Raw genomic sequence first — 72089 nt, 5'->3', positions numbered from 1 at the left:
AGTAAGATACTTGAGAAGACATTTAAATCCGTCCAAGGTTTCAGCCAATACACGGCATTCACCCCGACGGCCGATTTGCAGTGAAAACTTAAATTTCACGAAGTTCAAAAGTTCCGTGCGAAGAGCATGGAAATTGGAAGTGGTTATCACAATAGGGGGAATCTTTTCATTCTTAGCATTAAGCCGGAAAGTTGACTAGAATTTTTCCTGGATGATGGATCATTCTTATCATCCGTGAGAAAATCAAATTGATTACTCAAATTAATTTCATCAGAAGGGGATCAAGGGATTGCCCTTTCTTTTGCACTTAGGCGCCATGGCAGCGCTAAAACTTTTATCCAAATCGACTACCAAGCCGATTACTATAAGAATCTGAAGGATCGAAGATGAATTTTCCAAATCGATATCCACGAAGGATTACCTCGGGTAGGGTCCAAATAAGCATCGAAGAGGAATAATAGTCGTAAAAGGTAGAAAATGTACAGGTACAGCACTGAAAAGGTAGCAGTAACACTTCCTTCAGCAAAAAGCAAATAGATACGCACGGCAATAGAGATAATTTATCAATCTATTTGGACATATGCGATCAACTGAATTCAGGCATCAGTAATGCATTTGAAGAATATAATTATAAAACTGAACTAAATAAAGCCCTGTCCGAAGAACTTCCTTAATTACGTAAAAACCAAATTAAAATCTGACAATTTTCCTTCAATCATGGATCTTGACGAAAACGTCGGCGATAGCTCGAAAAAAACTGTAATCTATTTGCAAACATTGTTCAAAAAATCTGCACGACATTTTCTGAAGAAGATCGCGACCGCGATTATTTTGCATTTTTTTTTTCCAAAATTTTCAAAAGACATTGGCGTCAATCAGCTTTATCTGCAGGATATTTTGCAGGCTTAGAATAGGCTTTAGACGCCTTAGAAGGTCCTGGTCCTCCAGTATTTATGAAAAGTCTAGCAATGGAACTCACTGCTCCATTGTTTTGGTTTTTGAATATGTCGTTGGAATCCGGAACCTTACCAAAAATTTGAAAAAGCTCATTTCTAGTGCCATCATCTCTTGCATTCCTAAAGTTTTCGAAGGAATTGTCAACGAAAATTTTTCCTCCAAATCAAAAATAAAATTACTGACATGCTTGATGACCAAGCTTCGACAAATTTACTTGAATTTATATAGTTGAAGATGCTAATTTCAAATAACAGACTGTAGTGGTAATTTTTATACGATAGATGGAGTAGATGAAAGCATAGAGTTGATAGTTCCGTTAGAGTACGGCAGTGTGAAGATTGCATATAGATGTTAGAACAGTGAGCTAGGACAACTTTTATTTTGTATCGTCTATAATTTCAAGAATACCGAAATACTCCATTCAGTGGAATATCTGGCCTCATTTACTTACATGAATTCGTAAAATGATTCCGAAAATAATGTATGGAAGTTCTGAGTAGTTAATTTATAATATTAAATTAGCTTATATACACAAAACAAGCCAGTTTTTGAAATTTAATTTGTCAAGATTCTGGTCATTTCTGAATCACTATCGCCCTGAGGGGGTCCGGCCAGACCTAAATACATTTTGACGAGCTTTCTTACACAGTTATGTGTTTAAGTTTTAAATACTCCGATCTGACTATTTGGAGGTTCTAGAATCTTGGAAATTTCTCCATGTCTGGAATATGTTTTAAATAAAACTACTTGAGTCTTGAAAATTTTTCTATATCCAGGATCATTATATTTTCTAAACATGAAGTCTCAAAATGAATTATTTTATTTTTTTCCCAATCCTTTCTTTCTGGCAAATGTCTCGAAAAAGAAATTGTTTTTTTTAGAACTATCCTGATACTCTTGTTAATATTTACAGGATTTGTTCAGTATTTGCTGAAGAATTCGATTGAATCATCTCAGAATACCCACAGAGTTCATCATAGACCTCTTTCTGTTATTTTCTTATAATTTGTTCCATGATACTCTTGGAACTCATCTGCAGAACACTCTTTGAATGCAATCTGCAATGCTCTTCAAATTATTATTAATAAAGACTGTCCCACATCAAATTGCATCACGGAAAAAACTCTATAGAAAATTACTTAGTTGACCGATCCTTTTCAAACTTCCAGACAATAAAATAGAACCCATTAGTAAGCTTTTGGAATATTTATTTCAATCATCTTCAATACCACAACCGTATGCTCGCAGCTTACGCTTAACTCCACTCATTAGGTTCTGTACAACATCTGGCTGCAGCTTCTTCTGTACGCAAACCCACTTTTTCTCCATGTCTTCGATGGGCCTTAGTTCCGGTACGTTGGGGGTATTCATGTCCTTAGGTACGAAAGTGACCCCGTACCACTCCAGGACAACATTTGAATAGTGGTACGAAGCTAGATCCAGCCAGAAGATCGTAGGGCCCTCGTTTGGCTTCAACAGAGGAAGCAGACGCTTCTTTAAACACTCCTTGAGGTAGATCTCCCCGTCTACACTCCCGGTAGTCACGAACGGCGCACTCCGTTTGCCACATAGCAGAAACTTTGAAAGTTTCTGCGTCCTTACTTCCTTCGGAACATCAAACTTACGCTTGGCGGTGAAGAACAGTAGCCCCGGAAGCTGCCGGCAGTCCGCCTTGACGTAAGTCTCTTCATACATTATGAGACAATGAGGCTTCGTCAGCATCTGGGTGTACACTTTCCGGGCCCGTGACTTTCCCAGCGTATTTTGCCGTTCGTCACGATTTGGAGCCTTCTGCACTTTGTACGTATGCAGTCCCTCCCGGTCCTTGGCTCTCTGAACGAAAGACTTGGAAAGATTCAACTTTTTGGACACATCCCTGACCGAAGCATTGGGATTCCGCTTGAACGCTTGTGATCCTGATCACTAATAGAACATCCATTCTGACCGCATTTCTCCTTCCGTTTGATGATCAGAGTTTTGTAGTAACGTTTAATCACATGATTCACCGTTGTTTTCCTTTTTTCCGAGTTGTTTTCCGATGTCCCGATGAGAGAGCTGAGGATTTTCCAGGTGCTTGCGCAAAATCAATTCGCGAAGTTGCTTTTCGGGTGACGCCATTTACTCCAACTTTCGTAAAACTGACAGCGATAAAAATACTGCGTAAACAATACACTCTAAACTACTTATACCCATATTTTCAAGAGAAAATACCCAATGGGTAATTTTCTACAGTGTTTTTTTTCCGTGATGCAATTTGATGTGGGACACCCTTTATATGCTGGAGTTCCTCGAAGATGTCTGCGGAATATTCACTTGGAGTTTTCCTCTGCATTCACTTTGTATTCTCCAGAAATTCCTATGGATTTTTCCTAGGAATTAATTTTTAAGTTTTGCTCAGAACTCCCATAAAATTCACCGGGAGATTATTGCAATTCCCTTGAAATTGTCCTGGAACGTTCGTTGGAATCATCTTCGGAATTCAATTTTCAGAATTTTAAATTCATCCATTTCAGAATTCCCTTTGAATTTTACTCCTTCCCTTGGGATTCTACTCATTTTGGAAGTTTCCTAAGAATTCGCTGGCAGCGAAATAACAGATTCAATGAAAATTTCACGACAATCGGTTGAGAGACTTATTTTTGGCAAGTACTTCTAAGTGATGCTATTTAACTATGGACACCCTTTATAAATCTGATTAACTTTGTCAAAAAACAGCAACCATCTATCTATTAGAGCTTTCAAGTTAAAGCAAGTAATTATAAGTCAAATCGTATACTGTTCTTCTTCTTCTTATTTCTTTTATTTAACGTCGGTCTCTGTTCCGCAATCTAGTGCCAATCACCGACGGACATCGATTGCCATCCATTGCCGGCAATCGAATGTGCAGGTAAGCAGCTTCCACACCTGCGTAGGATATCGCACCCATTCAAACACACATTGGCCGGGACCAACGGCTTTACTTCCCTTCCGAAGGAAGACGTGATCAGAGATTTTTATGCCTCAGAAAAATCCCACCGACCTCGGCTGGGATTGAACCCAGACCCATTGGGGTGTGAAAGCAGTCACGCTTACCACTACACCACCGACGCCAGCGAATCGTATACTCGCCGGGCTTGGTGTGAGAATTTCGAACTGATCTGTCCACTATCTAATAAGTCGTGTTGACAGCAACCTTCTATCTAGTCGAGATATCGACGTAAGCAAGCCATGGCAAGTGGTTAGTGATTTTTTCGAGTGAGATACGATTAGTCTTGTCATTCAGAACTGAAGACAGCAAACTTCTATCTAAAGTTAAAGCCAGCAATCATATGTCAAATTGCACACTAGCGTCACATGGTGAGTTAATTCTGAGCTGATCTGTCCATCATCCAATAGGTCTTATTTATCAGAACAACTTTGTCCAATACCGCTACCTTCTATCTTGTCTAAGTCGCAAGTTAAAGAAATACGAAGTGAAATGGGGAAATGGCTCTATGTTGGCCTATGGATCTAAGATTGGGCTCATCGCTAAAAATCTACTATTAATCAATTTTATCTAGATGAACGTGTCATTGGGACGGTACTAATGGATATTTTTGGTTGGTCGCTATTGACAATTTAGTCGATTGCTGAATTTAAGTATGGGCCCATTTAGGCCGACATTACATCCATTTCACCTAGCAATAAGAAGTTAAAAAGTATACGGTATGATGTAATACCACCCAATAAGTCTCTTTCACTTGAAAAACTTTTCCAAAGACAGAAACCTTCTATCTAGTCAAGATGTCAAGTTAAGCAAATAATTTATTAGTGCCACCTGGAAGACGAATTCTGAACTCATCTGTTCACCTTCCAATAGGCATTATGCATCTGAACAGCTGTGTTGAAGACCGCAATCCAGTGATGACATGGTAAATTTGGAACTGGATACTTATTTAGAATTACCCTTTGCAATGATAAGTATTTTTCTTCATTACCTGTATACTGTTCCCAAACGGTGCCCAACTATATGCTTATTAACTTCTCCAAAGACATCAGGAAGTTATCTCTTCAAATTGCCGTACGTGTATTCTTTAATGCCGGATCGACCGTACTATAGGAATCCAGTGGCATCAGTACTATGGGAATCCGACAAGAACGAATCCGTACTATAGGAATCTTGACTGTACTACTAAGAATGCCAATATACACCTCCGGATTCACCGGGTCTAGTATAAGAGAGGAGCGGACTGGCTGTTTTTGAGCCAAACGAACTGTCAAAGCCAGAGCCAATCGAGCAGCGCCTATCTTGATTGCATTGGCAGTGTTGCTAGAAATTACCTAGGCATAGGTTGCCACGACAGTTTGTTTTGAATCCGCTCCTTTTTTATACTAGACTCTCTCTAGTGCGAACATTATCACGCATACGGTACACACAAAACAAATGGCAAAACATCAAATCAAGATCAACAATTGAAATGGCCTTAACTCCATTTTGTAAACAAACCTTGTAAGGCAATTTTCTCGCGAACCGAAACCTTCATTCGCAAACTTAAACCACAATCGGGTAGAGAAGCGGAGAAGCGGACTTCGGTTCGCGAGAAAATTGCCTTAAAAGGTTTGTTTACAAAATGGAGTTAAGGCCATTTCAATTGTTGGTCTTGAAATGTAAGGTAATGTTTCCATAAAACAAATGTAAAAACAGTTCTTTCAATGGGCTGTAGCCCTGAGTGTAGCAAACAAGCAAGTTTTGACAGAGTGGAGATTTTCGTATGACGAGATGATTTTCCAGCCGCAGTGCATTTGGAAAAACAAACTACATATGTTAAAAAAATGCTGACTTAAAAATTACAAAAAAAAAATTAAAAAGCCTTCCGATGACTACATTACAAAATAGTGGTGCCGGTTGCGTGCCTCTAACTCGAGGGGGACGACTCTATCTACGTTGCAGGAAAGATTGTGTTTTGCTGTGGCTGGCTGCATGCACGCTGAATAGATAGAAAGAAGATTAATGACGATTCTGAAGATTTCCTGCAAAAAGATGCAAGTAGATGCAAGTAGATGCGAGAACTGAAAGAAGAGTTTTCGAAGATTGATTCGCTAGTGTGAAATTTTTTGAGCATCTAGTATTGATATTTAGATGTGTCCCCCCCTCTCGCTCTAACTCCAAAGGGTCTGGGTTCAATCCCAGTCGGCACTGTTGGGATTTTCTGAGGCATAAAATCTCTGATCACGTCAAGTCAAGCCGTTAGTCCCCGGTTCATGAGTTGATGGGTCGATAAGTAGCGTCCACGTATGGGATTTGCCTCCCTGGCCTGCCGTCGGTAGCATTGGTACTCAGTACGGAAAACAAATCAAGGGAAACAAAATACATTACAGAATCTGTTCATGCGGTGATATATTACAAACCCTGTATGCTCTTAATGCAACTCTATAACAGAGTCTTACATTTCCCGGTTGGGTGTATCAAAATCAATCCTCCACTGTGGCAAAGTCTTCCTTATAGTACGAGCCATTCGAGCGACTAATCGTCGCGCCAATCGTCATCAAAAGTTATCGAATGGCCATGCCATGGTCGCCGTCGTCATCGTAATAGGCACACAAAACGTATAAAATAACTGTTATGAACATGACATGCACTGCACAGCTGTCAGATGGCAACAGATCGACCGGACCGTCCCGGGCTGGCTGGCTCGCGTGCAAATTTCCTCTCCCTCTCGATCCCATTCATTGTTGCGCGCTGCCGATCAAGTTTTGCATGTTTCCAAGGAAAACCTCCATCAGCATCACTCTCCTTCTCGAATGGAGCTTTTTCTGCCTTGCGCCTTGCAAATCTCGTTTGCTTCCCTCGTCCACCACCAGCACCGCTTGCCATAAGTCGATCCGCTTATGTATAGAGCAGACTCTTGTTTTCCTCGATGCATCTCGTTTTCCTGCTCTCTCTCGCTCTCCACTTGCATTGATTTACTTTCATTTTCACTGGAGTATCAAATTTGATCGAGGAAAAGCATCTCGTTGTAACCGTGTTACAAAGATCCCCTGTCTCCTCTGTGCGCGATTGCACCCCCTTGATCCACTCTGAGCAGAAAACGAGGAAGAAGGCAACCAAACAAGCCCAGTCAACCAGCCGTCGTCGTCACCATCAGCAACCCAGAAGTAACCAACCAACCAACCAACCAACCAAATGGGTATCTTCTGTGCACGAGCGCATACCTCTACCTACTCTACTACTGCCTCTAGTAGGTAAGTTAAGTATGATGATGGATCAGGAAAAGAGAAGCTCGTTTTTCCCTTTCAATTTCATATGAGGTAATTGCGGGCTTGTAGGGTACCCGACGAAATGTTGTTTACGGCAGTGCCTAGTAGGCTGCCGTGAGGGGAAAAAATAGCATAGCAAGCCATGCGACTGCCGGTCGGTGGTTGAGTTTCTGGTTTAGCCGAACGTACTTATTTTACTTACTTACTTACTTACTCTGTATATGCGCGCCGCAAATGCAATGCAATTTATTGCATTAAGGAGCAAGAGGTGTGCGATGCAATTGCGCGCACCACGCGGGCTCTCTTCCATCAAACCATGGCATCATGGTACTAAAACCGAACCAACTACTGCCGTGTACAAATATAGAGTGCAGTTTTTTATGTATATGGATGTGGAAAAATTATGATTATACAATAGATTAAAATCGTTACGGTAGTACTACACCTTGTGACGGCTTGGATTAGGTGGGGCGAGGGGCGAGGAGTAGGGTGTGTGTGTGCCACATGGAAGCACGAATAGAGTTGCATCTATCGGGCGATAACATGTGTACTATTAGTACCAGGTATTGGCACCACATCAGGCAACACTGTAAAAGCAATCTGATCCAAATAGAAGGTTTATTACACTGGAGTCGCTTTTTACGCGGTTTTTTTTTACATGGTTTTTTTTACGCGGATTTCGGAATTTACGTGGTTTTTTTTACGCGGATTCCGGAATTTACGCGGTTTTTTTTACGCGGATTTTGGTTTTTTTTACGCGGATTTTGGTTTTTTTTACGCGGATTTCAGAATTTACGCGGTATATCACTTTTTACGCGGTTTTTTCTTACACGGTCTTTTTTTACTCGTTTTTTTTTTACGCGGATTTCGGAATTTACGCGTTTTTTTTTACACGGATTCCGGAATTTACGCGTTTTTTTTACGCGGTTTTTTTTTACGCGGGACGTATCACCCGCGTAAAAAGCGACTCCAGTGTACAATGGAAATACTTAAAGTTTATACACCAGCCTATGTGCAATTTATCTTGCTAATTTTCATCACGATATTGATCCTTTTCCGCCCATGGTTACTCTGCACACCACCATTACAATTTTCCAATGAAAGTATTTGAGTTGTGAAGCATTTCAATTAATCATGTTTTGTTGTTTTTGATATCATCCACATCCAGAGGGCCAGTCACTTCGAATGTATGGGAATGGTAGGAAACCATTTGGAAATGCATGAAAATTTTCAGTTTTTATTCATTATCGTCTTTATGGACAGGTTTAGGTGCACAAAAATTGCACGAGTACATTACTATGGTGATAAGGTAAACACTCGTTTATTTTTTTCCTTCTGTGAAAGCATGTTTAATCACAAATCGTGGATTTTCTGATATTCTCCATACTGCAAAAATGATTTTCCTACCACTGAAGGGGCGACATCTCTCGGATCTTCAGTATAGCTACTACTCAAATCATATAATTAATTTAAGAAGACAGCAAGTCTTCATATTATGATCTAATAGAGTTATTAATTTCTGCAAGCCAAAAACAGGTTTAGACTTACCGTAAAACCTATGGAAAACAAACTCTAATTTCAGTACCACGCCACACAAGGCAAAGATGTGCGTCTATCTTTAAAAACTGTCGCATTAATGGCCCTTCGCTCATTTCAACTTCAATTCAATTTTCATACTGCCGTACTCTAACGGAACTATCCACCTACCCTCTTCTAAAAAAGATCATTCTCTAGCTAATAAATTATCACACTAAAGCTTCATGTTAGCATTTTCCAACCAACTTTGAATTTTGTGTTTATTGATCCTCTTGCATATCTTGGCTTCATTTCCTCTTGAACTTTTTTTCCAATGTTTGTATCTATCTCTTTCATTCTCGCTTTCATCCGTAGATTCCCCATCTGATATTTCGCTTGAACTATCTTAATAAATTGTTTCAGCTGCTTTTTTGAGTTTTTCTCTATCTTTAACTAGCTCTATCCAATCTCTCTTTGTTAATTCTCTATATCTATTTTTATCTTGCTCCAAAGAATCCTTCCAAGTTAAACTAGGTCTTCCTTCTTTCTTTTTATTGAACTTTAATAGAAATGCTTTTCTAAGAGGATGTTCCCTTTCCCTGCGCATAATGTGTCCGAAGTAGCTTAACCGCCCTATTCTTATTTTTCTGTTGATCGTTTTACCCTCCAATAGTTTTTTTGGATTGAATCTAATACTATTTGCTTTTTTATAATGATTAAATATATTTCTCAGTATTAGTTTTTCAAAATTTGCCATCGAAATTCTGCTTTTCTTAGTCAAAACTGACACTTTTGTACCATATGTTAATGACGGTGCTATAACAGTTTTGTACATAAGTTTTCCTAGTTCCCATGCTGGTTTGAATTTTTTACAGAACTCTACCACAATTTGACTTGTTTTATAAGCGTTCAAGCATCTCTGCCTGTTAGTTAATTTCCGGTTTAGAGTTGAAGTTAGTGTTACTCCTAAATATCAAATTTTTTCACTAACTTTGAATGTATTACCATTTAAAGTTATTTCAGTTAGCGATTTAGATTCATCGTTGGGAAACCTAATAAGGACTTGACATTAATCAAAATTTACTTCTAATCCTACTGTCTTCAATTTTTCAAATAATGCCTTAAGTATTTTTTCAAGTTCTTTTTTATTTCTAGCTATTATAATCAAATCATCTGCGAATGCTAAAATTATTGGCAATTCTAGGTAGCCCAAATCTAATAATTTAAGTCCCGGAATTTCTTCAGCTAATTTCGATAAAACACTTTGTATTAAATAATTAAATAATGATGGAGATAACGGCACCCCTGCTTAATTCCCTTTCCTCTTTTTGCTTCCTTAGATAATTGTCCCTCCCACTTAATCCTTGTTATTTCATCTTTAACGCAAACTAAAATCCTATCGACTAAACGGGATGGTACTTGCAATTTCAACAGCACGTCCTTTAAACTTTGTATTTTGACCGTATCAAAAGCTTTTTTAATATCTAATGCAAAAATATATAGATCTTTACCTGCGTTCCAATACTCTTCCATAATTCGCCTGATGATGAATAAATGATCATCAGTCGATCTATTACTTGTGAAAGCTGCCTGATGCAGTCCTGGTTCACCAGCAAAATCAATTAGCTTCTTCGTAATCTAAAGGGTGATACGGTCAAAATTTGGTCAAGGTAAAACGCGTGTAAATCGGTGAAATCGTTTATTTAAAAAATCAAATTAAATTTCTTTTTCAAGTTCAATTAGTATAAAATTCAGGAAAAATATTCAGTTAGACTTCCGCTTTTCCAAATCCGAATTGCCGGGCCTTACGCTTGACCCCTGCCATCAGATTTTGTACAGCCACCTTGTCCACCTTCTTCGCCGCAGAAAGCCAGTTTGCCTTGAACTGCTGCTCGCCCTTAGCAGTTTTTTTGGTCTTCTTTAGGTTCCGCTTGACAATAGCCCAGTATTTCTCAATTGGGCGGAGCTCTGGCGTGTTGGGAGGGTTCTTGTCCTTGGGAACCACCTGCACGTTGTTGGCGGCGTACCACTCCATGGCCTTTTTACCGTAATGGCAAGATGCCAAATCCGGCCAAAACAGTACGGAACAACCGTGTTTCTTCAGGAAAGGCAGCAGACGTTTATTCAAACACTCTTTCACGTAAATTTCTTGGTTGACAGTCCCGGAAGCTATGACAATGCTGCTTTTCAAGCCACAGGTACAGATGGCTTGCCAAACCAGATATTTCTTTGCGAACTTTGACAGTTTCATGTGCTTGAAAACATCTGCTACCTTTCCCCTTCCTTTTGCCGTATAAAACTCCTGTCCCGGAAGCTGCTTGTAGTCGGCTTTGACGTAGGTTTCGTCGTCCATTACCACGCAGTCAAACTTCGTCAGCATCGTCGTGTACAGCCTCCGGGATCACGCTTTGGCCGTCGTATTTTGTTTATCATCGCGATTTGGAGTCACTACCTTCTTGTAAGTCGATAGTCCGGCTCGTTTTTTGGCTCGATGCACGGTTGTAGACGATACACCCAGCTTATTTGCGGCATCTCGGAGAGAGAGGTTAGGGTTTCGCTTGAAACTACCGGCAACTCTCTTTGTCGTCTCAGCGGCTTCCGGTTTTCGATTTCCCCCCGATCCAGACTTTCTGGCTGTCGACAAACGTTCCCCAAACACTTTAATTACATTTGTAACGGTTGATTTGGCAACTTTTAGCGATTTTGCCAACTTTGCGTGCGAGTAGCTCGGATTTTCGCGATGCGCGAGCAAAATTTTGATACGCTGCTCTTCTTGCTTGGACGGCATTTTGACAACTGAAGAGTGAATTCCAAAATCAAAATAGGAGCAACATTCTACACACACACACCTTCAAAATGAGGGGTGTTCAGGTTTTTTAAATGCAAAATTGAAAGAAATACGTCAAGTTGATATTGACCAAATTTTGACCGTATCACCCTTTATCTAGCATAAATTTTGTAAGCTACATTGCATAATGAAATTCTCCTAAACTGACCAGCTTCCGTGGCTCTGGCATTCTTTGCAATTGGTATCTGCGTTGTTGTATTCCAGTCTCTTGGCATCTCATTTTTAATATAGACCTTCTGTATTAGATCTACTAACTTACTAACAGTACTTTCATCTGCGCATTTTATATATTCCATATAAATTCTATCTGATCCTGGAGACTTACCATTGCACGAAAATTTAATAACATTCATAATTTCTTCTTTGCTAGGAGGATTTGGAAGTGGGATATAATCCTGTACTTCGCATAGTTCTATTTCTGGTCCCGTACATTCCTGCAAAATATCTTCCCATGCTTTAGCCGTAATTTTCGTTACCTTTCGTTTCCTTTGCTTTATAAATCCTTTTAAGTAGCTATATGTTTTCCTAATTCTTTGACCCACATCAAAATCATTCAAATTTTTGAAAAAAAAACATAATTTCTTTTTCCTAATGTGCTTTAACTGCCTGGTTGAGTTCTTTTCGGCGGTTTCCTAGTTTGTATTTATGGTTTTGCATGTCTGGATGCTTTTTCACTGTTTTCAACGCAGATTTTACTCGTTCAAATGCTTTTTTTCTTTTTGGAGTACTTGGTACAGTTTTGACTCGTAATGTCTTAGATGCTGCTCTCCTCATTTTGCTCGCTAGTTTCGAATAGCATTAGTCAACTGTGTTGTTCTCTATGTCCATTTTAGATGGTATATTTTCAAAAGCTTCTCTATATCGCTTGATAATTGTCGGGTCTTTAAGTAATTGTACGTTAATACGAGATGGCTCCTTATTTTTGCTATTTTTAAAATACTTCCCGGTAAAACGCAGCCCTACAGTTATCATTTTATGATCTGTATTAACATGTGTCCATTCTCCTTTGATGTATCTAACTTTGTATTTCTTAAATTGGGGAGTTAGAACATGATCAATTTGACTTTGCTTGTTCCCACTTCTCCATGTAACTGTCGTATTTTTTCCTATTTTTGAAGTCATGTTTCTTAGTTTGGCCATGTGCAAAAATAATTTGAATAGTTCTCCATTTTCATTGCATATTTGATGCCCAAGTAGTTTTCCTATTGAAATTTCGTCCTCTTGCTTCCAATCTTCTCGCCCAAGCTGCGCATTAAAATCTCCTAGAATTATAGTGTATCTGCGATCTTTATCATCTGCAGTTAGCGCGCTTAACTTATTTAAAAAATTATTTTGCTTTGTATTTGGCGCGTGAACATTTATTATTATTAAAATGTATCCTGAAACTCTAACTGTACACCACAAAATTCTATTTGTCACTTGCTTCATGCTAATTATTTTTATTTCCGATTTTTTACTTACTACTATAGCTAGACCACGTGCTTTGTTGATATTATTGGCTACCACGTACCAAGTGTAGTTTTCTGTAACAACTTCTGATCCTAATGTATTTACTTCCTGCATTGCAGCAATATCAACATTTTGTAAATCGAGTAGTTCGTCTATTTCCTTCCGTTTTTCCTTGCTTCAACATCCCCTAACGTTCCAACTAACTAGTTTCAGAATACTCTGCTTAACCTTATCTTCATTCTTTTCTATTCTTTTCTTATTTTCATCTTGTATTCCCTTAATTTCTTCTGCCTGTGCATTTTGTTTCATAACTGTCTTGTTTTTAGTCTTACTACCTTTTCTGTCATAATCTGCAATATCACTCATTTGTCCTGATAGTTTCTGTGTATCAATAATGTGTCCTTCTTCACATAATTGATCCTCAATTACGTCAATAACACTATCATAATGATTTTGAATTTGTCCTCCTGTATAAAATACTCTTAATCTTCCTTTTCCTTTAAATTGTTCTCCGATAGCAAAACATGCTCCATCTTGACTAAAGACCATTATTGCAAATTTAAATATTTCGCTTATTGCTACAAGTGATTCGCATCCTAACCAGAAACCGTTTTGCCTGAATTTCGAAATTGCTCTTTCAAAGCTTCCTTCAATCTCAATGTACACTGAAAGGAAAATTTCAAACCTCGCTTTATTTTGCCCTATGTAGTCTGCTACAAGATTTCTAATTTTCATTATATTAAAATTTGATTTATAAATTTGCATACTTATTCTTCCTATTTGATCCAAAACTGCCCTGATTAGACAGTTACCATCTCCTTCAATTTTGTTTACACTCAACACTTTGCGAAGCACAGGAATCTTAAAATTAAATATGATGTCATAATTTTTTTCACAAAACTTCTCATATGCTAAGTTAACTTTCAAATCTGCAATTAATACTCATGGTTTTGTACTGAATCCTGCAACTACATCAAAATGCTTTCTACCATGTTTTTGATTCATATACAGTAAAATTGGTTCCGTTTTCTTATTGCCATATGCTCCTCCCAATACAATTTCTGGTTCCTTTTCTCTAAAAATTACTATTTCCTTATTCATATCTCCTGTAAGTTTACCTAGTCTTTCAAGTAGGCTGTCGCTTACATTTTGATTTTCAGCTATTTGCTCAAAGTCAAGGTTCGTGTCCAGGACCTTTTGTCGATCAAAAAAGTTTTGAATAGACAGTCTAATTTTCAACATCTCATCTCGAGTTATACCTTGTTTGTCAAAATCGATCTTTATGCTTTGTAATATACTGTCACGTAGATTAATGTCGCTGTCATCAATCAAAAGAATCTGTAAAGTCTCATTACTTACTTCTCTGACCATTGTATTAACTGATTTTGTATTATCGCCTGTCATTATATACCTGTCTTTCCTATCTTTATTTTCCAATCTATCTAGGTTTGCATCACACCATTCTTGCACTTCACCCATTTCTATTGCATGTTTCTGTTGCAAATAGCTTTGTTTGTGTGTCTTGATCCCAATAACATTTTCAATTATTTCTTCCTCTTTAATTACAAATTCAAGAATTCCAAAGTATTGATTGCGTTTTCCCATTCCATACGATTTGCAACTCCCATTTTCCAAATACAATTTAACTTCACATTCCAAAATATGCTCAATTGCCCATATGATCTCTGGAGTAATAATTACTCCAGAGATCATATGGGCAATTGAGCATATTTTGGAATGTGAAGTTAAATTGTATTTGGAAAATGGGAGTTGCAAATCGTATGGAATGGGAAAACGCAATCAATACTTTGGAATTCTTGAATTTGTAATTAAAGAGGAACAAATTTCATTTATCACACAGATATTGGTCAAAAGTTTATGTTAAAAAAAATGCAGTGAATAACATAAACTTTTATATGATTTGTAGTATTAACATATAATATCAATTTCACATTATAATCTTTAATGACACTATATTCAATTACAATGGGGAAGGGGGGATAAGGGTATCAGACAAATTGTAGGCTGGAGGAGGGAGTCGTGGTTGCCAGGCCCAAATCATGGGAAATAGTTATGCCTTCTTTGATGGAAATCCTTGGATCGATATTATCGAGGGTATAGTTATCTTCTAACAGTCTACAGTGAGTCTGGCGCACCCTATTTCGAACAAACCACCAGACGGAAATCTTAATGTGTATTGCATTCTATGTATGTCCTGTAATAAGAGCGTTCCGTTGGAAGGAGATTCTCTATCCCTACAGTGGATATCGTGTAAGTGCATCAGCTTACAGGTCCACACCTCCGTTTTTGGCCCTTCACACAACGGAACAGTAAAGATTGCAGGGTTGCATAGTCTGATCTTGCCATTAAGAGGAACCGTACGTTATGGCAAGTCCTGCACTGGTGGTGGTTTCTAATCACATCACAATTGCCCTTCTCCACTGTATCCAAATATTGTCTCACAAAGCTCATTCCCTCATTATCTACTTTTAATGGTTCTGCACAATAAGTGGCAAATTTATGTGTATTTAGTTTTAAAAACTGAAATATAATATTATTAAATTTATTTATATCTTCAACTCCCACACTCTTACCTCCCAACTTTCAATTAATCTGCTCAATAATTATTTGTCCTAGATCAACCTCGTATTTATATGTTTGTACTTTCAGAACCGTATTTGAAGAACCCCCCAAAATATACCTAACAAACCAGTGCCGGTTCTGTATTTTTTCCATGTTGTTTACTTGAATAGAAGCCAAGATATGCAATTTGGACTTACCTTAGACGGAAGAATGATACCTATTGTACTATATATTCCTATTGACTCAATCTTCAGCTACAGTACTGACTTATTTATGTGGTATCGTCACAATTTTCTCTTCTTCTTCTACTGGTATTAGACACACATTTTTAATGATAAGCTCTAATATAAAACCAAGGATGCGTTAACCACGGAAAAATGTAAACAAGAACTCAAATTAATTTCATGAAAACAACAAGGGTGCACACTACTAAACTCCATTCGTTGCTGCTCCCTACGTTGAATGTTGACAATCTTTCTTCGAAAGTGCTGTGAAAACACCGAGCTCGCCTTGACCTTCACACGCTCACCATTCTCCGAATCTACAATATGCGTATTTGTTTGTTATGTTGCGTCAAAATTCAGCCAATTTGAAACTTCATTTATTTTTTTCAAAATGGCTTATTTCATATTTTTCAATAAATCGTAGCACGGAAACGTCACTTCCAATCAAAATGACGTCTGAAACACGTCTGATCTCATTTGCCGTGCGTAATAAATAAGGCAAATTGTGTGGCGCAGGGGGCAGTAAAGTTCTCTATATAATTAAAGTATGAACGACTGTAACCACAAAACTGAAAAAACTTTGTTCCAATCCAGCAAAGAGGTGCATTTTGATGGTTCGATTGGAACAACTTTTGACAGACGTCCATACTTTTAGTGTAGTTTAGTTTAGTTAAAAAAAAAAGTCGAAAAACTTGTCGACGTCATATTTGAATTGCCTCTTATGAAAATGAAATGGATTTTGGAAGGCAAACTAGACCACTGTTCCGCCCCGAATCTGACGGATCAGGTCGTCGGAGCAAAGTACGGCAGGTCTGAAATCATAGACCAAATCCAACCACAAATGGCGATCTGTTTAGACATTACCCCATTACCTATTAGTTACGAACGAACGGCTTGTTTGCCACTGCAGCACATGTGCTTAGAACTGGTCCTATTGAACAGAAGTACCCGCTACCACTGCCGGTCGCTGCTCGATGGATAATTGCAATTTGTTGACTGCAATTTCGTAACTGCGCGCCGTAACAACAGCTCTGTCAATCACGGCGACGAATCTGCCGCCTGATGTTTACCTTAAATGCAACGCGCGTAAAAATGCTATGTAATCGACTTGCAGTGTAAGAGTAAGCTGTTTCTACCTGCACGGTGGTAATTCTACGAACGCTTTTGGTCTGACCATTTCGGGTTCAAATTTCGCTTGATCACCACCATTGCAAAATATTGCAATAACAACGTCCAGTCATCAACGTGCAAAGGTGACTCTGAGAGTTGGACACTGACCGGGATTGACGATGGTCCTGATCCCTGACCTCTGAGAACTGATCTAATAATAATACCTACGAAAACTATATTGTGCGTAGTATCAAATCATCCAAGGAAAAAAATAGCTTAACCTACTCCTGTCACCCTAAAAGCCCTTCACTCTAATAATAGTGTGTAACCCCGGTGGCAATAGCTACTCACATGTCGAAAATAATTGGTTTATTAACCTATTTGTATACAATCGAAAGCCCTTTACCTATTATAGTACCAGAGTTGACGGAGTGCGCTCGGACAACCAGAGTTCCCTACACCTGACACAGCGGACACAGCAGGGGCGACAAACGAGAAAAAAAGAGTTCATATATGATTGTAATCACGTGTGTTCGGCCTTATGTTTTGTACGAAATTGTGTACACCAGTCAATATTGATAGCCATAAAAATATAATGACAACAATAAAACAGCCGTCGTACAACAACTCATCGAGCCCACAGCTGCCGGTTTCATTAAAATGCGTTTAGACTCGAATGGAAGGAGTTTTTTTTTTATCGAAAACATAGTAGGCATGGACGGTTAAATTAGACTGCGTTTCAAAAACAAAGCTAGACAACTCTATGCATGCTGCGACTGCGGCTGAGCCTGCTATCAAATTTTCGATGTTGCCTCATTTTTTTTGGACCTTGCCCATTTACTTGTCCACACGCTGCTGATGTCGTTTGACCGCTATAAACGTTAAATTATAATTATTATCGACGAGCAGACGAAAAACAACAACAACAACATCAACACCGAAAAAAAACTGTTGATGTCAGACAAGCTGAATGTCAACCACTTTGCTGAAGCGAACTTTTGGAGACAAAAAATATATCACAAAAAAAATATACAAAATTACAGTTATGCTACGATCGGGTGCATAGGCCTCGAAATTGAGAAAGAAAGATTGCGTGAAACTTGAGGAATGGGGGGTAGGATGGGCACTGTGAATTAATCATATAGTCGAGCAGTTTTTGGACGTTTTTCTATCAGTGATTTTAAGGGAATTGAGGCAATAAATGTCGGCTGTTGCGTTCAGCGTTTGCCGAGAAGCACGACTTAGTTCCCATATCTATCATTCTAGATTTCCGGAACTAATAGACCGATTCAAAAAAAATTCTATGAGACCATGAAACCTTTCATTTGGTGGTTGTTGCGTCCAATTCGGATCAATAGTTTCCGAGAACACGTCATTTTGGGACCATCGACCAATATTGCCTTGTACATGGAACGTCACAACTTTTGAAACCTCCCTCCCCCCTCAAATGCTACGTCGTTAATGGATGTTGCCTTTCCGATCTCGTCGAACTTATAGTCACTATATTCATAGTCTTGCGGATAGAATTTTGGGAACCAATCGAGCAAATCATGACCAACAACAGAAAAGAGCACATCAGCTATTGCGAACAAAACTTCGGAAAATCTTTTCTCGTGACTCAAGGCTCGCCTACGCAAACTAACACCATCTTTGGGTTGGGGAAAGTTTCCCCTATCTGATGATGCTAGTAATTTGCGTTGGATTGGCGAGGAAAGAATAATCAACATTTTGTTTATAAAAGTTCATAGTCCTTTTTTAATTGTTGGTCTAAAATATATTGAATTGGTTCCGCTTTATGATGGATCGAAATTCTATCCGCCAGACTATGAATATAGCGACTATAGTCAAACTGAGTCGATTGATATAGGGCTACGGGATGTAATGTCAGCCTAGCCCCTCACTTCGGCCTGTCATGCAAATAACTCATTCATTCAGCAATAACACACAATAGCAATGAAAAACTAATACCGCATCAGCGGTGAAATTTTAATCCGTAAATGAATTGCCTATTTTTGAGACAAATTTAGAACATTTATTGCACATTGAGCAAAGTTGTTCAGTGGGTCAAGGACTTTTGGCAGGTGCACAGACGTTCTGAATTTTCTCACTACGCGGCGCTAATGTACAAGTGAAATCCTGCATATGTTATATCTTGTGATTCAGGCCATATATAAGGCTACAGTCTTCGGTGAGATTCAGCCAAGCATTATCCGACACTCAGTAATCAAATGTCACTTTTGCTGAGATCTCAATGAAACTTATTTTTGCCGAGATTTGCACAGCCGAGCTCGGTAGAAAAAACTAAGTGTGCACTACATAAACAAGTAAATTTCCTGAATATGCTATACCTTGGAATCTTTACCATATAAAAGGTTACAGTCTTAGGAAAATTTGGTCAGTAAGCCAAAGACTCTTGATTGGTCAACATAATTTATATTATGCAGCATTTTATCACTAAGCGACACTAGTGTACAGGTGATTTTCATCCTGAAAAAAATTGCCGAAGAGTGTAACTTTCTTCATGACCAGGATCCCAACATATAGCAGATTAAGGAAATTCACTAGCACACTAGCGCCTCGTGGAGAGAAAATTCTCAAATTCCACCAACCAAAAGTTCTTCATCAACTGAACAAATTTGCCGAAGGCTTGTAACCTTCTATATGGCCTGGATCCCAAGATATAGCATATTCAGGAAATTCACTTGCACACTAGCAGCTCCACCAACCAAAAGTCCTTGACCTACTGAACAACTTGTTCGGAGACTGTAACTTTTTTTATGGCAAAGATCGGAAGATATAGGGGAAATGACGGCTTTGGCATGACAGACTATTTTCGGCAACTAAAATTGAAACACTATTTTCACTGGAATTTCTTACGAAAACACTACGTTGAATGCATGCAAACGATTTTTTATGCTTTCAGCTTCAATTTGACTATATTTTTACCACTGAGAAAAAGGAATCTAGCAAGGTTTTCTTGAAATGCTGATTTCGAGTTGCCGATAATAGAACAGCAGATTTACATGCAGTTCAAATGGAACGGTTGCCGAAGAAAAACTGGTTGCCGAAGAAAAACTGGTTGCCGACAATACTCGCTCTCACTAGAGAAGATTGGAGCTTTGTAAAAGCGTTTCAAACCAGTTTTTGACAATTCTTTCGACTGAAATTGTTAGAGCAGCTGGCAGCAAAAGATTGTAAACAAACCAATACTGCATATGTGTGCGTTCCTTAGAGAAAAAGGCTATAGAAAGAAGGTCGCTGCTTAGGTTGCCGAGAATATGTAAATTCCCCTAGCATATTCAGGAAATTCACTAACACACTAGCGCCGCGTGGTGAGAAAATTCTAAACTTCTGTCCACCAACCAAAAGTCCTTGACCAATGGATCACATCATTCGAGCAGTTTGAAATGACGTTTCCTACCACTCGAACTTTAACGTGGAACAATATTATGGTATTTTTTCATCTACAACCTAGAGAAAATAGGGTCTTATTTGTAAAATGCTTGAAAAATCTGAAATTGATTGTTTCATTTCCGTTAAATCGCTGGTAGAAGGTCGTTCCAAAACTGCTCGACAATATGATTAATTGAACGAATTGTCCAAAAAGTGTAACCTTCTATATCGTCACGGAGATATTCCGAGGAGGAACGGACAGCTCACATGTATTACGAAAGTTGGCCTGAGTACTGAAAGGTTAAGGGTTCTCGGAACTATCCTGATTACAAGGATGGAAATGGTCATTCACTCACATTACTCTTGGTAACTCAGTTCATTGTTTTGGCAACTACTTTCCATTCGCTCACAAACAGATGAAATCTCTCCAAATGAACTAACCTGCACATGGATAAAGATGAACCCCCAAAGGAACGAGGCGAGAAAAGGAATGAAATCAAAGCATATGAATGCGCATGATTGTCATTCTTTAGCCGAGATGGGATTCCATGGATTGGTTCGTGAACGTTCGCACGTGAATCGATTTTTTTGTCATGTATGAATGCACGATTGCATTCTTGAGTCTAGGTTGGAGATATTTCTGTTGCACCGTTTTACGAATGCATTCATCGCTACATACTGACGAAAGCCCACCATTCAGCCGCTGATTCCTCGGGATGGGAGTACCGGTTTTACCGTAACAAATTTGGACAAGTTGGATCATTATTTTGTTTTGATCAATTATGCTGAAATGTTTACTCTAGCTCTGTACTCTGTACCCGAGTTTATAAAAAAAATTTATTTATTTATGAACTTGTCAGAATGCAAGGTATAATATTGTTTGAATCAATTAAAGGAACTCATTTTAAAGAAAAAAAATCAGATTTAGTCTGTTATGGCAGGCAGAATGAAAAATTATACGTTTCGGACACCGGGTTTTTAACAGCACATAAACAAATCTTATCGATTTAGGCTCTGAACCATTTGGTGGATTTTTTTAAACTTTTGGTTAAAATTTGACAGATGGAAAGTTATCGATTAACCCTGCTATCCGAGCGTGGTTATTTCTGACAGACAAGAAGTTAAATTTTGACAACCGTGGCTGAGTTCTTCTCGAAAACCGGTCAATCGACAGCACAGGGATTTTCGAACATACAGAATAACTTTCGAAGTGTCACTTTTAACCACGAGTTAAATTTAACTCGGTAAATGGTTCACAGCCTTAGTGCAGCTTTAAACTGCAAGTGTGTGAATTAAAAATAGATTTACAAATTATAGGTTAGTTTCCTTACACTTACGGTATTCTACGTGTGCAAATGATATGCTTAAAATCTATGTTTGTTACTTGTTCAGCAATTGCAACAAATATTAGGGTATTACAATTGTGTGTAAATAGGTTTTAAGTGTACAACTTACTGTTTCTGTATGTGCTTTTAAGTAGGCAAAACCTCACTACTAGTAACAAATTGAATCGTTTAGGTATTAATTCGTTTTAGAATAGCAAATGTTCGCTGGAGTAGCCACTATGGCGCTTGTTGCTTCGCTATCCGTTCTGTTGTTCCTCGTCGGAAGTAGTTTGTCCCCTTATTTCCTTACTGTCACCTGTAATACGTTCAGCTGACCGTTGACAGTCGTCTTCGGAGTTCAGCTGGGACGACAACATGGAACGCCAACCTGCAGCTCAAGATATCTTGACACCGTACAGAAGGTCCGTAGCCGCCTCCAGGTCCGTAGTCGCCCCTTGTACCACCAGACGAACTTTGTATTTTATCACTTCATCAGCGACATTCCTCATCCTTCTGAAGAACCAACGGCATCAAGATCTTAGGTATCATATATTCCTTCTTTAGGTAAGAACTTTTAGCAAGTTCCTAGGCTGGAACTCTTCTTCATTTTCATTTTGCAGCGTTTGGTGGGGCAATGGGAGCGCAAGTCAATCCAAAGCCGATGATAAAGGACGAGTAATGGCTGAATAGCCTATGCGGACCACTTGAACGCCATGGGAAAAGGAAGGGATTGAAGAGGCCGGTTATTGGGGGGTTTTGAGGAAATGACACATAGTTATGCTAAATGTAAAGAAACCGAAAATCCATCTCCCACTGATTCATCCTTTCAGATATATACCAAATTGATATTTTAAAGCAATAATCAAAATAAACAGACAATACATGAAAAGGCTAGTTGCCAGTTGCTTTAAAGGCTAGTTGCCTCCCTAAGCGGACCCTCCGCATCCTAACTCTTCTGTTAATCCACTTAATGCTACTAGGCTGTCTAAATTTTCTTATTTAAGTTCGTTTGATGAGTATGATATCTCTAGTGTAATTTAATAAATAATTGAAATCTCTAATCTACCTACCATGCTTTATTAAGTACCTGCACTTGTGAATGTAATCCAAAATTTAACGTGTTTCAAGTTGTTTTTGACTTTGACCTATATTTAATATATATTAGTTCGTCCCAGGTGACACCTTCAAGTGACTCAAATGCTTCACTTTGAAGTTAGTTTCCTAGCTGATTTTTAAATTACATAGGGTATATGCTTCAACTACGCTCACACGTTTCTACTATGTCGCACCACAAAAATACGTATGGTTATGTCACAATAGAAGCACGCTACAGTGGAAATCCCGAGCCATAGTTCAAACACTTATCCCAAATCAAAATGAAGCACATATAAGATTAGTTGCAATACCATGTACAAAAATGGTGTTTAACATTGTTCCCTGAGTCATACCTCAATGAAAACAACAACGAAAGCTTGTCACGCAAGTAGAAGGAGCACTGTTGGGCACTTTCTGAAATATTTCAATAGTATAATTCCCTTGCAAACCCAAATAAATCTATCTGCGTAAAAATAAATAAAATAAGAGTGATTTGCGGCAAAACCCGCCAGTATCGCACCCAACGTCAGTGCCTATACGTAAGCGTACTACAACGCGGCTTTCAAATAAAGGAGTAACAAGTGTGATACTATCACTTCAGGCTAGAACTTTGGTTCTCTTATGCAATGGTTCATCAGAGAGGGGAAGCTCAGTAATCCTCATCGCATGCTCATGACGCTATTCTGTCACGGCATGAGCCAACGATGCCGGACCTAAACCAACCGTCTCCAACACTCCACTATGAAGCATAAGATTAGGCCCGCCCACCAACGTCCAGGTTAAAAAACTAGCCAAGGGGAGGGCACCTAGGCTGGAACTCTTCTTCAAGCATTTTCTCGCACGACCCATAGATCCTGAGATGTGCATACGATGATTTCCTCCCGAAGCACTACTCATACAGGGCATAGATCGTAGATGGTTATCAAGTTCAAGAATATTTGGGTATAGACCAAGTTGATTTATAAATTATGTAGATTTTCTCCTCAGCTTCCAATTTTCTCTAAAGTTGGTAGACGAAGTAATCATTCATCAATGCAATGTAGAAATGATTATATCCTGGTGTTACTACTTTCATCAGACTTCGCTGGTCCAGGCTGGACGTTACAGTACAAATCGGCTGCACTTCACAAGAACCCATTTTCAACCCGTGTGCCAAGTCCTCACGCACTACCTTCGACAGCGCTGGCAGGTCTCTGTGTTCGTATCTACGTCGCCAGAAATGCCGGCACAGTTCGCCGTGCACGTGTTTTGGGTCTACTAAGAACTCCCATTCCGATAATTGTTTCAGATGATATAGACCATCGTTCCGTTTACCCAATAACACAGCTTCTTCTCTTTTTAGCACAGATGCTTTGTGAAGCTTGTCAAATAACACTTAAAACACCAAATCAGCCTACCCAGGACCAGCACCAGAGAAAAGCCAGACAAAAGAATGTCCATTTAGACCCATCTTGCTCTTTTGGAATGTTGGTGTTGTTCTTAATGTGAGAAGCTGCACCTGAAGCAAGATACCACACTTCGTCTTCCCCAGCTACCTCAGCAGCAAAGGACAACTCTCCTTCAGACTCCAATTTTACAACAATATTCACTTGCTGTGGATTTTCAATTTGGCAAAATGTCATTTTTTGGAGCAATGACAGTTTCTCTTTGCTATAGACTTCTTCTTCAAGGAACCAGTCGTTAGAAATTCCTCACTGAGAACGCGTTCGCGGTCTTCCTTAGGCCAATTGGAAATTTTTCACTTAAATTTGACACTTCGAAAATAAATTAAGATTTTCAAAAATCCCTCTGTTGTTGATCGACCGATTTTCGAGACAGCGTCTGTAAAAGTTGATTCCTTGTCTGTCAGAAATAATTCTGCTGGAGTATTTAGGGTAGGGAACTACTTCGGCCTAATCGCCCATTTTGGGCCTATCGAGCAGAAAACTTCAAATAAATCCATGATTTCAGAGTTAACAAGTCAATTATGCGTTTGGTACGATACTTTAGTTAATAAGCTACCGAACGAAGTCAATGAGAACGCGTGATATGAAGGTTTGCACCCATAATTCCCAAAAACAAAAGAAGCGCTCCGACCGAATCAATTTTTATCTTCATCCGATAGGCCGAAGTGAATTCATTGGCGTTTCAATTGCGTTTCAATGCGTTAGGCCGAGTTTAGAATCCGTAGGCCGAGTTTGGTGTCAAGAAACAGTGTTAGACTTTTGACAATATCTCAACGATATTTTCTTTTTATCAAATCTTACGATACGTACGGAAAGGTAAATAAATTTGGAAGCCATGAGTAATAATATCATTCCGTTTGGTGCTAAACTGCGCTAGATTAAGAAAGATTATGTGCGGGTTGTGTTTAATAGGCTGGATATGGGGTATTTAACCATAGCAGGTTTATTTGAAAATTTTCCATCCGTCAAATTTAAGTGAAAATTCACCAAATGGAACCCAGCCTTAGTCCAGCAAGTTTCCCTTGGAAAAATTGACCGCCAAATTCACATCTGGTCGACTTTTGAGTGCCATTATCAATCTACCGTCGTTAGGCGATTCGAATGTTTCGCGAAGAGTCTTTGCGAACGAAAGAATGCATTCATTTGCGATCGTTTTGACAATCATTCAAAATGCGAAGCAAGTAACGTGAGAATGAATCATAGATGAACATAAATATCAATGAACGCTGTCAACCTTTTCATGTTTACGTTCTATCTTCTCCTGTTGCGTGAATGCTAAACTCTCCACAGGCAGATTTTTTTACATGCCTGCCTGTTTATGGAACTATCCTGAATTTTTCTAAGCTCCCACATCTTTAACCTGCTCCAAAAGTCTGGACTAAACTTGCGGGAACTTCCTTAAGATCTGTGAAATTCCCCAAAGATCTCTAGATCTATCTTTTCTTAGATATTTAAATGTTTCCACAGTCTTCCTCAGTGGATTCAGAGCAACTGTGCCAGCAGTGCCGAGAAGTCATTGCAATGCATTGAATAATGTCTTATTTGGCAACCCGGTCTTTGACAGCTCTTGTTTGTTTTGTTTTTCGAAACCTGAGATGACCCGGGAGTAGATTGCTGGCGCCGGTAGTGTAGTGGTAAGCATGACTGCTTTCTCACCCCCAATGGGTCTGGGTTTCAATCCCAGCCGAGGTTGGTGGGATTTTTCTGAGGCATAACAACCTATGGTCACGTCTTCCTTCGGAAGGGAAGTTAAGCCGTTGGTCCCGGCCCATCTGTGTTGAATGGGTGCGATATCACTGACGAACCGACATGACAGCTCATACAAGCTACTTTCAAATTCATGCCCAAGGCTCCACATTTAAAATACGTTAAACACTACCGACATCTACTCATCCGATCGCGTCATATCATGAGCAAGGACACGAACCGCCGTATAATTTATATTGCCTTGGTTTGCGTCTCACCTCGTTTGACAGCTCTGATCGCCCGTTTGTAAGTCCGAATCGCTCGTTTGACAATTCGAATTGTGGTCAAACGAAATGCTCCTGTGGCATGTCGGTTCGTCGGTGGCGATATCGTACGCAGGTGTGGAAGTTGCCTTCCTGCACATTCGATTGCCGTCAATGGATGACAATCGATGTCCGTCGGTGATTGGCACTAGATTGCGGAACAGAGACCGACGTTAAATAAAGGAATAAGAAGGGAGTAGGTACAACCTGGGATGTACTACATTTTCGTTTCGAGATACGGACCTTGCTGACGATGCTACAACATCCTATGCTGGACGATTGAGTGGTTGGTGTAGCAGCAGCAGTAATATAGCAGCCACCGCAGCTGGCAAAACATTCTTGGTATGTCTTCGAGCAGTTCCAGTCAGAGGTGAGGTCGTATGATGTTGTTTTTGGTTGGGTATTGACTTTATACTGTGAATCAGATCAGATCTAATGAACTGATAGAGCTCAGATAGGAGGAAATGTGGACGAGACCGAGGACGGGACTTCCACCACGGGAGTCTGTGTAACTTTTGATAATGGAGCTATAGCATATGAACCCGCAAGGGACGAGAATTTTGTCGATGGTTAGCGTGATAAGGTGACATCTATTACGTACGTCATACTCATAGGGGGATGGGGGGTTTAAAATCTGTTACAACTAATGTATTAAGTATAGGGAAAATGTGTATTAAATGGATCACCCCTAAACTATATTGGATGAGCATTTTTTTCACATCACAACCGGTAATGTTGGTTGAAGCTAATGTTGATCATTTTCAGCGTTGCTCCAGTGATTTCCCTGAGTGTGCCATGCCGGGTGATCGGAATGATCGTATTAGGATGTGCGCTGACTGTTTTGAGGGATCCAATCCGATTTTGGAGAATCCATAGTAGAGATTCACGATTGTGGTTTATAAAAATTAGATTGAGGCAACATCAGCAACAAATGTTGACACATGCACGCTGCGCAGGCGCAGAAAAAGTTCTGTATTGCCAGTAATTGTAAAGATCAGAAAAATTATAGCCATGGGTGCGCCAATGAGTGTGCCCGGGTGTGGTCAAGCATGTTTTTGGCACTGTGCGGAGTGACCAACCCCTTAATAGAAGCACAACACTTTCGAATTCTCGCGTCACTTTTCAAATAGACCAATGTAACATATCCGCCAATTTGAGAAAATCGAAGTTGAAGTTCGACAGATTATTATTTTAACTGTTTTGAAACAATACATTTTGCAATACTGTAGTCAGGGAATAATAACGTTGAAAATTCAGTAGAAACGGTAAATCACAATTTTATTTTGAATTTCATGCTACATTATAGAAAAAACCACATTGGACGTTTTGTCTACATGATACTAGATTCCCTTTCACAGATTTCAGAATAGAGTACCTAACCTTAGATTGTTTTTCCAAAGTGTGCACCAATCATGTTAGGTAGTTCAAAGGTCCAAAATAACAATCACGTATCATCATTTCAAACTGTAAATTGGACAATGTTTGACCTATGATTATCTAAAATAAATGAAAGTAAATTTGGATGGTTGCTTTTGTATCACATACAATGATAGAAGAACAAAAGTTTGTATCGATTAACTCGATTTGTTTACATTTGTTACTTAGGGCATTTTGAAAAGTTACATCAATTGATCATCAATGAAATTTTGTTCGCAAAATCGATGTACATCGTACAACGTAAATACACAACCAGCGGAATGACCTCTGTGCAGCTGTTTGGATGTAATATTCAACAACTTTTTTTACTGTGTAGGCATCGATTGGACTCTCAGATCCTACACACTGCAAGAAGATTGATCAATCTTGAAATAAATTCACGCATAAAAAAAGTGGAAAATAGTGACTGATTACAAGTGGCTGGCTTGATAAAAGTGACCAAGTCACTAAAAAGTGGCTCACAACCAGCCCTGAGAAGTGCCATGAAGTTCAGGGAAATTTCGAAAACTTCAGAAAAATTGCGGGAACTTCAAGGTTGATTAGATCAATTGGCAGGTCGATTTACTCTAGAAAAAAAATTGTGGGAACTTTTAAGAAGAACAAAGAACTCCAGGGAAGCCAACAGATTGTCACAAAAGATTAGAGATCTTTGAACGTGAATTTCAGGGTAGTTCCGAGAGCTTCCGAAAAATTGCATCATTTTCATGGAAGATACATGATCATCTGTTAAATTATGGGCACTTTGAGGAAGTTCCGATAACCCAGGGTACCTGGAACCTGTCCGGATGTGACCAGTGTGATCCTGAGTACACAATAATCTGATTGTCAAACGGATTTCCATACGTTGAAAATTTGCACTGGTCGCTGTGTTGCTCTCAATGTATTCCGTACATTACATGGGTAGGTCTAAAACTTAATTGTTTAAGGACAAAATTGACGTCATCCATCCACTTCATGTTTGCAGCATACATACAGCAAGGAAACTGAAACATAAAGGGGTTCCAATTTCATGAGCGGTGTCGCAACAATGTCCGAGATGTGTGCTCTAGAAAACATGAAATAATAGGGCATATCATCCATCATAACGGCCAGCTTTGGACTCTTCATGGAACCACCTTAAAGTTTGCATAACTTATAAGAGTAAAACGAATCAGGTCCTATCTCACCCCAACTCGTCCCAATCAACCGAAAATAAAAGCAAGAATGGAAAAACAAGTTGGTCCGATGATAAATCATGGTCACCGATCGGGGTCCCCGTCGACGACGCTGCGCATGCTCCACGTGGTGCATTCGAATTGATAGCGATCCAACGAACCCATCGGAGGAGTGCAACCACAGCCACGGCGGCCACATAGCCAGAGAGACTCGATCCAGTGCAGACAGGAGGAGACCCCGAGACGAGAAAAAAAAAATAACAACGAAAAGTAAAATAGTCAAACAAGGAAAAGAAGGATGAGGAAGAAGCTGAAGAAGTATCAGTCTGGCCAAGATTACGTAACCGAGAGTCACGAAGGCCCGCATGTGTCTAGCTTTGGGCAACGGTATAAGCTTCGGTTGGTTTTTCTTTCTCTCGACCATGCGTTACCCCGCCCCATCCGCAGCCCCCGAACCCAGTTGGTGTGCTGTTTGTTGTAAACAGATTTATCCAAGGCAAACATGAGATGTTCGATAGTGATCATAAACCAAGGTATAAGCAGAGCGCAGGAGTTTTTGATAAAAATTGATTGCGGGCATCCACAGCAATCACTTAGTAGGCGCTGATAATATCGAACTTTGTTTGCCCGCCTAAAACACTGACGGCTTCTAACCTGACTGACTGAGATCACAGTAGTCGACGGACGAAAACCCTATCTGATTCGAATTTGTGCGCCAATCTGAGTGCGATGGATGGTTGGAAACTTTCCACTCACAACACAGCCACACACACGGCTTGAATGATGGAGCAAATTTAAAGAGCAAAGCTTATCGGCCCCTCTATCAATGAGCCACAATCACCGGGTGGCAAAAGCAGGTATTACGACTCGCTTGCAATCGATGAACGACGATCGAGCGTCTGTCTATTTACATACTAATAATCACCAATGTGGTTCTCCATGCACCCCCCCCCCCCCCCACACAGAACCCCTCCTGCCACTAACCAACAGGGAAGAATATGCTCTTCCGCTTGGATATTCTCGCTGCTCGACGGCGATGCTAAAAGCAACAATATTCTCAAATAACAGATTTGTTGATTTGAGCAAAACTTGCAGGACAGGTTTTTCTTCTGTTGTTCGTGCTCAGAACCAGCTGGAAGTTCTTCCCCGGTTGGTTTCGTTGCCTTGTATGATGAGATAGGTGTATGCATACCCGAGCAAAGTCCAGCATCAAAATGACGGCAAATCGAAATTAAATTTTGATATCAACATAACACTGACATCGTAATTTGCTTTCAGTTTACACGATTGGCAAATTTGATAGTAAATTTTGGGCCCAAAACTAGGGGCATGTAGGCCGACATTACATCCATTTCCCCTATCGTAGATAACTTTAAAACATCTGTGCAATCAATCTTTTAATTTTGTCGAACCTCTTAACGGAATCCCTTTATGAAGAGCTTTTTTGAGTGTGTTGATTTATTTCCTTTTAACTTCGTTATAATTGCTTATCTTTTGCCAGATACGCGTAGTTTGTCTATTAAAGATTTTAATCGAAAAAAAATGCAACACTTTCTTTTGTGTATAACTTTTTATTGCATGGGTAAATATTGATGAAATTCTGAGTAAAACTAGTTTAGAGTGTAATGTTTATATGTGCAAAATTTCGTCACAATCTGTCAAGTGGTTATCGAGATGACTTCCAAGCAACGACAAAACAATTATTGGAACGGTCGTGGAAAATCTAGGCCAGTCCCACAGGTGGATCGCGAAACAGTTTGGAATCGACAATTCGACCGTGTCCCGTGTGGTAAAATCGTTCGAGGAGACCCAGAAGACCCAGCGGCGAGCTGGCAGCGGAAGAAGAGCGAAGATGACCGACCCCGTGAACGCAAGGAAGATGAGGGATTACTTCAAGCGCAATCCGAACCTTTCGATTCGGGACGTGTTCAATGTTTCCGTCTGGTTCGTCCAGCAGACAATGAAGCGGGCCGGACTTCATGTCTTCAAGGTAAGGAAGGCGCCTAATCGAACCGATAAACAGGATACGATGGCCAAATCCCGCGCCAGGAAGCTGTACCGCGAGTGGTTGGTGCAGCCGAAATGCATCGTAATGGACGACGAGCAGATCCCCGACCTGGAGTTTTTCATCGGCAAGTCCAGCCGGGATGCTCCGGAGAAGTTCCGGAAGAAGAGGGTCTACAAATTTGCCAAGAAGTACTTAGTGTGGCAGGCGATCTGTGGGTGCGGCCAAATATATAAAGAAGAATGCCTCCCGAAGTGCCTGCTGTCCTTCCTCCGGCCCCACGAAGGTGGCACTCTGTTTTGGCCGGATCTGGCATCGTGCCATTACGTGAAACCGGTGATGGAGTGGTACGAAGCCAAAGATGTTGTTTTTGTGCCGAAGGGGGTAAATCCGCCAAACTCGCCAGAACTTCGCCCAATAGAAAAATTCTCGGCGATTATGAAGGGCAAGCTCCGGAAAACAGGGAAGGTCTTCAAAAACGACAAGGATTTGAAGAAAGAGTGGATGAAAGTGAGTAAGTAAGATGGCGCAAGTGTTGCACAGGATTTGATGGATAGCGTAAAGTCCAAGGTGCGGGCATTTAGCCTAGGAGAGGAGGTTGAATAAACCAACTTTGCAAAAACATAGCTAACATGTGTTTATTTATTCCCTAAGAGTTTCGAGTACTCAACACTTGGCACTGTTTAGTACTTGCCACTGATGAAGTCTGCAAGTAGTAGACGAGGTATGAGCGAAGCAATCAAGAAGGGAACCGTGAAAGCCAAGTCGCTCTAGTTTGGCCACTGCAATCCCGTGATTGATTTTGTCAGAAGCAGCGGAAAGTACGGTGTAGATAGCATCCACTTGATGACCTCTTTCCATCTCGCGTATGATTGAGGATGTGTATTGAATGATATTTGTAGCGGTCAACCTCTTCGGCATAAATCTGATGTAACTAGAGCATGTGTGCACATGAAGCAGCGATGCCACGGTAGTTGGACACCGATGTCTTTTTTGAAGACAGGGACAACAAAAGAATCCTTCCAGCCGTCGGGAAAGATCCCAGAATCCAAAGAGAGATTGAAGATGGATGCTAAAGGTGCGGCCAGCACTCCAATACAGTTCTTAATAATCGCGGAAGGGCCAGTGCCAGTCATTAGTCAAGATAGGCGGATGTGGTCCAACAGCAGAAAGTATAGGAACCTCGCTTACGACGACTACAATGTGCTTGTTAGGTAAATTTTCTTTGACGAAGACACTGCTGAATTGTGACATGAACAGGTCAGCGATTCCCTCCGTATAAGACTCTTCTCAATCCGTATTGTACATGGTAGAAAGTATTTAATCCCGATTCCTTCCGTTGATCATTCACATGATTCCAGAAGATCTTGGGATTAGCTTTGAGTTTAGTTTGTATATGGCACTGATGGGCTTGATAAAGCTGTTTGTTCAGCCGCTTGTACTGTTTGTTAACGAGGTTGTACCAACAATCAATACGAAACTATCGATTTGAAATTGGCTCACTACTTGACTAGCCTATTGGACCCAAGCAAACGATTAACGTATCCTATTCTAGTTGGAATTCTAGTACTATACTATGTTTGTTTTGATTCTCTATGAAAGTTTGACAGATAAAATGAGGGGTTCGTGGATTTTCCCATGTTTCGAGGGGTGCATCGATTAGCTTGGGACCGAAGATAGTACCAGAGCTGAGCCAAAAAGTTGAGCACGTTTCTTCAGGACCTTCTGGTCTTAGAGTTACCTCTATGGTTGTACTTCCTCTTCGATGCCTCCATTCGAAGTTTTCAAAATTTCTTCAAGGCAGCTCGTTTGGATGGCTTCAGTCGCTTGAGTCGGTGGAGTTGTCATGGGTACAAACTGATCGATCGCATAAACGACAATATTCGAGAAAACAGAAGAGGCAGCATTCACGATCTCGGAGTTCATCGTCCCAGTTGATGTTTTCGAAACAGTTGCTATTTCCTCGAAGTCAGTCCTTCGGTAGTCATACGGTAACCCGAAAAGTGCAAGTCTGAAATAAGTGTAATCATAACTGCAGAGGTGAATGGTGTTTATAACGTTTAACTAGTGGTTCGGGTCCTCTTGGACCTGAGGAACTAAGGAAACATTAATCAAGCAGTCTATGATTTTTATTGGAGATCCCGTTCCGTTGCAGAAGATCAGCAGTATTGTAGCAATCTAGGAGAGATGCTACTAGAGAGCATTCATCTTGGATTCAACCCAAAAAAGTAAAATCAATGTGTTGATCGATCAACTCAGAATCGCCAAGCCGATCCGGGGGTAAATACAACACGTAAATGAAGACCACTTTCAACGGTAGGAGAGTTAAAAGTAGAACGAACTGCTAGCATAACTCCACCACCGGAAACTTATGGGAATATGCCGTAGGTCGGACCGAAGAATGAAATGAACTTGTTCCATCGACGGTCAAGAACAGAATGATCATTTTATTGAAACCAATTAAAAACGCTCTTAGCAACTAATTCATGGCTTGCTGGAGTCTTCAGTCGCATCATCTTCAACACTCCTCCTCGACGGTTGTACTCCAGCTGCCTCTTGGAATCTCTTCAACTTCAGGTTGGCTAATGGTTTCGTCAACATATCCACCACCATGCTATCGGTTGGGCAATATTGCACCGAGATCTTTCCCTCCTCCTTCATCTGGCGGACGAAATGATATTTCGTGTCGATGTGCTTTGATCGGTTGTTGATTTTTCCTGCTTCCAATTGCTAAATAGATGCACGACTGGTTGTCCTCGTGAAGTTGAATCGGTTTCGTCATGACAACGGAGAAATCTTGCAACAGCCGGTCAATCCATTGTAGCTCTTTGCAACACTCAGCGAGTGCCACAAACTCAGCTTCTGTGCTGCTCAAAGCAACACATGTCTGCTTCCGGGATGCCCAGTGGATTGGCCCACCACCAAACATTACCAGAAATCCAGAATTCGACTTCCGGGTCTTCACATCGCCGGCCCAGTCAGCGTCGACGTAAACCTTCATGACAGCTCCTCCTAAACCAAGTACAAGTTCGTGGTCGTTGGTGAACTTGAGGTATCGAAATTCCGCTTCCGTCCAATACGCTTGTGATGGGCAGTTCACCGATCTTCCAAGAATCGATACGCTGACCGCGATGTCCGGTCGAGTGTTTACTGCCACGTACAACAAACCACCAAGCAAACTTGAGTACTGGTGATTGTTCGGCAGTCACTCGTTCTCCTCCTTTTCTTGCAGGTGGCCAGGGTCCAAAGGAATCTTTGATGACTTTGCGTCACTCAACCCAAAACGCTCCAACAACTTCTGGATGTAAGCCCGGTGGTTGAGAGAAAACTCCTTCTCGTTGCGTCGCACTTGGATGCCCAGGAAATGGCGGATGTCTCCCAACGATGTTACCGTAAAGCTACGGTTAAGGGCTGCGATGAACTCGTTGTACTGCTCTTCAGCGATGACCATGTCGTCCACGTAGATGACTAAATACGTGAATTTCTTGCCTCGACGTCGCCCGTACAAACATGGATCATTTGCTGACTGTGTGAAACCAAGATACTTTAATAGGCCGTCCAGTTTCTTGTTCCAAACATGTCCCGCTTGTTTGAGGCCGTACAAGTTTTTCTGCAACAGACATACCGCATCCACACCACCAGCTTTGTAGCCTGGCGATTGCCGCATGAAAATTTTCTCGTCCAGATCACCGTGGAGATAGGCGGTCATCACGTCCGCATGTTTCACCAGCATGTTCCGTTCACTGGCAATCGTCAGCAGTGTCCTAAATGTTACCTGTGTTACCGAAGTCCGTTCCATACTTCTGGGGAAATCCTTGCGCAACCTTGTACCGCACAATGTTGCCGTCCTCATCGAGTTTGCGCTTGAATATCCATTTACTGCCGACTGCTTTGCGGTCTGCGGGCAGTTTCGCTAGCTTCCAGGTACCATGTTCCTTCAACGATTTGATCTCTTCATCCATCGCCGTACGCCACTGTTCCGCCTCTGGCTCGTTCATTGCCTCAGCGAATGTCCTTGGTTCCGCCACAAGCCTGCGTGCCATTCCAGTGGTTTCTGAATAACGAACCGGTACCTGTTTTTCCTCTGCGCGACTCCGTTTTGCTCCGGTGCATATCCCGCCGTATACTGGGGCGCTATTCCATTCTCCCTGTAGAATCGTCCCAAAGGCTTTGATTTTGGCACCATACTCATGTAATCCTCTATTATTTCCGCAGTTTCCGACTTTCTCTTGAGGAAATACACCATGGTGTATCGACTGAAATCGTCGATCATCGTAAGGAAATATCGCGCACCGCAGGGGATAGTGTGTTCATTGGACCGCAGATATCCGTGTGCACTATATCCAGGATCCTTGCTGATTGTCGATCGAGTTTTCTTGGGAACGGTAGTCGACCTAGCTTGCTTTCGACACAGCACTCACATGTCTTGAACACTTCACACTCGCTGAATTGCTTGGGGATCACGATGACCTAATTTCCGATGCCAATGGTGGATGCATATCATTTTGTGGTGTGACGCATTCATACCGCGCTCCTCCGCAAGATTCATTTGGTACAGCCCACCAATTTTCTTCGCTACGGCTGCTACGACTCCGTTACATTGGATCACGCAACCACGGCAACCATAGAAAACAACCCCTGCTCCCTTGGCAACCAGCCTTCCAACAGAAATCAGGTTCGATTCCAAATTTGGAACGTAGAACACGTCGGACAGGATAACTTCTTGCTATTCTCCTTCCACGCTTTGGCAAAACAAGCGGCCAGATCCGATGCCTTTCACCAATGTCTCGTTTTCATCGGCTAGCGTGATGGAAATCCCCGAGCTTGGCTTCAGCTCATCGAAAACCGAACGGTTGCAGCACATGTGGGACGTTGCTCCAGAATCGACGATCCACACCTTCGATTTATTTTCGGTCGTAGTAGCCATAAACGCAAACGGGTTCGCCTTGCCAATCTTCACTTTTGAACCTTGACTTTTCTTCGGCTTTGAATTGTTGCTTGCTCTTCCGTCACCAGCTCTTGCCGCTGGGCATTCTCGCTTCATGTGTTCGGGTTTATGACAGTTATGGCACACAACCTTCTTGTCGCCACCAGCACGCAGAATGGACTCTCCACGATGACATTTTTCAGCACGCTTCTGTGCTTCATCCAGCAATTTACGTTTCACCAGTTCCATGGTGAGTTCCTCGTCGGAACGGCTTTCCAACGCAGTAGTGAGGGTATCGAAAGAGTCAGGCATACTCTTCAATATCATCACCACTTTCAGGCTGGATTCGAAATTCTGGCCCGCGTTCGCGAAACTTGCGAACAGTTGTTCCATCCGGAAAAGATGGCCTTTTCAGGTACGAGACACGAGTGGACATCGTCGTCTTCTGGTGATGCTTCTTCAACTCGTTACAGGTCTCCATGGCGGTCTTGCAGTTCCGGATCAGCGGGTACTGACTGTCGTCTACGAGCAAAACGGTGGTGGCCCGTGCTTTGGCATCTCCTTCTTTCCACGCGTTCGTTAGAGGTTCAGAGGCGGCCTCCGTAGCGTGCTTCCAGAAATTTCCTCTTACCAACAGCATTTTCACCTTGAATTGCCTACATTCATTCGTATCCGCCACTCTTCAGCTTTTCCAGACCGAACTTGCTTCCGTCCATACCGGGAACGTAAAAAAATCTTGATTATACGGTGGAGAAAAAAAACCTTCGCTTGAACAGCTTCTTGAATTTTCTCCACATAGGCCCATAACCTATGGCAATATGCCGTAGGTCGGACCGAAGAATGAAATGAACTTGTTTCATCGACGGTCAAGAATTGAAACCAATTAAACACGCTCTTAGCAACTAATTCATGGCTTGCTGGAGTCTTCAGTTGCTTCATCTTCAACAAAACTTTGAGGCTAGTAGCTAGACCGTAAAATCCGAACTAAATATTTGCTTAGAAAGTGTGTTGCTGTTCATCCAAGTTTCGGTGAAGGCGTACATATTGTATCAAGCATCCGAGCAAGCCAATTTGTACTACGGTTGTTTTCATGCCTCCAACGTTTTGGTAATACAGTAATGAATCCTGGATGCGTTACGGTAGTTGTCATTAGAGTCATCATGGCGGGGAATGACTGAAATTGTATGGATGTGTATAGTGATCATTTCCCGCTTCGGCAGGACATATACTGTTCGTGCAATTACCTGAGAAACCAAGCTCTGTGACTTGAGCATTGCAATCAGAGTCATCCTGGTGAGAAGCGGCTGAAAGTGCGAAAGGACTTTTTACGGCAGTGTAGTGATCATTTCCTGCTTGGGCATATACAATTTACGCAATTACCTGAGAAAACAAGCTCAGTAGCTGATTGCTGCTTCCGAAGGTGAGGCTCGAATGGGTTATCCAAAACTAGTTCTTTGAAGGATACAAAACTCAAAGGACGTTCACAAGGGAACGAAGCTGTAGTTTTAGTTAGGTTAGAGTTGCCACCATACACAAGTTTTTTTGTAACATTCACAGTTATCAATTGGAGGGTGAGCCCCTAGGTTTCCAGGCAAAGTGTTATTTTGGGCCACCCTAGTTCTTAGTAATGTCACAGGAAGATTTTGTTGCTCTCAATTTTGATATTTTAACTGTTAAAACGACCAAAACGACTGAGTAATCATTACCGGCGACATCACAACATTAAATTTAGTTTTCAATTTGAGCTCAGATTTTGCTCGGGTAGGCATTCTAGAGAGGACCCAGGACCAGGAGGGAAGGCAGTCTGATTCAACAATCGAACGATCGCAGACCTGATCGGACGATCAATATTCCGCTGAACCCGGACCTGATGCTTCCACATTTACTTGTGTAAGCAAGACAACCGGTACCAACGCGCTACCGGTAATGTTCTGTTCTGACGACAGCGACGAGTAGATTCAACAACGTGTGGTAGCGAACAGGAAGTGTCAATTTGATTGATCCTCCTTGCGAAATGGGAGAATCGGCACATGCGAAACTTGGTCGTTTGAAGTGATCATGCCTTCTCAGAACATAGAGCGAAAATATTTCGTTGATTCTGGTGAAAAATCCGCATTCATGAAGCGAAGCGCGACAGTTTGCTGATGGAAAAATAATAAGAATGATGCGTTGCAATATGAAGTGTGACGCATGACTTATGCCACTTTGAAATTAACCTAATCTGAGAACTGAGTAGGCTCTGTCTGCGAACGGTTGGTTTTGTTTTTTTCGCTGTCACGGATTACGAGTTTTCTGGGAGCCTAGCCTAATATTGCCAATTCAGAAAAAATTAGCATTTGGCGTTAAATTATCAGCTTTATTATGTGATTCAAACTAGTGTCGAAAAGGGACACTTTTCAGCACTGAGTGCTTCAAACCGCTGTCAATGCATCAGCAGGAGTGCTATTTTATAGCAACTGCTCGTAAAAAGTGTGCTGATAATTCAAGCTGAACATTGCATTAGGTCCTAAGTAACATTGACAGCTTCTCTTCGTCGACTTTGTTCAGTTTGAATTGATTGCGCGCGCATTCCTCGTACGTATTACTCCTAGATAAGCATGAACATGAACCGGTTCAGGTTAAAAATGAAACTATGATGCTATGTAATGGATTCCCATCGGACTGGTCTGGTCTGGTCTGGTCAACCATTCTAGAATTCCCCCAGCAAACGACAGAACACGAAAACCCAAAGCAGCAAGCAGCAAAAAAAAAAGCAAACTGCGTATATTCCTTCGAATGTGACCACGCTGCAGCAAGAGGAGCAATTTGATGATAAGAACTATACTGTGTGGAGCTTACATTACGTCGAGTCAGGAAGAATCGTCCACCACTGCGCTGCTGGTTTCAGTTCAGATGAAAGGGGAGACCGGTTCCTTTGGCATGAGCAACAATCAACTGCTTTGTTTGAGACTCTTGCTTCTTTTTTTTTTTTGCGTGTTTGTTATCACATGCGAACGCGAAAGGGACAAAGTTCTCAATCATTTCTGAGTAGGGCAAAAGAAAAATCACTTCATTCGTTTGATTGTAATATAACAGCTCACTCTCTTGTAAGTGTGCAGCGCAGGCTTGAGATTTCTTTGCTTAATGATAAAGGTACATTGAACGATCAGCGAGGAAGCTTGTTCCGTGATATGGATCGAAGCTCGGTGAGAAAGTTGCCAACTTCAGCTGAGTTAGTCTTTTTTATGGTGGCTAGAACAACTACTGTGCTTATCATTATTATTATTGCTATAACAACAATGGTAGGGTCTACCCCGGTTGGCATAATAGTCGTTTGGAATAATGGTCGTTTGGTATAACAGTTGACATAAGGTGCTAAGCGGGTAAGCTGCTAACTCACAATGATTTAGCAATTAGCTATTTTCAGAATTCTATTATAAAGGGTGATACGGTCAAAATTTGGTCAAGGGAAAACGCGTGTAAATCGGTGAAATCGTTTATTTAAAAAATCAAATTAAATTTCTTTTTCAAGTTCAATTAGTATAAAATTCAGGAAAAATATTCAGTTAGGCTTCCGCTTTTCCAAATCCGAATTGCCGGGCCTTACGCTTGACCCCTGCTATCAGATTTTGTACAGCCACCTTGTCCACCTTCTTCGCCGCAGAAAGCCAGTTTGCCTTGAACTGCTGCTCGCCCTTAGCAGTTTTTTTGGTCTTCTTTAGGTTCCGCTTGACAATAGCCCAGTATTTCTCAATTGGGCGGAGCTCTGGCGTGTTGGGAGGGTTCTTGTCCTTGGGAACCACCTGCACGTTGTTGGCGGCGTACCACTCCATGGCCTTTTTACCGTAATGGCAAGATGCCAAATCCGGCCAAAACAGTACGGAACAACCGTGTTTCTTCAGGAAAGGCAGCAGACGTTTATTCAAACACTCTTTCACGTAAATTTCTTGGTTGACAGTCCCGGAAGCTATGAAAATGCTGCTTTTCAAGCCACAGGTACAGATGGCTTGCCAAACCAGATATTTCTTTGCGAACTTTGACAGTTTCATGTGCTTGAAAACATCTGCTACCTTTCCCCTTCCTTTTGCCGTATAAAACTCCTGTCCCGGAAGCTGCTTGTAGTCGGCTTTGACGTAGGTTTCGTCGTCCATTACCACGCAGTCAAACTTCGTCAGCATCGTCGTGTACAGCCTCCGGGATCGCGCTTTGGCCGTCGTATTTTGTTTATCATCGCGATTTGGAGTCACTACCTTCTTGTAAGTCGATAGTCCGGCTCGTTTTTTGGCTCGATGCACGGTTGTAGACGATACACCCAGCTTATTTGCGGCATCTCGGAGAGAGAGGTTAGGGTTTCGCTTGAAACTACCGGCAACTCTCTTTGTCGTCTCAGCGGCTTTCGGTTTTCGATTTCCCCCCGATCCAGACTTCCTGGCTGTCGACAAACGTTCCCCAAACACTTTAATTACATTTGTAACGGTTGATTTGGCAACTTTTAGCGATTTTGCCAACTTTGCGTGCGAGTAGCTCGGCTTTTCGCGATGCGCGAGCAAAATTTTGATACGCTGCTCTTCTTGCTTGGACGGCATTTTGACAACTGAAGAGTGAATTCCAAAATCAAAATAGGAGCAACATTCTACACACACACACACCTTCAAAATGAGGGGTGTTCAGGTTTTTTAAATGCAAAATTGAAAGAAATACGTCAAGTTGATATTGACCAAATTTTGACCGTATCACCCTTTAATAAATATGCGACTTTTTCTGATACATATCCCCTTGTAATTTTCATTGTTCTAGTACTATATATAATTATTATACAATCAAAAAAATTATTGGAATTTAGAGATTATGGAGATACTCTTCGAATTTTTAATGATTCTTCAAAGTATTCGTTGAAGTTTCAGGGCTGGTAGCGATCAATTCTGTCAAAAATAGTGATTTTAGTGACCAAGTTGAAGAAATAAGTGACCAAATAGTGACTTATAGTTGTAAAAAAGTGACTAAAAAGTGACCTAAAGCGAAGAAAGTCGTTCTGATGGCATACCAAAAAAATGATTGATGTTTTATTCAATTAGAATCTCATAAACACGTAAATATGTACGATAGGAACCTTTAAAGCGAAAGATTCAATAGAAAGTTTATGACTAAACCTCCAAGTATCTACTACCTGGAAAACACCTGAAAACCGGGAATTCGCAGGGAATTTTATTTTTCCTGAAAATACCTGGAAGTATCAGGGAATCATTACTCAGGAAATTTAATAATTTTCTTACTAAGAACTCATTTTAAAATAAAAAAAAAACCTTTAATATTTCTAGTTATTTTCATTCACACATTGAACTTTATAGATCCAGAATGGATTAATCTTCAGTAACAAATACATTTTTAAAATTCAGAGGCTTCAAATGATTTTTTTTTTTTTGGTTCTAGAATAGGCATATTTCCCACAAATTTTATAAATTCTTAACTGAAAAGTTATAATACTTCAATAAATTTTCAAGAATCTGGAGTCACATTCCTTGCACAGTTTTAAGGCTCATGGAATTTTATTATAATTTCTAAGAACTTCATTTCACGGGAGTTTCGGGAAAAAAAATCTATGAGAAAAACATCAACTGCAATCTGCTTTCATGGTACTTCTGAGGAATTTTAGACTTCATGTGAAGCCTAAGCCTAAGATAGTAAACTGCAAGCGAATTTTCGCGAAGAAATCTCCGTTGAATATGGAATGGACTATTCTTAGGTCTTCATAACTACTTGAAAGTTTTCAAAATATTCCTGAATTTAATTAAACTGCCTTGAAGTTTTTTTGTAGTTTGAGGAACTAACGTGAGCATCAGACACTTCTCATCATTTTTTTAACTTCTCTAAACTTTTTCGGACTTCCTAAAGTTTTCACAATTTTCCTAACGATCATGAATCTTCTCCAAAATGTTAACAATTCACTGAATTTCTCGAAACTTTTTTAAAATTTATGTAATTTCCCTGCTCTGGAATATCTCTGCTCTGAAGATATCTGTTCTTTCTTGAAGTTTTTTGTTAAGCTTTATTAGCGAGATCAATATCTTTCTCGAAGTTTTCGTGTTTGCAGTTCTCGGATCTCCCCTTAAGTTCTCGGATCTCCCCTTAAGTTCCATAAACTCGGTGCTTGCAAAAAGTTTTCGCCTTTTTTAATTAATGGACCTTCGTTAATGTTCTCTAATCAACTTAGCTAAATTTTCGAATTTTTTTAGATTTTGAAATTTTCCATGATGCAACACCCTTGAAATACTCTCACATTTTCCGGATGTTCGTACAATTTTTATTGCGTTCCAGAAATTTTCTCTGAGCAAACCGAAGTTTCAGAAAATTCCGGTTTCTGTAATGAAGATCTCGGTTCTGCTTTAAAATAAATGGAATTCTCGTAAACACCTTTAAACATCCCTGGAATTCTCTGGATTTCTGTGACGTTCCTGAAATATTTCTGAAGTTTTCATAAATTTTCTTAAAGACTCTGTACTGAATCTTTCTATGGGTTCTCGATTTTATTTCAGCACCTCATGAAACTATCCTGGATTTGTCTACACTCACGCTTATAAATTTTTAAACTAATTCAATAGTCAATTCAAGCTTTTCTGAGATCAATAGAACTTCATTAAATTTCCACATTTTTGTTGGTGCGAAACGTCAAGACGTTAAAAATGTTGTGATCTTAGACTTACTAAAATGAAGTAAGTATTCAACTTCAAAATTTAATGGATTTGATATAGTTGAAGATACTAATTTCAAATGACAGACTAAAGTGGTAATTTTCATACGATAGATGAGGAGATGAAAGTATAGAGTGTTGATAGTTCCGTTAGAGTACGGCCGTGTGAAAATTGTGCATAGAATGTAGAAAGTGAGCAAGGACAACTTTTTAGGAAGGTACAAATCGGTTTTAACATCTCTCTTTACCAAACTCCCCCTTTGAAGAGGGATATTGTCGAGCCAAGCGGGTCATAGCTAAATATTATCGGTTGTTGTTTTCGTGAGAACGTAATAGCGGAGCATTTGACTGAGTTCACTACCATTCTGATTGATTGATTTATCTGTATTTGGGAGGCTTTCATCCTGAGGCTGGTTCGCCTCCAAACACACTACCATTCTGTTTAAACTGCACCAACTAGCGAATTCATGCAGCTGACGTTGAAGAAAGTGACAGTCAGCAATGGAGCAGATTCGTAGGAAGATTTTGAGATCATCTGCATATGAAGCGAGGAGCTTCGATGACCAGATGCACGTCGTTGAAGTACAGTATAAAAATCAACGATCCCATATGGGTATACCTGATGTGGCGAAGATGCTAGCTGATCTGCAATCTCCTATGGCAACCTTTAGTTGGCGACCGGTAAGATATGATCGAAACCAACTCAGAAGATTACCGCATACACCGAGCATGCCGAGTTGTTCAACTTGTCGAATGCTGCAGATAGGTCTGAATAAATAACGTCCGTTTGAACCAGATCCGACATGCTTTCGATTATTGTTATTATTATTATTATTGTTATTATTGTTTATTGAAAAATTCAACTGACAAATACTGTCTAAATGAATAAAACTTAAACTAAATAGTTACGGTCAACGGTACGGAAAAGGCCAAGTAGCCGATGACGAAACACGTCAGCTGATACATTGAAGTCGAACATATAAAAAAAGTTGTTGAATTGCCGGCTGATTGCTCGAATTGGCTCGTGTTGTGTATAATTCCGGCTCCGTGGTTCCAAAAACAGAAAGTCGCGTTGACGAAGAGACCTCTCAGGGGCATACATATTTAGTTGTGACAGCAGTGTTGGGCAGTCAATGTCACCTGTAAGCAGCTTTCCGGCGAACATAGCTTGAGCGACCGTCCGTCTCACCTCTAATGGCTCGATTCCCAGGAGACGGCAACGCTCCTCGTACGGTGGCAAGTTCGTTGGGTCACGCCAGTTGAGGAAACGAAGAGCATATCTCACAAACTTGCGTTGAACGGATTCAATTCTAGTGATCCAGCTAGCATGGAAAAGGCACCAAACCACTGAATTTGACTCCAATAGGGATCGCACAAGCGAGCAGTAAAGTGACCTGAGGCATAGCGGGTCACGAAACTCGTCGGCAACTTTGAAAATAAAGCCCAATTGTCGATTAGCTCTGGAGATGATGTCATTGTAGTGGATTCTGAAAGTGAGTCTGCAGTCCAAGGTAACGCCGAGATCCTTTATGTGCTCTACACGAGCAAGACAACGTCCGTAGAGAACATAGTTTAATTTTTCGGTGATATGAAATAATGTTACATTTTTCTATGCTTAGACTCATCAAATTTCTTGAGCACCAGTCAGCAAAAATACCTAACATATTCTGGAGATCCCAGCAGTCCGAGAAGCTTTTAATAATTTTGTAGATTTTCGTATCGTCTGCATAGAAAACGCGGCATCCAAATGGTATCAGCAAGGCGACATCGTTTAAAAAGATCGAAAATAGTAGCGGTCCTAGGTTACTGCCTTGCGGGACTCCCGAGTTGTTTGAGAAAACATCCGATTCCGACGCGCCAATCTTGACATGTACATAGCGATTCACCAAGTAAGATCTGAACCAATCCACAGCAGTTGACGAGATGCCAAGTATCTCCAGCTTGGCCAGCAGGATACTATGGTCCACCGTGTCAAATGCAGCTTTTAGATCCATATACGCAGTATCGACTTGCCATCCTGAATCCATGCATCGCAGACAGTTAGAAGTGAACTGCACCAGGTTCGTGGACACGGAGCGCTTCGGGCGCTTATACACTGTACCAAAACATCTTCCTCTGTTCGTATGATTCCTCAGACCCTTGATATTGAAACATAGAAATCCTTTTTCCGAATGACATCTCCAATCGGATGATGATGCTTTCAAAATCGGATGATTTTACTTTTGAATTTTGAATGTACCGTGATATGCAAAACGAACGCTTCGGCAGTTGAAATGTGTATCGCACTCTGTTTTAATTATTGCCTTTCAAAATGTAAATGCTAATAGTATTGGTTCAGCCCCTTTACGAAAATCATTCAAAATGTGGATGCGAACGGTTCAACCGATTATTCATCGTACTCGAAAAATAGTTATCCATTTGTAATTAGTTCTGCGAATAGAAAGCTAGGTAGAAAGTGGAATATTTTGCAAGTTGTGTGAAGTGAATTGAATGCCAAGAAAATTATGATAAATATCATCCTAAGCAATGGATGTAAGAGTTTTCAACCAAGATTTTATGTTTATTTTGAATGTGGCCGTAAAACTTGGCCTCCCAGCCGATGTTGTGGTTGCATTAATGGGTGAGGCAAATAATGTTTAAGTCCCCATGATTTTTTAACCGGAATGTCTTTTTTTTTTAATTATGTAGGATTCTAGAAAATGTCCGACTACTAAGTGAATAATATTCTGCATTTTTAGATCACGGTCTTCCGGCTGATGCATTTGGCACCCTTACCACGGATGATTGGAATTCTCTATTGGAGGATCACAATATTGATGCGGCTACTGTGTATCAGGCGATATCTGATTGGAAATTACAAACGGCAAGTATAAATAGTATATTCAGTGTAAGTAGTGAACATTTTGTTCAAGATGTTGGGTGATACCACACCACCGCTACACTAGTGGGCTACTTGATTAATTTTTGCATCGGAGTGTCAATTTTCCTGTCGTTTGTTAGAACACAACTAGATCCGGAAGTTGAAACGGTAGAACCTTGGACTGAACCTTAAAAATACATCAAAATATATATTCAGATAGACGTGTGGTTTTGTAAACAATTACTTCAATCATTAATTTTTTGCTATTGCAAACCGTCCCTCGAAAAATAACACTATTATTAGATATGGGAAATTTTCCCTAAGTAGCTATTAGTTACAACAATTTGACGATTAAAATCATTTTGTTTTTGTTTTACAAAATATGTCCATGGCACTAATGAACTAATGAAAACTTTCATTATTACCTAATTTTCACTTTATCTGCATTTTATTTATATTGAAAAAATCTTTTTCATTGCAGGGAATCGGCGAGGGTACGTGCATACCAACATTGGAACCATCATGCACATTTATACAAATCCAAAAGACACCGCCACCATCAAGCATGTTGCAATCCTCTGATACGGAGTTGGATCCAATAGAAGAGACAGAATCAGCTCATCATACCAGAGGAATGCCTCAGTCCCTACCAGTGGAGAACGATGTTCAAGTATGCACAAATATTCATGCATAATTTTTTAGATAAGTCCAATATAGCATTATCATGCTTTCGAAGAGATCAAAGTCACCTTAACAGTCTTTAGACGCGGAGATTCTTAAACCTCACAATCCTAGTCGATAAAGAGATGTTCAATTTAAATATTTTTGCAGAATCTGATTTTCATGATTCCGATCAAATTGAATGTTGCTGTTGTATACATTAGTTGTTCAGTTGAGTTAAAAATATTTGATTGACACCATTTTAATTTAAATTTCAATCGTCCGTTATTGCTTACTCGCTCATGCAAACAACTGTTTATAGTACACTTATGTCTATTTGTAAATTTATCCTTGATATCTATTATGCTGTTCCATGAGGCACACGGCCAATGAGAATAATTCTGAGAGAGACATTTCTACTCAGTTCTTTGTGAAATTAAAAACAAACTGCAGATACTCAGCGCTGAGTTCCTGCAGTTTTTAGAAATTTATCCATATAACTCTCGCGTAACATTTGAATAGGGCCTATGATCAAAATGTAAACAAACCGATTTTTGATACCATTCTGTAGCACTGGTAATTAGCTACCAGTCGTATAGGAATGTTCCGCATTATCGATAAAAATCATTAAAAATAACTTGATTTTAAAAACGGCCGATCCACGAAATTTTTCCAATCATTCATGCTAAAACGGCCTAACCTCGGGCCTAACATATATTTTTTTTTCGTTCGATGAGGTTCCATTCATAAGCCTAGCGACGTAGAAGGGCCGATGATTGAAAAATTTCAAATCAAAGCTAGGCCCTACTGCTTGAGGCAGGGCCGATGATTTATTTGACGTTAAGAAAAGGCTTAGCAAAGGGCCTACAATTTATGATGACAAGCACAACGGCTTAACAAAAAGGGCCTAACCATTTAAAGATTCACAAAAAGGCTTATTACTGTGATATTAAATTTTTATCGATTTTCATGTATTTTTGAAAACGTTTCGCATGTTTTGGATGTTGTGTACTGAGATATAGTTACTATTGTTATTGTGAACAATATAAATGCCTAAAATACTTCAATTTATTTATATAGAAATTAAATACTGGCGGAAAAATTTACAATTCATTTTCTGGATTGTTTACATTTTGGACATAGGCCCTTTTCAAATGTTACGCGAGAACTGAGTAGAAGTGACTCTCTCTCTCTGAGTTGTTCCCATTGACCGTGTATTCCATGAGACAGCCACGGTCAGCTGATATTTTTTTATGTTTTGACAATTCACAGTTCACAGTAAGTTGAAAATAGTTTTGTTTATATTTACATCTTGAATTGGTAACACTGATTAATCACACACACAGCGTTTTAGTTGTCAGGCCAACTGAAAAACGTCTCTTGGATCACCTTATTGGAGCCTTAGATAGCCTAGTAGAATTACTTGTTTTAAACTTGTTTCTCTACTCATATATAGCAACAAGAGGATCTCGAAGGACACAGTACATCCATAATATTCACGCTGACACCGGAAGCTACCGAAATATACGGAGCGGCCTCAACAGGAAACGGACCTGAATTAAAAACAAATATAGAGCATGATAGTCAAGTCCTGGAGCCTCTTCAATTGATGCCAAACCAACAATTTGATTACGACGACCAGGTATAACACTAAATTTTTATGGAATGATCCATGATGACTTGAGATAGGATCTTTTATATGTAATTTATAAATAACCGTAACAAAAAGGGATTAATCCTTTTTTCTATTTACACATAGCAACACCCATCAGAACTGGACGATCACGAAGAACACACAGCATCAACTGAAGAATTCACACTGCCACAGAGAGCTACCGGAGGATACGGAGCCGCCTCATCAGGAAATGAATCTGAGCTAAAAACGAACCCAGAACACGATAATGAACGCCAGACGATGCCAATACAACAAATTAAAACAGAGACTTGTGACAATCAGGTATGTCAACTAATACGACCAGGAATATGACTAATATATTCTAGCTATGTCCATGTTGTTATCGACTGATCGGTTGAGATTTGAAGTAGGTACTTGTGAGGACCAGGGTTGTCAATCGATAATTGTCGATAACGTTTATGTTAACGTCCGCAAGGCAAATTCATCATTGCAAACGTTAACGCTGAAATAATCAACAGTAATCGTAATGACCATGAATTATACCTACATACCTTCAAGGTTACATACACATTATTTACGCAATTTACAAATAACCGAAACAAGACTTTTACTTATTTTACCCATTTTTCTCTGCATAGCAACAATCATCAGAACTGGAGAACCACGAAGGACACACGTTGCCACCAGGAGCTACCGGGGTGACATCGGCAGGCAAAGAAACTGAACTTAAAACGAAAGCAGGACGTGCTAACAAACTTGTGTCTTCTGCAGTTTCGAGCCGAAAATATTCAGCTACAGTACCTACACTGTGATAATCAGGTATGTAAATTGAATTGTTAAAATGGTTTTTACCGAAAGTAAACAGAAATGATCAATCTGTAAATTATAGTATTGCGCATTTCACACTAAACTGGACAAATAAGCACGTTTTCACATATTAAAAAGTGTGATAAAAGTGCGAGTTTCTGTCTAATCGTCTTGATGTTTCTAAAAAACGAAAATCGCGCAAAAAAGTGTGTACCAAGATTTCTTAATTATATACTGGACGAGTTATTGCGAAGTATATTGTTCTTCATTAGTTTTTCGGTGAGAAAAGTAAGTATCAAGTATGAATACCCGAAATATCCTTTTTCATCCGTTCATTGTTGATTGAAATCCAGTTCGATTAAATTTTATATTCGATACACAACACTATCATTTTTAAGCTTTTTAATAATGAAAACAAGAAGGGTTAACATCCTACCCGCATAAACGCGAACCATCACTAACTTGATCTTACCGATAATGGTTATAAATTATTTATAATCCCTCCTAAACTTTAACTGAAATGGTTATGGAACTTTACATGAACGTTAAATGATAAAGTTTCAACCTTATGTATTATGGTTTTTTGGAACTGGACCTTACAAATAATGGGTTGTTAAGAACCATTACCATTCCAAATTCTTGTTTTCTCCATACATTTTTAGAAAGAGAACTATGCCTCTCGACGGAAACTTATGTAAAATCTCCAACATAGTAAAATTTCTTTAAATCTTTATGTCTTTAATCTTTCAATAGAAATGAAAATTCTTTGACTGGGATAGTTTTTAGAATTTAAGTTTGAAAACTAGAGGGCGCCAGTGGTGTAGTGGTAAGCGTTACTGCCTCTCACTCCTATGGGCCTGGGTTCAATCTTACTCAGCGCAACCGGGATGTTCTTCGGCATAAAATCTCTGAGCACGCCTTCCTTCAGAAGGGAAGTAAAGCCGTTGGTCTCGTTGGTATATGAGTACCCATTAATGGGTCAATAGGTAAGGTCCAGGTGGGGGAGCTGCCTCCCTGGGATCAGTAGCATTGGTACTCATTACTGAAAACAAGATTGACTGAAAACAAATTAAGAAAAACAAAATTTGAAAAACTCTTCTATATATACATAGAAATATTGTAAAATTCTTTATTCAATTCTGGGGCTTTTAAAAAAATTTACTCAGAGAAACGTTTGAAGTTTTGTGACCTATAAAAGTTTGGAGTTCTCGGTAAAATTTGTAACGGGCTTTTCATGAACTACGTAGACAGTTTAGGGGGAGGGTGACAATTATCCACGGCCCATACAAATTTAAAAAAATGTATAAACAATTGTCTACGCAGGGGGAGGGGGTCAAGAATCCCAAAAAACGGTCTACGTAGTTAATGAACAGCCCCTAACAAAGTTTACGGACCTAGACCAATTTTTAGAATTCAGAGACTTTGCATTTCTTTCGGATTTGTAACAGGTAGTACAAAACTACAAGTTCATGGACTGTTAATATTCAAACTCAAAATATTTGAAGCAAGATTTTGGACATAGATAAATAGGGGAAATGGCCCTAATGTTGGCCTATGGATCTAAGATTGGGCCCATCGCTAAAAATCTGCTATTTATCAATTTTATCTAGGTGAAGGCGTCATTGGGACGGTACTAATGGATATTTTTGGTCACTATTGAAACTTTCGAGGAAAATTTAGTCGATTGCTGAATTTATGTGTGGGTCCAAATAAGGGGTATTTTGTCCCATTACAGTTGAGGTAGTTATGGTTTGTGGCGAGGTTTGTGGTAGGTGCTGACAAAAAATGTTAAATTTTCAAATGTATTGTAGTAAACCAGTACTGATAGTACATTTCTTTTAAATTATATATAAATTATTAGAGTCATCATAAGGCTCACGTCCAACTATTATCTCTTATTAAATTAATGCCACGTTATTTATTTTTTTTATATTGCAGCAACCCTCAACATCAAAAGTAGTGCAGATATCGGCACAGGTGCAACAGGATACCACAACTGATTGTACAAATCAGAGAAACGTAGATGTATCGTTGAAAACCCTGAACAAAAACCATCCCATTAAACATGGGCAAACACACCCTAATAAAAAATGACCATAAACGAACGATAACCCAAATCATTGAACTATTCCACAAATGGTTTGGATGATACCCAGAACACGTCGTTAAGCAAATTAACCATACAATTTTTATTAGGGCATCCAATCCCAATCGATGAAATTGGCCAACAAAGCACAGTCAGGAAACCTAAACAGAAAAACGAGATCGAAAGAATAGAATCAGGAAAGAACAAGCAATGTACCACACCATTAGAAGACGATGACGTTGAAAATGTGACCCCGAGCCCATTCTTCACTCCACTCGAGCTGACACAATTGTTGAAACAATCGGACACCGGCAATCGTATTCTTGAAAATAGCAATATGGTATTGTCCACCGACAGCAAGAAGGAGCTTGCTGCGATAATTGCCAATTATCATCTAAACAATACATTAAGTCAGTCAGATCAGCAGAAACGAAAACTTTCTAGAAGTGTTCTGGAAAACTATATGAATTGCGTTAAGCATCGCTTTCCGCATGAGCAAGCATGGAAAATCATTTACATTCATTTCATGCATTCATTTACATTCATTTGCCCCTAACTTTATTCATCAACAGAATGCCGCAAAATGATGTATGGAGCTTTTATAGGTTTTGTTATTAGCTACAACTTTTGCCAGCAACCCAAATCTGTATCTCTTATGCATCACGAATTAGAGGGAGCAGAACTCGTTACTGTTTTTCAGTGAATGTAAAATACATTCACTGAAAAACAGTAGTGGATTCTGTTTGCTCTGGTTCGTCATGCATAAGAGATACGGATTTAGGTTTTTAACAAATGTTGTAGTTAATAACAAAACCTACAAAAGCTTCATACATCATTTTGCGGAATTCTGTTTATGAAAAAAGTTAGGGGCAAATGAATGTAAATGAATGCACTAAATGAGTGCAAATGATTTTCCATGCCTGCGCATGAGTCGTCGGACATAGTAAGACTGAATACTGAATGTTTGGACCCAATTAATACATTCGTTTAACTTTTTAGATATTTTACTACATACCTGCTGCACCTCCTGAGAGAAAAAATCCAGGAGGAGCCATTCATCAAGCGTATAAACGTTTGAAAACTGCAGCTCGACAACGAATTAAGCGTGAAGAGCTTCATCAGCAAACAGTACTACAAAATGAAAAAAAAATATTGATGATCATCAGAAGCATTGAAGTGGCTCGAATTAAACAACTCACCATGGGACATAGTGCTACAAAAATGGGTTCAAAGCTCAGCAAGTCGTCCCGCATAAATCACAACCATACGATTACCACATTAAAAATGGTTTATCTTCCTCTGAAAACCATAATGAGAAAGGTTCAGTCAACTTTAATCAAACCATACCTAGATAAAGTTTTGACCATATTGATTAAGGTTTTCGAAGACCCAACCATATGAACAATGGGTGGTTAAGAACGTTCACCATACGAAATCTCGCTTTTTCTCATACATTTTTAGCAAAACAACTATAGCCTTACCACATCAGAAAAGGTTCTAGTTGGATATGTGAAACTATTTCCATTAACTTTCGAATAAGGTAGTACGGTTTAGAACCAACCATTGTTGTTAACTTCATGATATACTATGAAATGGTATAAATTACTATACTTATTGACGTTATAATAAATACTGTCGTAGCTTATCCGGAATACAGCCATCATGGGTTGTTCTTTAATTTTAATGTGATTTACAAGATTTCTTTTTGTGGACACCTCCCTTGCTCTTGGTAACATGTTTATTGATCTAATATAAAATGAATAGATAAATGAATTTGCCCTGCAAAACAAACTCCATTCCATTTCTGGAAGATAAAAAGGCCCCGGCATAACGTACCTGCTTCGATTTCCTTTTTGGATGATGTGAGCCACCAACATCGAAATCTCCTTCACATGTAAACCGCTGTTAGCCCTGAATATTTGTGTAGAAAATGCATGCGCTTTTAAGAAATATTTTATGCTTTAAGCTAATATTACCAAGGGTTTTAAAAATAAAATAACGAACAAAACAACACAATGAACTCACGAGCACCGTTTCAATCAAAAGCGTTTTCTTCTGTTTGTACAAATTGTAAAAACATAAAGCAACCATAATCGAAACACGTAAGCGTTGTACAAGTTGTTTACAACTTTTATTCGTAATGTTTTGTAACAGTTCAGTATAGTTGATCAACCGTAACAAAATTTAGCTGAAACATACCAGAAACTGTAACAGTTGAAAGTAGTGTTTCTTTAATGTTTATTACATTCCATAAACCATAACAAAACTATTTTGTGAAAAGTTAACATAGCTAGTAAGGTGTCAGTGAAGTTTGAACTGTTCTAGAAATGGTATTTTTCTATGCGGGGTGTCAAACAACTCAAACAACTCCAAAGTGAAGAAATACTAAAAAAATATAGGCTTTATGCTGAAAAGTTTGGATTTCAGTTGGTAAGCAAAATTTTTGACTTAATTTTCGTCCTAGAAATTACATCCTGCATATCACCTACCTTTTTTATTGGATTTGTATAAAAACATCTGTTGTTTTCATTAAGGATGTCTTCCAAATTGCTTTCTTTTCCATATTTTTTTCATAATTTGCCAAAATATAGCTAATTGTTTTTAGTTTATTAAAAATATACCGCAAACGATTTCTACTTATTTATTTATTTATTTAATTATTGACTTATATTTTGTAACTTAAGACTTATGTCTTTCTTCTGTTACATCGATTATGTCAAAATATAACAAGCGCCACAAGTATATTACAAAACAAAAAAAAATTGATGCTTAACACAAACTGTAACTTAATTCATCATGTGAGTTTCAATTCCCTCCTATCCCACAGGATTTAGATTTTTTCGTTGTACAAATGAAGGTATGAAAATGAATTTACTAAAAAGGCTTTATTTCAGTTTTGCAAAAACTGGGTTTAAATATTTGTAACATACGCTCTTATATATCCTTGCATGTATTTTTATAGTACGAATTTAATATAGTATTTTATTTCTATTTTCAGATTGACGAAGATTTCCGTTCTATGGGATATGAGGAAGGAATACGTAAATGGTCAAAGTTTATTTCCAATTTGAAACCATTCTTAGTACTGAAGGTGAAAGATCAACATTCCCTGTCGATCCTGGAGCACATGCTTCGCCCGGATGCTACAGAAGGTAAAATTATAATTTACAAAAAAAGAACGAATTTATAACGATTTATATATTTTTTGTATTTACAGATACGCTCATTTGTTGCACGATGATACTTCTGAACTGCTGTGTACAACCGTGTAAGACAACAAAAACGTTCAAGCCTGCTATTTTAACAGCACAGCAAGATGTGCTCGTTTTCGCAAGCAGTATAGATGAAGCTAAAACAGCTAGTCGTGATTTGTTTAAAGGATACACTGATCACAAAATACCAGTTCACCCCAAATTAGTCGTGATTGGGAATAATTATCAATCATTTACAGGGGATTACTACGTCATTTATAATCAAATTGAATACAACGTCAAAACACTTGCTCGAGCTGTCGATATTGTAGTCAAAATGTGCAACATTTTTAAGTTACCATTCTCAAAAATTTCGAAGTTGGTGTGGTTTAGTTTGGAAGAAATCCTGTATGACATCCGTGCTCCTGCACAATACAAAGCCATAGAAAGCATAAAAAAAGTTTGCAGTCGACTAGAATGATCAAATGTTTCGTAGAAAATTGTCTGCAGGATTTCTCTACCACTAACGAATATGTTGCACACCTTAAAAACCACAATTTGAACAAACCCTATACATTGAAATGTACTTTTGAATGCTGCCTTCAAGTACTATCATCGTTTTACAAATTTCGGCGCCATTTGAAATCACATCTACTCGAAAGAATGGAGCAAGTAGATCAAAATCCACGAACTTCTAAGCAATCGAAAAATGAATATCAAGAAGCTGAAGAAAGAATGGTACAATTTATTCAAATGTCTTACCATTGACTAGTTGCTAACTATTACTTTAAATTTTAGGATACCGGTGACAATGAATTGACTCTACCATCAACATCCACGCAGACTGCCACCATGCACTTGCAGAATTCTCTAAGCAGTTTGGATCGTCTAGCTATCAATTTCGTCATCGATCTACACAGGAAAAGAAACTTCAATCGCAAGGATGTAACAGATATTTTGAAAGGCGTACATTCCGTGTATTCAAATATAGGACGGCTAATCAGTACAGCAGCACCAACATCACAGGATGTACAACAACAATATGTATTTGATATGTATGTGCGAAAAAAATCAAATATTTTCGAATTTATTGATACTGAACATAAATTATTCAAGTATTTAGAAGAAGCTGATATGTACAAGAAACCTAATGTTTATGTAATCCATATCGATAAAGTAGTTATACAGTGATAGAAATGTAGAAACTCCTGAAAAAAGAACGTATTTGACCATGAGTAATGTAAAATATCAAATAAGAAAAATTTTTGAGCTAGGAAATGTTTTAGAAAAAACATTAGAACATATGGAAAACCTACAAAAATCTGCGAGACTCGAAAATTTTGTTAATGGGGCATTGTTTAAAACTGTTGAAGCTAAATGTCCTGAGAAAATCATCATTCCAATATTTTTTTATAGTGATGAATTCGAGATAAACGATCCACTTAGCGCTCATAATAAAAGGCATTCAATTTGTGCCCTTTATTACAGTTTTCCAACACTACCAACTTCTTACACTGCGAAATTGTCAAACATTTTCGTTGCTGGAGCTATAAAAAAAATTGACATTTCACAACATGGAGTTGATAAATTGATAGGACACGTCATAGACACATTTAAGGAAATTGAATCTAATGGAATTGTGATCAATACGAGGAACCACGAGTATCGCGTCCATTTTCCACTTATGTTAGTTCAAGGTGATAATCTTGGTTTGCATCAAATGTTGAAGTTTTCGGGATCCTTCACCGCTAATTTATACTGTAGATTCTGCCGAAGAACCAAAGATTATTTATGATTCGATATAGTGGAGCATGAAGATAGTCTTCGAGATGTTGATAATTATAACATAGATGTACAGCAGAAACAATCAGTGTCAGGATTGACTGGAGAATCATTATTCAACTCCCTAGAATCATTTCATACTGTTTCAAACTTCTATGCTGACATTATGCACGACTTTTATAGTTCTGGAGTGTGCTAATTTGGTTTCACTGAAGTGCTTAATTATTGCATATATATAAAAAAAATGTGCACTCTTGTTCAAATTAACAGCAGACGAAAACAACTGAACAACTACCGCTTAGAGCAAGGTTTAAGTCGAATGCCAGATATTGATGAAACATACATGAAATCTCAGAAGAAAAAAACTGTAATTTTGCGAATGACAGCTAGCGAAATGGCGGTTTTCGCAAACTTCTTTTCCTTTATAGTTGGACCGTTTGTTCCCTTGAACGATCCGGTTTGGAAATTTGCTATAACTTTGTTAAAACTGATTGATTTAATTAATCTTCCCTCTTTTTCGAACGAGGACTTGAATTTGTTAAAAGATGTAATTACTGAGCACCATATGTTATATACAACACTTTTCGATCAGCATTTGAAGCCAAAACAGCATTTTTTGTTACACTATCCTAGAATTATAAGAAACAGTGGTCCTCTGAAAAAAATGTCATGTTTCAGGCACGAGGCACACCATAGAGACTTCAAACAATATTTTAACAATACTTCTTCAAGAAAGAATATTTGCTACACAATGTGTATCAAAGCATCTTTGTTTTTCACGTACGATATAATCAATGAAACATTTTTGAAAACATACATAAATGGAAAATTCAGCTTGAACCGTTGGAGTGAAAAAGATTATTTCACAGAGCTGATTTTTGAAAAACCCCTAGCAGAGCATGATTACATTTTTTCTAGTGATACGCTAACGTATCGAAATAAATTGTATAGAGCTGGAAACTTCCTGACAGTTTCTTTAAGTTCAGATGTCGAGATCTATCAAATCGTTGAAATTATTAAAATTAAAGAAGATTATTTTGTTGTTGTTTCACAATGGTCAGTTAAAAGCTTTGATGAACATTATCAGGCTTATATTGTAGGAGATAAGCAAAAAGGATACTATTTGTTAAATATTGATATATATGATGGCCCTCCAGTCGCTTTAGAAAAAATACAGAATTATTTAACGTTAAGAAGAAAATTGTATACGTATAATGATTATGAATAAAAAAAATTTACTTTATTTAGTATATGTATTCAAGCTTTCTGGGCTATTTCTGATTGCGTCATGAATGACAAATTTCTTTTGACGCAATCAGGGCTAGTACTAACGGAGAAATTCAAAATAAAATATTAAAATAATCATTTGATTTCACCTTCATTTTTCAGTCTCAATTCATTTGAAAAGCTTGTTCTTGTAACCCTGTTCGCTAATTATTGTCCTCTGAATGTTGTATATTTTACACACATTTATGAAGCAAATTCACACGCGGTTTTAAGCCTAAAAACATTTTAAAAGCTTGTGTTCACAATTCTATTCGCAAATTATTATCCCCTAAGCTCTGAATTTTTAACAATCAGTTTTGATGCAAATCTCATACTAAAATTAAATGATAATCATATGAACCTTCATCATCTGCTGAGAAATTCAACCAAAAGATAATCATCCAGAATTCGACAGCATATTGTTAAAGGGCGCAAGCGAATCAGTTTTCATTCAATGATAGGAGGATGTTTTGGTTCAGTGTATACGATGTGAGACACAGCCAAGGGGCAAGACAGCTCCTAACCATGAGCAATTTCAGAATTGCATTTGAGGCACCTCGAGAAGCTCAAGTTGCTCAGTGAGCAAGATCACTGTCATTTGCTTTCTCACTTTTCGCATCACAGCAACCTATGGAAGCCGAAAAGCTGCTGTCAAGCAAAACAACAACACAAATCGGGGGCTTTCGGCCTACAACTCTAGATTGCAATTCTGAACTTCGGTACCTAAATTACATACGGTTTCCAGCTCCCGGGATCGTGCGTGGGCTGAGGACTTAAATCGACTCGTTATTCTTGACTGTTGCTGAGGCTGAATATGATTTGATCGTACTTACGGAAACGTGGCTGGATGACCGGATCTATTCATCGCAACTTTTTGGAACACTTTCCATCTCCCCTAAACAGCCAAAACTCGCGCGGTGGAGGCTCTCTGATTGCTGTCTCAACGAGACTAACTAGCTACCTAAGCACCACGCTCATTTCCAGTCACGATCATACGTGAGCATGTGGAATCGTTAGGCTCGATTTCGTTCACGCTCTCCTATTTGGTGACTACAACCAAGCTGGTTTGCAGTGTCGCTTCACCGACAGCGGCACACCATTCATTGACCCACTGCTATCGCTGTGCTCTTTTGGACGGATTTAACTTACACAGGTTTACTCAAGTAAACACTTTTCCAAACCGAACCGGACATTTGCAAGATCTTGTCCTGACAAATGATTCCACATTACCGGGCACTTCTACTTTTTTTGCCGGCCAAGCCACTGATCGGTCTAGATGCTGACCATCCCAATCTCGTCGTGTCATTCAGGTTACCTACTCCGATTGTTTATACGCCGCCATCTGAGTGCTACTCTCTGGACTTTCGCCGGAATGATAACGCTGCTTTGAACAATGTGCTTGCGGACATTTATTCGCAATTTATCGAATCGCCGCTAGTCAATGATGCTGTAGATTTTTTCAGTTCTGTGCTGGAAGATGCTATTCTCCGCATTGTCCCAGTATGACGACTCCCGCAAAAGCTTTCGTGGTCGAACCCACACCTACGCGCGCTAGAGCGTCAACCCTCAGCCGCCCTCCGAAAGAACAGCAACTCTCGTTAACCATACTACAAACGACTGTTCAATTTCGCAAGTCATTGCTATCGAAAATATTGCTGCTTCTTCCATCGATCAGTGTGTCGAAAATATCCACGGCCGTGGCGATCCAAAGAGAAAGTCGATGAAGAAAATCGATCAATGTAGATAGAACCTATTGAAAAGTGATGCGAGAATTCTATTTTGTTTACAAACAAAACTGACGCCTAATATGTGAAGGCGGTAAACGGAGTAAGCCAAGGATTAAACACAGAGAAAAATCTATGAACGTCCATTAAATTTTGAGGTACATTGAGTTACTCGCGAGCTACTCGCTGCAAAAAAAAACAATTCAAAGTAAAGCTGTCTCACCCCTTGGACACAGCACATTGGTGATTGTAGAGCGGCCGACAGTAAACCCACGTTGATCAGCACTCAAATACTGCTTGCAATGGGATGGAAACGGTTTCATTATCACTAGCTAGAATAGCTTCGAAACGGCGCTTAACGATGTAATTCCTCGATAGTTATCCACAGCTCGTTTCCTTCCTTTTTTGTGGACGACATGTGCGCAAATTTCCAGCAAAATGTAAATATGCCACTGGAGAGAGACATTCGGAACAGGCGATAAAGCGGAATTAACAAGCTAGCAACATGTCTCTTCAAAAATACAGATGGAACTCCATCAGGTCCATGATTGAAGGATGACTTGAGCAGAGTCGCGGCCTTAGAAATCATCTCAGCATTAACATCAATTGCACCCAGCGTTCGATCATTTACTGGAACGTTCCTGGCGGCCAGGTTAATATGCTCGTCAGTTAGTATCTCATTAGTGAATACACTGGCAAACTTGCCGGAAAAAAGGCGGCATATATCCTGAACGGTGGCAGCAACTTCTCCGTTGAATTCCATAGACGATGGGAGGCCGGATTCCCTGCGTTGCTCGTTCACGTAGTTCTAAAAGGTTTGCGCTGGATGCCTCGTTGGAAACTTGAAAAGCATTCACGACTGGCTCGCTGGTACATGTGATTCAGCCTCACATAATGTAGTTTCAGAGGAAGCGTGCGATACTTCGTAAATCTTCTCAATGCTGCTCTTTTGATTGACTTCCACCTACGTAGCTCTCTGGTCTGCCAGGGAGGGTGAGACACTTTGTGGTGAGTTCTTTTCCGGACGTGTCTGTCAATGACATATGAAAAGGTTTGCGCTACAGCCTCAACGTCCTCTGGATCAAGGATGTTCTCCCATACCATGCTAGACAATACATCTATGATGCCACCACAAACAAACAGACGTAACACTTCATTGTGTATCTTCGTTCACGCATTTAACGGTTGATTTGAATATTATCAGTTCCGCGAACTACTCGCCGCAGTGCTGGCATCGGATCACTTTGACGTTTCTATACATTCTATAGAACTTTTATGCAATATTGTTTGAGAGTTAGCGAGCAAGTTTGTTTTCCGCGAGAAGCCGAGAGATGTCGCTACTGAGGTCCTATGTTTTGAAATGCTACGGTGGTCAGCGATAACCGTCGAAATCACGCGCGAGTTTGTCCTCAAAAGTGACAATTAGAAGAGGGTGATGTGGAACGAGCTTAGTTAGTGCACAAGGAGCCGAGGAAATTAAGGGAGCCCTGTCCAAACTACGATCATTTTCGTTGACTACATGATTAAATTGAGAAAGCGTTGCTGCGCTGCAGTTGTTGAGAAGGCTAATAGCTCCTGTGTGAAATGTAGAGCTATCAGAATCTGGATACAGGAATCCGCTATGTGTTGGACTCCACGAAACGCCTGGCAGATTGAAGTCACTAAAAATGAATATCTCATCAACTGGAGTGGCACTTTCGATAACTGTGAAAACTGACCGACAATGAGTATCGATGACCGATGAGTTCATTGCCCCGGACTCGATCAGGTGGAATGTACAGAGCGCATAGAAATAATGTGCAATCACTCAGATTGATGGCTGTCCAAACCTGCTCCACATAGTTCCATGAATCGTACTCGATGGCCTTTGCTTCCAACCCGCCACGGACAGCTACAAGGACACCTCCACCAGTAGATTTACGGCTGTTGTTAGGATTCGTAGTCAGGACCGAAGGCTTCACTGGAAAGCGTTCGATAATCGAGCCACGTTTCGCACAGGACAATTACATCGTAGCAACAATCCGATACAGCTAGGCGGTACTCTTCAACATCAGAATTCTGCTTGCGGCAAGGAATCGAACGACTGCTCTCCCTGGAAATCACAGATACATCAGGCAATAAGTGACCATCATCAAGTCTGATTGCATACTCGCCATAGTGAGTGGGTTGGAAGACCCCCTCTCCACATCCGACAGCAGGTCCGGAACGACTATGATGAACGAAGGCTGCTGATGGCAGGACTGGGGCTTTCTAGGGCGCGTTCCGGGTTCCCAGGATTGGGAGTTACAGAGGAATCATAACAGTGACTAACATAGTCCGAATTGCTGAAAATTTGATCGGCATCATGCAGTGTATAGTCAATATATTGATTGTACTTGTCTGTAGAGGCAAGGTGGAAGATTCCTGATTCATATTCAGCCACAGGTCCAGGTGGTGGGAAACAGCTAGCGCGACTGGATCGAGTGGTTCGAGGCCTCCCGTAATGCGACAGACAGTGCGTTCTGGTTTACAGCGTTCCAATTCACAACGCGGCATCCAATTCTGAATCAGCATACTGGGTCTAGTCTGGAGATGGGAATTGAGAACTCGGAAGGTCCTGGTGATAGCAGGCGTTTTCAAATGAGGCATTAACATGTTTTTTGAACCGTCTTCAAATTCACGGAACAAAATTCCTTTCGGCCATGTATCCGATGTAAGAGCAACTACTTCACGTAGTTTAGGAGCCAATGTGATTTTGTACGATATGAAACTCATACGACTGATGTCGGATCCTTTTTTAACTAGCGGCAAAACCTTAATCGGATCATGCACTGTACTAAACCTTTGACCAGCTTCTCGATTGATTCCGATTTCACGCTAGGATGGTGGGTTCAGGGACAGTAAGGACCTCGATTAAGACATTGTCATCCGTTACTGCTTTAGTACCATCAAAAAGTGGTTTGCTGGTGAGCGAGCTTTCATCGAGTGCCGTTTCGCGCACTCGTTGCACATCCAAAGCAAGTTTGGGCTAGTATGGACAATATTCAGAAAAGCCTTGTTCAACTTTGTCCCGCCGCATTTCAGATGAATCATCCTGTCACAAAAAGCCATGCAGGAGACGGACTATTCATCGCCTTTAACTGGTTTAGCGTATTGGTCACAGGCGGAAGTCATGCTGACTCAGCTGACTCAGTGGAGATGCTCTAATACGCACGGAGGAGTTGGATTCTGCAGAGCGTCTGATAACGACAACAAGCTATTTTACATGACGTCTTGATGACAGTTCCTGGCGGCCCACTCGAACGCACTCGAGGCATTGTTATTGTTTACGTCTGATGTTTTTGTTTTGATTTTGGTCGTGGTATGTCAACAAATCGGCCCGCTGGTAAACGTCAAAATAGGTAAACAGAAAAAAAGCTGACTCGAAACGTCTCGTAAAATGCCTTACACGCTTATTCTGGTCAACTCGAAGTCGAATGTACTCATCTCAGCGGCAAGTAGGGCTACTCAAAATTGAGTAGCCTTATGTTGACTCACTTTTGAGTAAACTACGTTCTCACGTAGACTGAGCGATATTTTCAGTTGCGGTGAGTGTTTTTGTTTTGATTTTTATTTAAGGAAATGGTAATTTCCTTCCCCGGATTCGTTCTACCGGAGCAGGAAATGCTTCAACACCGTTTCCCTAAGCAATACCTTATTACCTGAAGACATTTCAGCCGGTTTTCAGTAACTTTTCCTAGGAAGTTTCCTCCAACATGGTTGACATTTTTTCTAAGTCCAGGATTTTGCTGACTGAGTGGCTTTTACTCAGTTTGGCATTTCTCGTTTACTCAGTTTTTGACAACTCGATACATCGGACGAAAGTGAGTACGATCGACTCACCCGGTGAGTAAGCTGAAGTTAGCGTGTATAACACAACAGTAAACATTACAGGATGTCCGATTAGATAACTTTTTCACTGTTTTCACAACACGGAATATGCTCCAAATAGACGATTATCGCAATGAACTGCACTTTCCACTAACGACCGGTAAAATTTTGCAAGTCTACAGAACGGGAAAAACGAAGAACGATAGTCCGTGTGATAAAAAATCATCAAATTTACCAGCGCAAAATCACGACGATGTGAATAACAACAACGATTGTCGACATTCCGACAGTTTAGAGCAAGTAGTGGTATGCGTACACCCCCCGAGCATCTAGACAGAAAACCTTAGTTTCACGTACCCACTTGCAAATTGTAGATGTCTCCACCGTACGTAAACAATGGGGTCAGCCATCGTTGGTGGCACAACTTTTTTCACATCAGAAAACATGTTTTTGTTTCACTTCATGTGGACGTCGAAAGCAAACCAACAATAAATTTTGAGTGAGACGTATTACTGGTGTTGTATTGTATCTTGGAATTCAATCGATTTAATTATATCAAAATTCATCATCATCGCTTGGGCAGTAACCCGATTAAAGGGTTTCGTTTATTTCGGTTATGTGGTTGCCGACAAACATCACTTAGTTCCCGGATTTTAGGGTGTTGTTCCGTCCATATATCCGGAACCAGTTAATCGATTGAAAGTCTATTAATTAACATTCTATAGAATCATGGTAGCTTTCATTTGGTTGTTGTTGCGTTCAATTCGGTAGAGTGGTTGCCGAGAAATACATATAAGAAAATTGTCTTACGTGCTCTCTCACACACATAAATAGACAGACATTTTCCGATCCCGTCATGCTGAGTCGATTGGAAGACTATTAAAAAAAAATATCAATGTTTTTATAAAAAGTTAAAAAAAAACACAAAACTTAAAAACGGGGAAAAATAAAGTTGATAAAAAATAAGACCAATTGTAAATTTACTCCACCATTATTCGATTTGACAGAACCAGAGTACCAGAATTTTCGGGGTACATTAGCATTACACTGGAGCTGTTCAGTTGCTCCCGGGTGTATGCGTATAACTGCCAATGCAGTCGGTCTACATTTGTTGCGACTGACCTAACTCCGATCCTGACATTTACTCTGTGTTCAACATTTCAAAGGGGCGTAATTGCATTTGTAAACAATGGCTTTAGCCGTTGATTTCTCGCGAATAAAAGCTCACTCATGAAAAATAATGACACCACCAGGTAGAGGAATGTTTCCTCTACCAGCTAGTATTGTAATTTTGGAGAGGTAAGATTTCATTAGCGAAAAATTGACGGCTAAAGTCATTGTTTACAAAAGCAATTACGCCCCTTTGAAATGTTGGCACTGAATTGTGCGATATCGCTGAAACCTGCTGAAACTACGGACACTGTCATCGCCCTTGGTGACTATAACGTGTGGGAATTTGATGCCGAAATGAACCCTTACATCCCAATCAACGCTTCCTCGGAACAAGAAATCGCGTTGACGCAGTCCGTCCTTGCGTGTGGATTCCAGCAGATACAGGATGTACGTAATGTGAATGAGAGATTACTTGATGTGGCTTTCGTTAGTGATGCTAGCAGGATCGAAGTTCTCGAATCGCCCTGTGGAATTTTAAGACTTGACGCTCATCACAAATCTTTTATTATCAAATTTGACTACCTCCCTAATGCTGACGTCATTGGACAAGACCGATGTTACCCCACTTATCACTTTTAGCCAAAATCAGTTTTCCTGAAAAGCAATTACTTTTTCCTACAACTTTATTTCAGACGTCACTTCGATTGGAAGGGACGTTTTCGAGTTATGATTTGTTAAAAAATATCGAATGCTCCATTTTGAAATTTTTTGCGAGATTCCAACGACCGAATTTTAGCTTAAACATAAATCATTGCCTATACCAAACAATTATGCCAAGTTCATACAAATCAGAGAAGGTCAAATCTGAATTTCAATTTGTTTTGCTATTTGACCTGAAAATGCTCTTATGCCAAACGACTGCATACCAAACGGGGTAGACTCCAATGGTAATGTATACTCTTAATAGATGGTTTCATTTAGTACCATTTTTATCTAATCGCGAAATACGACAGCACTCGATTCGAGTCGGTAAGTAGCAGCGTAAAACAGGAATGGAAAATCACTTACCGGTCTTCACCTCTTAAACAGCAAGCTGCACTACTGCAGTTGTGCGGAAAAGTTTATAGGAACACTCACATTGATGGACCGCCAACAGGACCGTAGTACCCGTTGATGTTGATCACGTAGATGAATTCGTAAATCTCCTTATGATAGCCATGATCGTACATCTTGTTGCCCAGGTAGATCGTGTACTTGATCAACTTCTCGAAGTCGCTTTCGTCTTCCAGGATCTGGGCGTACTTTGGGTGCACGTACGGCGAGCTGGGATTAGTTTTATCCTGCGGTTTCCACGGTTTCGACTTCAGATGCTTGTAGAACCGCAGCACAACCTTGAAGATCTCCTCCACGTTGTTGTAGAACTCGACGCTCTTCTTGTTCAGCAAGCACAGAAACAGAATCCTCTTGATGTAGCTGGTATGCTTGCGGTAGAGATCCTCCATCGATTCTGCGGACTCCAGGTCCTTGCGAAAGGTCTCCCAGGAGGCCAACAGGGCACTGCTGGTGATGTAATTCTTCAGTGCATTCACCAAGTGCGACAGTTTGTGCGAGATCAGTTGAACACGGCTGTACTGTGGCGAGTGAAGGATCAGCTTCCCATGCTGTTTGTGCGCTTCCTTGAGAAGTTGGAACGATTTTCCCAGAACGAAACTAACCCGACGCACCTTTACCAGATACTTGAAGATGTTCGTGTACTGTTCTATGGTTTCCGGGTTCAAGATCAAATTCAGAGGCCACTCCACGCGGTAGCTTAGATTCAACATGCTGACCACATTCGGATGGTAGAGATCGAAGCGTTCCGGAATTTGTTCCACGTTGAAGGACAACCGATCTGCATTCTTATCCGCTCCTGCAGCGCTGGAACACAGCGCCGAATCCAAGATCGTATGAAGCGTCTGGTAGTTCAGTAACTCATCCGGTTGGCGCACCCCTTCGAGCATCTTGAACAAGTTGTCACATACATAGCAGGAGAATTCGCCATCCATCAGAAGGAAGTAGTTTCTCAAACTTTCAAAGTGACCCAAAATATCCAGATCATTCAAGCACATCTTCAGGATCTCGTTGTTCACAATCTCCATGTGCGCTTTCAGCGGAATGACCAACGAACTCTGCAGGAATCGCGTCACCGTCAAAACGTCCACGCTCCTCAGCTCACTGTCCATCTCCATAAGTTCCGAGATGCTCCCCAGGTCATTCTTAACGCTTGCCAATTCGCACAAGTTCATGTCACGTTTCTTCAACGCCTCGACAAACTCCCTGTATATCTCATCCTCCTCGCAACTCACTTCCGAAGCAATCTCCAGTTCCGAACAACTCTTCCTGACCACCGGAAACTCAAAGCCTTGCCTAGCGTGAAGTCCGGCAGTGTTCAAACCACTTTCCGGCGTTTCCTGTCCCAAGACCGCCGTGTCCGGTACGCCAAATCGACTCTCGTTGAACTTCTCCCGCGCTGCAATCGTGTCCAACTTCAATTTCCCATCCTCCCCCAAGATCGGATTTGCATTCACATCCTGCGGGACATCATCGATCACGATCGCCGGTACCTGAATATCCTCGCTAGCCGTATCGCTGTCGACCGACATCGGCGTATCGGCAAAGTTCTGCGCTCCGGTAACGATGTTATACTCACATTCCAGAATCCGGCGGCGATTTTTCGCACGATCCGTGTCCAGATTCAAGAACATCTCCGGCTTTCTATCCTTCTTGGAACCACGGTCATGATCGTCCACGAGCACATTGTACGCGTGGCTCATGATTTTCATACGATTCTTCTGCAACTCCGTCAACTCACCACTCTCCTTGGGCTTCTCTTCCCCATCCTCCCTGCCTTCCCGACTGGTATAGTCACTGATCAAGATCCTCTGTCGATTTCGGTGCCGATCCTCCGTTTGATTACTATTCACATCAACATCCTTCCCCGCTCCTCCCCGCAAATCAAACTCCTCCGTCAAAATCTTCATCTTGTTCCTCTGCGCCTCGGTCAACTGTCTCAGCCCAGCCGAAGCCGTTTCCTTGATCGCCTCCACATTGGCATTCTCATGATCCTCCGCCAAGTATTCACCCAAATTCGATCCCAAAACCTTCTGCCTGTTTCGTTCAATCTCACTAATCACATCATTGCAATTGACCACATCGCTCTCCGTGATCCCCTGCGGATTCTCCATGAGCGTTCGATCGCCAGTCTGGTCACTCAGCGGACTCTTCTGAGCGTCTTCATACACCGACCCACCATCATCCTCCGTCGCACTCCCAATGCACGATTCGAAGTCACTACTCTCCCCGCCGGACCCTGCCACTCCGGTCAGCTGTACTTTCAACCGCTCCACCTCCTTCTCCGCCTTCTCCACCTTTTCATCCATCATCCTGTTCAACTCCCTGTACCCTTCAACCGTCTTCTCCCTCTCCAAATTCTCCGCCATCAACCTTCGGTTCTCAAACTCCAATCCTTGGTGCTGATACTTTTCCTCCAGTTCCACTTCCCGCTTCTTCGCCGCCAGCTTGCTCTCCCGGATCTCGTTCAGATGCTCCAGCAGTTCCTCCATCTGGCGTTCCTTCCTCTTGCGCAGTACCAGTGCTTCGGCATCCTGATCCAGGCGCCACTGGTCCATGCTGCGACGGAAGTTGGCCTCCACCAGGCGGAAGAATTCCTCCCGTTCGTGCTCCTTCTGTTCGTAGAGCTCCCGAACGGACACCGGAGCGCCGCAGATGTCCCGCGCTTTGGCTACGTACTGAAGCCAGCGGCTTCGCAAGCGATTAACCGCCGGGTACGAGATGCATACCTCCAACTTGGGGATTTTCAGCGAGAAGATCGGGTGCTGTAGAAGAGGAAAAATTATCAGAGCTTGTCTTTTTTTGGTCAATTTCCCACCCACTTACCGACGGTTTGAACGCCTTCAGCAGCATCGTGTACTTCCCGCACAGCAGAATGTCCTCCTCGAACCCCTTCAGAAATCCCGGCACCGTCTGCCTGCGGATCAGAAAAGCCTTATCGAAAAAGTGCTTCGTCTTCGGCCGATAATGGTTCACAAAGTAGATGAACAGCTCGCCGCTGGGATCTCGCAGCTGGCCGCCAAAGAGCCACTGCTGAAATATTAGAAAATACGCGTAGCAGCAGTGCTTCAGGATGTGCAGCAGGAACGAAGAAACATCCCCACTGGTGATGTAGATAATTTCCTTGTATAAGTGATCCAGAAAGACTGACCCGGTGGGGAAATCTTTGTCGCTTTCGTCTGAAACAGATCAATCCACTATTAGCACAACACTGTCTTCATAAACCCTCCACCTCAACCACTCACAATTGGGATGAATGCCACAAAACTTGGCCAACGCCAAAATCTGCTTCTTCATGGGTTCAATTTTTCGCTGCAACTGTAGCAAAGATCGCCCCTCGTAGCTATTGACCACGATCTGGAAGCAGCGCAGAATCCGCTCCACGCAGTCACAAAACGCCTTAAACACGAACCCCTCCAAGATCATTGCATGACTATATGGATTTTTCCTGGTCATCTTCTGCAGCCTTCTGAAACAGGTTCCCAGTTCCACGAACTGATCTATCACTCCTTTGATAGTCAACGGGGAGATGCCATCGACGGTGAAATTCCCCATCATTAGGAACCGATTACCCTCCCCATACTGGAAGCACCGGGAACTGGTTCCGGTTAGCAGGAACTTCACATCTCCCAGAAAGTCATCATTGCGTACTATCCGAATTTGATTCGATTCTCCACCTCGATGATCCGCATTCAGTGCTTTCAAATGCAAAACCGCATTGCACTCGGATGCAAATGGACTTTCAACTGGAACGAATCGATTGCCCAGGTTTTCCCAATTAAAGTTGAAATTCTGTTCCCTTTGACTGCTCACAGCGACCGTCTGTGTTTCGACAGAATCTCCCGGAATGATCTCAAAACTGGTCAGCAGCTGCTCATCGTCCTCGACCACTCCCTTCATCATGTTGTAACGGAACGGTCCTTGATAGCTGACCAACTCCGCCATCGGGTCACTGAAATGGGTGCTCTTAATCTGCGGCAAAATTTTCCTCTTAATGGATTCCCTATCCGTGGCCTCCATCAAGCTGGTTACATTTTCCGAGAAGACCATTCCCGATTTCTTCAAACAGTAAGGATTGGAAGCTCTGTCTTTATAATAAGCATTGATTCTCTTCGAATCCGCTCGGAAGTCATCTGGCCGGAAGATCGGATAAGGCCCCAGGTGCTTCGATGGCATCATGTCTCCAGCCAGAGAAAAGGGCTGAAATTAGTGTCAATCATTAATCTAAAACCTTTCCAATTATGCCCTACCAAAATACCTCATCTTCGAGTTCTCCCCCATCCGGAACCGAATCCCTCAACAATAGCAAAAACTGCAAAATCTCCCTCTGATCCTGCAACCCTTCGTTCTCCTCCTTCCGTTCCAGTTTCAACTCGTTCAGCAACCGTTCGAATCGATCGCACCGTCGTTTCTGGAATCGATACCGGGTCCTCAGCTGCATGTGGAACAGGTGACAGTGTAACATCTCGACCGGCTCCTCCTGGATCAAGCGCCGTTCCAAAGCGCTCTCATCACCTTTGGCCACTGCTGCTGGCTGCTTCCCCAGCAAAATCCCAAATGCTACGGATTTGCATTTTTTCACCGCCGAAACCGACGGCTTGCCACCCGATTCGCGGCCCAGTTCCTGCACCAAATCGCCAATTAACTCGTAGGCACTGTCCGTGGACATTTTCGCGCGAGCAAGATATCGATTTTTCAAGCACACTGTTGTTTTATTTATATTTACATATCCCGTTCAAGTTCGAGGTCTTTTTTTCTGGATGGAAAAATCATTGCCAACATTTCAAAAAGGCGTAATTGCATTTGTAAGCAATGGCTTTAGCTGTCAATTTCTCGAGAATAAAAGCTCACCCATAAAAAATAATGACACAAACAGGTAGAGGTATGTTTCCTCTACCAGTTAGCATTGTTATTTTGGAGGAGTGAGCTTTTATTCGCGAGAAATTGACGGCTTAAGCCATTGTTTACAAAAGCATTTACGGCCCTTTGAAATGTTGGCACTGAAATAACGATGGAATCTGCGCGGAAAAACTAACGAAAGAGAAACTCGAGAAACTCGAGAAAAACATGACAGTAACTGGCAAACGGTTTGTTGGAATTGGGAAACAAAAACAAAACAAAAACATGAACGCGGGCAGCTCCGGGATCGAAACGATAAAAACGATAAACTGAAAAGCTGTGCGCAGGGATGTGTCAAACTGAAGAGGGTCTACACAGAGAAAAAAATTACCCTAAATTTAAGTTCTTTTTACTTAATGTTGGGTAATTTTGAATTTGCATCAAACTCTCCCTTTTTGTTGCTGTCAAAAACTGAACGAGAGATTCGATTTTCTCATGACTATCGTTCAATAAGCTACCCGCATAAACGCGAACCATAAATTGACCTTACCTAAAATGGTTAAAAATTGTTTATAATCCCTGCTAAACTTTAACTGAAATGGTTATGGAACTTTACATGAACGTTTAATGATAAAGTTTCAACCTTATGAATTATGGTTTTTTGGAACTGGACCTTACAAATAATGGGTTGTTAAGAACCATTACCCAGTTGAAGATTAGATCTCATTGCCGATAGACGTTTTGTTCGATCGCTGCGTTGTTTTTTCGGTTGCTTTTGATAGCTATCCAGTACGGTGAAATGTCGAGTGTAGTAGCCGTCACGAATACCATTGCTTTCATATTCCCGAATAATGCTGCCCAACCAACTCTACCGGAGATGGTCCGCTTCGTGAAAGGCCTCACCGGTGATCAGGGAAAAATGGACACGGCGTATAAGAATGCTGAGGAGAGGACGGTATTCATTAAATACAAGTCCGAGGAAGGCATGAGGGAAGCCCTCTCTTGTAAACGATGAAAGGCAAACGTTCCATTATTCTAATGGAACACAAGTGGAGGTTTGCATGTCGGTAGCGGGTTGTAACATTCAATACGTACGGGTGTTTGACCTACCGCCGGAGGTATCCGATCGTGATCTTGCTGCTGAACTAATCAAATTTGGGAAGATTAAGCGCTGTGTGCGGGAAAAGTATCCACCCGAATATCAACTGGATTTGTTCACTGGTGTCCGCGGAATTTACATGGATGTGGAGAAAGAAATTCCACCAGCGCTCTACTTCCTTAGCAGAAGAGGAAGAATTTTCTACAGTGGAAATAAATTGAAATGCTTTGCTTGTGGACAAGAGGGACATCAAAAAAAGTCTTGCGGAAGGAGGAACGTAAAAATAACAAGAGACACAGGAGCAGGTGTCGAAAAAAAAGAAGACGGGAAAAACACATTCGCTGCCGTTCTCGCAGGAACGAGTTCGCCAGACAATGTCGAGAAGCAGGCAATAGATTTGGAAATAGAGATGCTGGAGGAGGAAGAAGAAGAAGAAGAAATCGGTACAACACTGGAAGCTGAATTGGATCACGGAAAACAGCAGAACAATCAACACAACCAGCAGCAGCAGAAGCAACCGTTATTACACTACCAACCGCAAAAGCAGCAAAAGATTGGAAACTGGACTGAGCACGTTCAACTGCATACAAAGCTGCTGAAGCAACAGCAGAAACAACAGAAGTATGCCAATGATAATTCACCGCCCAGGAAGACCTTACGTCCCAGCTCTTCACGTTCGGGCACCGGATCAGATTAGTTTTAATAATTCAAATGAATTGTAATTATTCATTCTTTTGACTCTTGGCTCCGTAGAGTTTTAATTAACAGTTGAGCCTTACAAATAAATTAAATGGATAAAAAAAAAAAAGAACCATTACCGTTCCAAATTCTTGTTTTCTCCATACATTTTCGGAAAGAGAACTATATTAGAACCTTTTAACTTATAGTTTGAGAACTTTAATGGTAATGGTTATGGTAGTCAGTAAGGTCCATGAATGGTTTTGTAACATCGATCAACTTTATGTGGAATATATCGCGAATTGGTTCCCTAATAAAAAATAATGGTTACGAAAATGGTTCAAACGACATTCAAACCTTACTCATTATGATAACTACTTCAATAATAATTCATAAATGGTTTTTGTTTAATGGTCCAAATATAATTGAATGTAAAAAATAATGGTTAAAAAAAAAAGCGTTCGAGTAAGTTCAGTTACGATTTATTTATGCTATAGACCTGTTTTCAGTGACAGCTGGATACATTAAATTTATAAGAATACTGCTCAAGCATCTGAGAACGAGCATACAAAATAACCATAAGAAATATTTGACAATCTGTTCTGGTTATCATCCGACTCTTATCTGATGTGGTTACACAATACGTGATATCGTCCATGTTTGTTACTTCGCCTAGAAAATAGCCATAAGAATTAAGAAATATATGCTAAATAACCTATTCGGTTTATCATCCGAACCGAAAGTGGTAATAGTTTTTTTCGAGGGGAACGACTCTTCCAGATAATCTCAAGATATCTAAAATTTGAACCTTATTAAATAGAATTCACATCCTAAAACTTTATTGAGAATTATCTCTTTCAATTAGAAGAACTGAATGAAATCTGAAATATCCGATAATATCGATAAAATCTGTTATATGTACGTTGACATCTCTTTGATATCGAATAATATCGGTTCACATCACTAAAAACTCAACTGTCAGATTTGTTCGATTTTTTTTTGTCGACCAATTCAGCAGTTTTCGGAGAGC

General features: G+C 40.4%; 1 protein-coding gene and 1 pseudogene across 2 annotated transcripts; one reads left to right on the top strand and one right to left on the bottom strand.

Moving 5' to 3' along the window:
• Positions 1–38761: 38761 nt before the first annotated feature.
• On the bottom strand, positions 38762–69190 carry Grip163 (gamma-tubulin complex component 6). 2 transcript variants are annotated; one of them, XR_010517834.1, is made up of 5 exons: positions 68702–69190; positions 67689–68643; positions 67270–67622; positions 64402–67208; positions 38762–38923 (listed from the first exon to the last, which is right to left on the bottom strand). XR_010517834.1 is itself a non-coding variant. In XM_065226992.1 (4 exons), the coding sequence occupies exons 1-4, from the start codon at positions 69110–69112 to the stop codon at positions 64467–64469; spliced, it is 4461 nt and encodes a 1486-aa protein (XP_065083064.1). In that variant the 5' UTR covers positions 69113–69190; the 3' UTR covers positions 63527–64466. The 2 variants fall into 2 exon arrangements, 1 of the variants encoding a protein (XP_065083064.1); XM_065226992.1 differs by lacking the exon at positions 38762–38923 and having other exon boundaries at positions 63527–67208.
• LOC135704756 (uncharacterized) lies at positions 53905–55414 on the top strand (annotated as a pseudogene).
• Positions 69191–72089: the final 2899 nt, after the last annotated feature.

Source organism: Ochlerotatus camptorhynchus, unplaced genomic scaffold (assembly GCF_037179485.1).
Source record: "Ochlerotatus camptorhynchus isolate MF236.1 unplaced genomic scaffold, CSIRO-AGI_Acam_v1.1 ptg000022l, whole genome shotgun sequence".
NCBI lineage: Eukaryota > Metazoa > Arthropoda > Insecta > Diptera > Culicidae > Ochlerotatus > Ochlerotatus camptorhynchus.
Note: the sequence above shows the minus strand (reverse complement) of the source record. Positions and strands in the feature narration are given on the sequence as shown.

Excerpts from the sequence above, each read along its gene's own strand:
- Grip163 (XM_065226992.1), bottom strand. The coding sequence starts at position 69,112 with ATGTCCACGGACAGTGCCTACGAGTTAATTGGCGATTTGGTGCAGGAA. Across the intron at positions 68,644-68,701 it reads GGGGAGAACTCGAAGATGAG|CCCTTTTCTCTGGCTGGAGA; the intron begins GTATTTTGGTAG and ends CACTAATTTCAG. Across the intron at positions 67,623-67,688 it reads TTGTGGCATTCATCCCAATT|ACGAAAGCGACAAAGATTTC; the intron begins GTGAGTGGTTGA and ends GATCTGTTTCAG.